At 41.5% G+C, this 72,089-nt stretch overlaps 2 protein-coding genes across 2 annotated transcripts; both read left to right on the top strand.

The window, feature by feature from the left end:
• Positions 1-1,746: 1,746 nt before the first annotated feature.
• On the top strand, positions 1,747-8,995 carry LOC140122884 (extracellular calcium-sensing receptor-like). The gene is given in 6 exon segments (XM_072144127.1): positions 1,747-2,032; positions 3,646-3,830; positions 3,832-4,414; positions 5,649-5,876; positions 6,397-6,520; positions 8,085-8,995. Coding segments are annotated over 6 exon segments (2,298 nt in total). The 5' UTR covers positions 1,747-1,765.
• A 12,114-nt stretch (positions 8,996-21,109) lies between these two features.
• LOC140120613 (vomeronasal type-2 receptor 1-like) lies at positions 21,110-54,658 on the top strand. Its single transcript, XM_072139581.1, has 6 exons — positions 21,110-21,547; positions 37,955-38,246; positions 39,275-40,138; positions 41,816-42,040; positions 42,186-42,309; positions 53,503-54,658. Exons 1-6 carry the CDS (start codon positions 21,297-21,299, stop codon positions 54,498-54,500), a joined length of 2,754 nt encoding a protein of 917 aa, XP_071995682.1. The 5' UTR covers positions 21,110-21,296; the 3' UTR covers positions 54,501-54,658.
• The last annotated feature ends 17,431 nt before the right edge of the window (positions 54,659-72,089 follow it).

The following is a 72,089-nucleotide window of genomic DNA, read 5'->3' as shown; positions in this document are numbered from 1 at the left end:
GAAGCTTTCTGGATGTTTTCCTATAGTCCCAGGCTACAATGATCAGCTGTAAAGTGTCTGTAATGAAACTTTATTGATAATCCTTGGCCCCATTACAGCAAAAAATTTTGAAACTCCAATTGTTGTCACTAGGGCAAATAAAATTTTTTGTCTCGAAATACAATTATACAAATACAAATTCACAAATTCAACTTAAGAACAAACCTATATATATATATATATATATATATATATATATATATATATATATATATATATATTAACTAACTCTGTCTTTCTAAAATCTAGTTTTGCTTTTTTTCCTCATGTTTAATTTACCAAGAAAATGTCTCTAGTGGGAGGATTGCATTCATGTCACATATAATCTGGACTGACAGGAAAAACTCTTGTCAGTTTGTGCATCCATATCAGAACATCCCAGAGGGCCAAAAACAAACTTCTTGGACAATTAAACCTGAGCAAACAAGTCTTCAGGAGGGTATAAGTGGGGGCTTGGTGTCAAAGGTCTCATAAAACATGAAGATGTTCTGCTACATGCTGCACTTGCTGTTGTATCACGTAGGTTTCTGTGAATTAACTTTCCCCTCTTGTAAATTAGAGACAAATGTAATTCCAGGCATATTCAGATCCGGAGACATAGTGATTGGAGGAGTTTTCCCGGTCCAAAGATCTAGCAATGTAGGCCCGACAGTGTTCACCTCTAACACAGCATCCCAGACTTGTGATGATAGGTAGGTGTTTGTATATAGGAAGCTTTTTCTTAAATTTATTTAGACTACATCTTTGGTTTGATGATTTATGTTTATCTATGCATATGCACTTTATTTCATAATTTTATAATCATTATGTCATATTTCATAAGTTTAATAAATACAGTCTATGCTATTTTTGAATCTGTATAAACTTTGGAAACAAATTATGCTGAAAATATTTATTTTCTCATCATCATTTCATTACAAAATTGTAATAAAACACAAGGAGCTATTATAATATACTGTAATGTGCCTCAGAAGATGTTAATTTTGTTTTCTAAGATCATGTACAGTATCACCCCTGATGCTTTCTACCTCCACACCTACCGTACATCTGTTTTTTAACCCATCTGATTCAATGTATACTTCTCATAAGTTCTTATATTCAGATTAAGGTTCGGCATTAACAGCAGGAGTCACAGTTTATTTGGATATTAATACTTTTTGTCATTTGTGTTAATGTTTTGCATTTTTCTATAGAACTGAACTGAATGTATTATTTTTTATTATTTATTGAACACCATTCATTCCAACCTGTACATTCCATAAGGAGTTCACATAGACAAATGAAAGTTGAAAAGGTAGAAAACTGCATTGAAAAAGTGGATGGAAGACCCTGTCCATGAGAGCAATCTATATGTTAAAGAGATAATAAGTTAAAATATGTGATATGATGATCAATTGACTAATTAGAAGAAAAAAGAGACAATCTATAAAGACTCCGACAGGTAATAATGAGCAAGTGATAGGGATCATTGAGTAAAGGGAAATGAGAAATAACTAAGGTGTAATGTTAATTGATGGCACAAAGCCTCCTGTCCATTTACAGGTCAATTGGTTATCGATGTTTATAACCGATAACCTTCTGAAACATCACATTGTTACGTTTCCCTCAGTTTCTATTATAACTTGTACTAATGTTATTTTAGTGTTTCTGTTTTGTATGCTTCGAATAGCACATATAAATTTATATTTTTAGCTTTGATTTTAGGAGCTTTCGCTGGATAAAGACCATGATGTATGCCATTGAACAGATTAATAATAGCACTCGCCTGCTCCCTAATATATCAGTAGGCTATGCAATCTATGACACTTGTGATAATATAGCAGAAGCAACAAAACAGATGTTCATGCTAATCTCTGGACCTGGAGCCGAAGCAAAAGATATACCAAACTATCAGTGCCATGAGAAGTCTATGTTATCTGCCGTTATTGGTGAGTCTGCTTCCGTCATATCTATAGCAATGGCAAGAATACTGGGCACCTACCAATATCCACAGGTAAGGTAAACATAACACATGTATATATATTTTACGTTTTGCACAAGTTGCCCATGCTGGCCTCTGTTGGATCGTGGGGTCCTCCGTTTCACTGGAATATTAATCTCCGGGTGCGTCTCTAGCTATCCTCCAGGATGCTCTATTACCTTCCCATGGACTTGTTTTTTTGTATCAGTATAATGAATGATGTGACATTCGATATACTGATTATTTTATTTTTTGGTGTGATCTTTGTTAGGGAATTTTTAAATTCCAATAAAAATATGTCAATTAAAAAAAAGATGAATATGGCACTTACCTCAGGTTATTAGGTTCTACTAGGTTCTACCATTAGGTTCTATTATGTAGTCTTGGCTGCTTCACCATACACAACCCCCTGTATGTATAGCTAATGTTTTATTAGTTCCTTGCAGTTATGTCCACAAACATCCCAATTCGCTTGGACTTGGTTATACAAGTGCCAAATTTTTCTCTTTTTTTAATTATGAAATGGATTTTCTGGCATGCTTAGGTTCATGTTACAATGTCATCAAAAACTGCAGTCAGGAACTGCACATGACCTGTCAAACCACTGGTGGATGACAACAGCTTTGAGTGTATGAACCACATTGTGTGATTGTGCATCTCTGCCCTGTGAAATTTTCAAATTTAGCGAGCTATGGAAACAGGGCTATAACTACAGAGGCAGCAGCCATTGCAGCTGCAATGGGGTCCATAGTGTCAGGGGAGCCCGGTATCTTGGATATTTCATGTGAATATGCTGCATTGTGTCTATTTGTGATCTGTATATGCTCTAAATGTAAATGCATATGTGATGTGTATATGCTGTATGTCTGTGTTTGTGGTGTGTGTATACATTGTATGTGTATTTTTTAGGGTAAGTGGGTCCCCATTGTGATTTCATTATGGGGTTCTGCCACTCTTACTTACTCCACTGTTTGGGATTATTGATGTCCAAGTGGCATTCTTCGGTTACCATAATTAGACACCTATAACCATGTGGACTTTGGCATGTTGATATCACACATTTCAAAAACTTTGTGGAAACTAAACTACATATGTGAGATGTTTTAGCAATTTCATCCTAGAGTGAGACGTTCAGTTAAAATTTAACAGTGTTTCTATGGGGGAACCTGCAGTGTAACTACAGAATCATGTGGCTGTAAGGGTTCTACTGAGCAATGGTGCATTATTTAACAGGGAACTGTAAAACCATGAAACCTTTAACAATGAATAGGCACCCAACACCAAATAGCATGCAACTTGCATCTGACATCATCCTGCCCATTTCTTGGAAAGCAGTCAATACATGGTGCCTTACCATATTCTTTAGTTTTCCACAAAACAGAATGTTATTATATGTGATTTTGTATTAAGTATTACAATGTCATGACTACCACCAACGCTATGATATTCTGTTCTCCGAAGTAACATAGCATAGCGTTTCCTGCCCAAATATATGTTTTGTTACTGGTCATTGACTACTAATAGTTGCAGTTCTGACTATCATATGGATATTACATCTACATCTAAAGGCTAAATTAAAAATGTCAATGACGCTTAATAGAACGATAACATTTTTACATACTTGTTCCATTCTCCCTCCTTTCTAGGTAAGCTATTTTTCCTCCGTCAATGTCTTAAGTAACAAACATGAATTTCCTTCCTTCTTCCGGACGATACCAAGTGACACATTTCAGACCACTGCCTTGGTAGCCATAGTGGAACGCTTTGGCTGGAAGTGGGTGGGCACCTTAGCTGAAGACAATGATTATGGCAATGTTGGGGTCCAGCTCTTCACTTGCATTCTCTGAGACAATTCCTTTAATGTATTCCAAGGCTAAATACTTGCAAATTGCTGAAACTATAAAACAATCCTCAGCTAATGTTATCATTGTGTTCTCTGGAGACACCAACTTAATCCCACTAGTCTGGGAAATTGCCCGGCTAAATATCACCGGTAGAACCTGGCTGGCAAGTGAAGGCTGGAGCACATCTGCATTTGTCATAGAAAAGGAACATACCAGCTTTTTCAGTGGCACAGTGGGGTTAGCAATACCCATAGGGAGCATTCCAGGCCTGAAAAATTTCTTACTTCAACTAAACCCTAAACAGGAGGCTATAGATTCTATTACAAAATCCTTTTGGGAACACGCATTCACATGTTCTTGGCCTGATCTTAACAAAGACGAAACTAATGTGACTAAATGCACTGGTCAAGAGGATCTTTCTTTGGTTAATAACACATATACAGACGTGTCACAACTAAGAATTAGCTGTAATGTCTACAATGCAGTATATGCTATAGCACATGCACTCAATAGCTTATTGGCTTGTGACAACGAGACGTGTACAAGATGGCGGAACATGGAACCCTATCAGGTAATATCACAGCACTAAACCTTTTCTTGTGTTTTCTTTGATCCAATGACTTGTATTACTCACGTTAAATTGTGCTATTGAAGAGTAAGTGGAGCTTCCCCTTCAAGAAGATTTTCAGAATTTGCTTCTGTGTGAACGTGAGGAAGTGCATGTATGTATGGTATGTTCCCATCTACATGCCACATTTCTTAGGTTGGCTGTAGACAATCGAATTCAGCCAATGGAAATTGACCTGTATGCTGTTCCCATCCCATGGACTGAACACATTGTACAGGACGGGAGTCCTTGCATCATACAGAAACATAATGCAAACACTTATGTTCTGCTGACCGAACTGCAACGCCAGTACTATAAGAAATGTAACAATGCCAGCACTGCAGTTCAGCCGACAGGGAGATACATATCTGCTTTGCATCTCTCTTCTTCCAATGTGAACTTATATGTACTACAGTGGCCAAACTGCTGCCTCGTAGAGGACAAATTAGGGGTTTCCATGTTCCTATATTTCATACTCATAGTCAACTTTTTAAACCATTAAATACAAAGAAGCAGGGTCAGTGCCAGCCCTGGGCGTACCTGGGCAAGTACCGGGGTCCAGAGCTGCTGGGTGGCCCACATAAGGCTGTACATAAGGAATCCATGGGGGCTTTATATAAAATAACCATGTGGAAACTGTACATAAAATAACCTTGAGGGGTCTGTACATAGAATAACCATGAGGGGGCTGTTTGGGATGATAAACTATGGAATATTTTAACGAACACCAGATTGTCAGTTTCCTAATTTTTAAGGCCGTCACGCGAGTTCACTGCAAAGGAGCCCACTGAGGCTCTGTCCCCCAGGGGCCTACTAAAACCTGGAGCCGACCTTGCAAAGGAGGTCAAGGAACAGTGGTGTAACTTAAAGCTGATGGGGCACAATGCAAATTTTGTGCCAGGCTCCGACTACAATGTATGGTTTATAGTACCAGTCTCCTCATATGAGAAAGTTGCACTTTATGGGCCCCCTGAGACTCTTGGACCCGGTTCTAGCCACACCCTCTACAACCCCTCAAGTTACAACCCTCTTAAGGAAGAAAATTTTTTACCTTGCATTCATCATTTTCATTGTCCATACGGACAGATTTATATCTTAGAAAGTTCCTTTTTGGTTGTCACTTCTATAGTATCACATATACTTCATCAATAACTGATAACTGTATCAGTGTCTGTATTGTGTTCTTTTCCCTTTGCAGTTAACAAAAGCTTTAAAAGCTGTGAATTTCACAGATCTAGCTGGAAATCATCACTTCTTTGACCAAAATGGAGATCCAGTGGCAAAGTATGATGTGGTTAACTGGCAGGTGGAAAAGAATGGGCTTCTAACCTACAAGAAGGTGGGAAGCTACTATGGCAGCACAGCTAAGGATCATCAGCTAGTGATCGATGAACAGATGACCTTGTGGATTGGAGGGGAGTCTCAGGTTTGGATTATTAACAGTTAATTGTGTAGAGATGTTGTTTGCAATTAGAAAAGGTTGTCCGCAGAAATATTGGTGGAAATTTACGAGACCAATTGCTCTAGAATTCTACCTCACTTCAGAGATTTATAGTTTGATATATGTTTTAGACACTATAGATACATGAATGTAGCATGGATGTAATGGGTTGGGGCCAGGAGGAAAGGTAAATGACATCAAATGCACCAATATGCACAAAAATGTAAAGAGGTCCAAACAGTATGAGCCACTGGAGTGTCCTTAGCATATCAAGTACCGTTCTAGGACAGTAATAATACATTGGCTCTTTTGCAAATATTTAGCAAATCCAACCTTTCTTATCTCATAACATCAGTTTTATCTTGCTGTATCCATGATGATATGTAATCCCCCAATCACTGGGTTACAGAATCCACTGTCACTTTTAGAATGTGAGGAATACAAAATGTAGATATAATGTGAAATCTGATGTGGTGTGATAACTAGTTCTAATTCCTTGTCCTAGCCTCCAATATCCGCATGCAGTACAAGCTGCAAGCCTGGATTTAGAAAAAGTATCTTGCAGGGGCAACCAGTGTGCTGCTTCAGCTGCATCCCATGCCCAGATGGTGAGATATCCAATGGAACAGGTACTAATGTTTAACTTTACATTCATTCAACTTGGGAGGGTCCTGACATCTGCTTGGTATGAAGTTGTAACAGAACCATGGCGGGCAGAACCTTAGTAAGGTCATATATTTATGATTAGCCTTGGTTACAGGCTGTACCTGCAGTTTAATAATAATAAAATAGTCCGCTCACCTGAGGACTGTTCATGATTACATTGGTATGGATCCTGTGACACGGACACGGAGTATACAGAAGCAATACTTTTGTACTTTTTCCGCAGCTGGATTTTTTCTTTAGAATAGTACTTATAGGTTAACCACTCATGGCAGAATCACTAAGAATCATAATCTAATAGGGAATTTATACAACCCTTATTACCTTTTCCTTTCACAGTGATCACTAAAATGCTCATCCTTTGCATTCATCACCCCATTCCAGAAAGTCTCTGATCATATTACTTGATTAATTTAAGATGAATCAGATAACAAATCAGATGCACAAACTCACGGGGGGCATTTATCATACATTGATGACCAGTTTTCATGTAAAAGTTGCAATTCCTGTAATTGCGACTCATCCCCTCCCCCACGCCACTTTCACTCCAAGTCGGCATTATTGGGCATGTCTTGGGAATGCCGTGGCTGGCACCTTTACTATAGCCTGCACTAGGTTCCTTTTAGTCTATCCAAGTCATCATGTGCTGATGGGGGGCAAGAGCATGACTGGCGCACAAAGGCCCACATTTACTAAGGTACTTGTGCCAGTTTTCTGTCTGACATTCTTTCCAGTGCAAACTGCTTGCGCATGTATTTAAGAAGTGTCCATGCCACATATGTGTTGCACATGACCCTTTTGTGTTACGACTGCACTTTTCTTCATGCAACACAAACTTCTACACTGAAGGGGGCGGTGATCAGTCGGACCGTGTCCCAGATTTAACATGCAAAGTCCGACAGAAGTGTGTCACACGGCCTATTTTAAAGGTGCAGTGCAGGGGGCTAGAAATCCTGAATCATGCACACACTGCGCTGTTTTTAGTAAATGTGGGTCAATGGGTCATTTCTTTGTAAATTTCCCCACTATCCCTATTGTCACTAACGTTTTAGCAATGTTTATAAACATATAAGCAACTAAAAGAAACTTAAATAATATAAAAAATAAATAATATTTAGCATAAACAAAAAAACATAAATCTTTCAGAAAAATAATAATAAAAATGTTTCCATTTATGAGGTTTTTTTCCATTCTCCTCCCTACCTGACATCCAAATCTCTGTTGAATTTCACTAGACAACACAGAGTCATCAAATTACGTAAAAGTCACTGGAGATGAGAGAAAGTCTGTAGTTGGTAAAATGCAATTTATAAGACATTTGCAAAATGTCCTGAAGTAATGTTATTCCTTCAAGGTACACACTCTTTCCAATAGATTTATTCCAAGTTTGGGACAAAAACATTTAATGACTTTTTATTTTTCTGTAGTATTTCAAAGTAAGCACAAGACCTCATATTTCGTATTGCATTGTGTCTTTATAGTACTGTCATTACATGTTCTTTAACATCATTTTCTATTTTTATTTTTTAGACATTTCTGACTGTACAAAGTGTTCACCAGATTATTGGTCTAACAGGAATCGAGATGCTTGTGCTCCCAAGGAAGTAGATTACCTGTCTTTTGGAGAGCCACTTGGAATCACCTTCTCTGTAGCTGCTGGGTTAGGAATCTGTCAAACCCTGTTGGTCATAGTGGTCTTTATAAAATATAAAAGTTCTCCAATTGTCAGAGCCAATAACATAGAAATGAGCTTTGTGCTCCTTACTGCATTAGCATTGTCATTTCTAGGGGCCTTAGCTTTCATTGGAGAACCCTCTACTTACTTGTGTATTCTTAGGCAAGCAGTATTTGGAATAAGTTTTGTCTTAACAATATCATGTATCCTAGTAAAGACTTTAGTTGTCATTCTAGCTTTTACAATGTCAAGACCCAACCAGAGTGTAATGAAATATTTCCACCCATCTCATCAGAGACTGTTAGTTGGAATTACCACAATTATTCAGATTTTCATCTCTATTGGGTTCCTATCATTTACTACTTCTTTCACAAAGAAGAATCGGGATACTGTGATGACCAAGATAATTCTAGAGTGTAACAGGGAGTCGGAGCTGGCATTCCTAGCTTCTTTTGGATATATAGGTGTGCTGGCCGTAATTTGCTTCATTTTAGCCTTCCTGGCCAGGAACCTGCCTGACAGCTTTAATGAAGCAAAGTTCATAACATTCAGCTTATTGGTGTTTGTTATGGTCTGGGTCAGCTTCATTCCAGGTTATGTCAGTACAAGTGGCAAATATGTTACAGCAGTGGAAATCTTTGCCATTCTGTCCTCCGCTGCTGGCTTACTTGCTTGCATATTCTTTCCTAAATGTTACATCATTTTGCTAAAGCCAGAAAAAAACTCCAAGAAGAACCTCACAGGCCGCACACATGTTGGAAAGTGAAATGACAACAATGTATTGGTTTTGAATTCATTTGGAAGAAATAATTGTATGAAGTTTATTTATTTAGCTTAATAAAGCCATAGTAGGAATTGAGAATATGAAATAGGTAATTTGCATATTATCATAAAGATATGAAGCTAGATATATATGTTTTGTGCCATTCTGCACTCCCTAGGGCTACGCAAGGTCAGTTAGCTATTGTTTTGAAAGACATTCCCAGTACACACAGGTTCAGGGCGGCACAAGAAGTGAGAGAATGTGGCCCACGTAAGCATGGCACAACACGTGCTCACAATCCTGAAAGGCTAGAACACCTTTTCCACACAAGTCAGTAGAACACAGCTCAGTCAGCCGGTAGACCTGCCAGCAGCTCTCATTAGATAGAAGTTCTGTCCATAACAGGATTATACTGGGCCAGAAGCCAGCCCGGGTAGCTCATATTTTAGACCAAGAAAACAGATGTGTGTATTTGTGGATCTAGATAAAAGAACAACCACAGTTAAATAAGATATATAAGTGAAGTAGACAGTTGTAAAATTCAGGTGAACTACAACAAGTTTAAAATTGGAAGTTAGTTACCAGATGTTGTAGTACGCCACTAGGAGAGGAGCGGGTGACCAGTTAAAGGTTTATTCTCTGTGATGTCAGGCATTAACGCTTCCCAAGAGTAGAAACCCATCACAAAGGGCTTCAGGCACTCCACCGTCCACCCACTCAGTCCAGTGTACTGTATCGTTAAAACCCATGAGAAGTCAGAACTCCATTTTGGAAAATCATAGACCAATGGTGCTGGCGCTAATGGATCCGGTTGGACCTCCAGTTTATTTGGACACCAGATATAACCCATCTGTGATGCTTCCATTGAGAGTTCCAAATATTTCCATATCCAAGGGCTTGAAACAGATCCTGGACGGACTGTCCAGCTCCCCATATTCTGGAAATGTACCTGGTATCTGGCTAGGATGCACTATAACTGCATAACTCCCTTATGCACTCATGTTCCATAAATTCTTTGCAGTTTTGGTGACTTTTGGTTCTAGTTAGTCTGACCAAGGTGTCAAATTCTTCTCTTCCAACCAGAACCTCTGTTCTTAAACTGATTGTTTAAGATGACCCTAGAGAAAGGAGTTGTTCTGTGTGGGATGAAAACCTAACCTTGCTATATTCAAGACAATGGGAGACAATGGGACCCTGGGCAAAATTTAAACAAGGGCCTCTAATGTTTAAATACTGTACAAATTACACATTCAACATTTATCCGTAGAATGGTTTCTTAAACCTTTAGAGGTTTGGCTACAAGAAGAATAAAGGCACAAGCCCCATGTAATGCCCCCTCCAACATACACAATTGTCAAATACTAACACGATAATAAGGCTAAATCTTACCTCCTTAAAGTGATCCAATATCACCTACATACTGATAATGAACAAAACATACTTTTGAAAAACCAGTGTTATCAGTACTATCACTATACAGGGCTCACATAATACTCCCACCATGTACTACTACTGCCAGTACCATATAATACCCACACAGTATGACAACTGCCATTACCATGTGATACCATCACACCATGACCACTGCCAGTTCCACATAATATTCCCACAACAAGACCACTGCCGAGCAAGGTGCGGTGGCAAGCATAATTAGCAGCCCGGAGTGCCGGACATCTTTTACCCGCACTACGGGCCGCTAATTATAGGATTCTTTTCTAGATGAGGACAGCTCCGGGATCAAGATGAAGTGGATCAGAAGTGAGAATTTCTAGGTTTTTTCTTGTTTTTTTCAAATGGTTGATTTCCTTCTGGCTAGGGAATGTCATGGTGGGTGAAACGCAAACGAAAAAACACAAACACGTGACGTTCCCTCAATGGTGGTTTAAGGCGTTAAGTTAGATAAAACAACAAAGACTATTTAGAAATTCTTTACCAAGGGACTCAGTGCAGTTACAGCATTTTCCCCACCTACACCTCCAGCATGTGGCAAACTGTAGCTGAACAGTGACATGCTATCATAGTGTCACTAATTGTACGCATGACAGCTATTTTTGTGGTGCGGTGCTTGTGGGGACTCAGAGCCATCGGGGTTACAGCACTTGTGCAATGATAGTTTTTTTTCCATTGTGTGCACATAGGGACTTATGAACTGGTAACTGGTGGTTTCCTGTCCCAAATCACCTATTACTAAGGACCTGTGGGTATCCCAAATCTTCATGACCGGGCCTCCTTAACCTGTTAACAGCTCGAGATTGGAGCTGGGCCGGCATCAGTATACATGGGATATCAGCTATAAGTTATAGCTGACATCCCAGTGTAACACCCGTGGTTGGAGTGAGCTCTGAGTGCGGGTTTTTAACCTCTTAAATGCCGCTGTCAGCGTGACTGCAGCATTTAACTTACCCCAGGGCTGTCCTCAGGCAGTGCCTGTAAGATGCTGTCTGGGACGGCATCCTAAAGGCACAGTGTCAGCCTTGCTTGTTCATGTCCCATGGTGGAATCAATAAAAAAAAATAAAAACGTTACAAACACAAACCCCACATGTATAGTATCACCGTGTCCATAATAACCCGTAGAATTAAAAAAGATAGTTATTGAACCCGCCCGATGAACACTGTAAAAATAACTGTTAAAAACTCACAATAAATTATGATTTTTACCTATTACATCCCACAAAAAAGCAATAAAAAGTGATCAAAAAACATATGTATTCCAGAATGATTCTGTCGCAAAGTACAGCATCTCTTGCAAAAACAAACCATCAACCAGTGCTGTAGCCAACAAAATAAGAATCTTATGCCACTTGATAGACAGCGATCCAAAAATGATTTTTCCCCACATTGGGTTTTATTTTGCATATTTAGTAAAACGTAAGAAAAAAATATCTAAGTATGGCATTCTTAATCCTATTGACCCATAGAATAAAAATAACATGTTTATTAGACTATATGGTGAACACCAAGTAAAAAAATCAGTATAGAATTGATTTTTCTACTCCTTTTCTTCTCCTGCCCTCAAAAAAAAGTTAATTTTCAACAATTTGGGATATTAACTCAAAAATGGTAACATGTGGGGGGTCTCTGTACTCTGGAAAAATTTTAAGATGGGTTTTCTCTTTTTATCTTTTGGAAATGGGTAAATTTTAGGGCTAAATGAACGTATTACCAACAAAATTGGACCATTCTAAATTTCACCTCCATTTTGACTCTCAAGGAGTTAACAATCTTCCTAAAAGCTGTTTCTGATAGTTTGGGGTTGTATATTTGAAAATGGGTTGATATGTAGGGCATTTCTAATATTACATATTTAAAATTTCATTGAAACAGCAGCCGGTCATGGGTTTTAATCCCACCCAGGTCAACATCTGCAAAGAGTTTGTATGTTCTCTCCGTGTTTGCGTGGGTTTCCTCTGGGTTCTCCGGTTTCCTCCCACACTCCAAAACCTACTGTTAGGCTGTTTAGATTGTGAGCCCCATGGGGACAGAGACAAATCTGAAGTGCAGCGCTGCGTAATCTGTGTCACTATATAAAGAATTATTAACTATCCCCAAAATAGTCAATTCTGAAATCTTCTTGAAAATAAGGAAAACCGATGTTCGATTTGTAGCCGATTTGTAATTATCCAGACATTTCAAAAATTATGAAAATAGCAGACATATGGGAAATGTTATACAGCAACTAGTTTAGGTGATAAAACTATCTGCCTGAAAAGTAGATGATTTCGATTTTGAAAATTGCTATTTTTTAAAAAATAAAATAAATGCAAAACTTATCACCCAAAATTTACCACTAAAATGAAGATGTGAATAAAAAAATAATCGCTTTGATAAGTAACAGTGTTCAAAAGTTATAACCATATAAAGCGACGCATGTCAGAATTCAACAAATGGGGCTGAGCCAACGGCTAATTCCTGAAGGGGTTAAGGCTTCTATTATGTTTGAAAACATGGGTAACATGGGTATTATGTCATAAAGATGGTGCTGGCTAAGGACCTGAAACAGTGCTCGTGAAGGTAGATGTCAGTTTTAGCTTTCATGGCCACTATAAAGAAATTTGTTCACAACTATTAAACCCTGTAGATGCTGCGGGTAAAAGAGCCAGTGGTATCTAAATGGTTTATAACAGACCCCCCATCACCACCCCACAATGCCATCACAGCCGGCATCATGATCACCGGGCAATCACAAGCCATCATCGTCACCATAAGAAGTTTGGCTGCTTTCATGCAACCTTTCCATTTTACAGACAGTTGTACATCCTTTTATTCTGTGTCTAATCTGTGTGTTTGCAAAAATGGGATGTTTTCCTTATATTACAGTTATTAGCACTGTTTATACTGGAGTGGGTACAGAAATATATGTGTTGGGTGGAATATTATTTTTTTTTAAGCTCCATAAACATTCATGGAACACAGGATGCAAATGAGAAAAAGCAGTGCAAGCCAATGGTTTGTTCTTATGGACTTTCAGCCAGTGATAAAAAAAAAGACTGCAATTACTTCATAATACTCAAGATCCAAAAAGTTGTATTTGCCAACTTCTGGTTTACATTGATTGATCAAATCCCCCAATGGGCTCATAAAAATAAAATTATGATTAACTGACTCTCTAATTTGGATTTTGTTAAAGGATATCAATAAAGTTTCACTTACATAAATAACTTTAAATATGTATTTTAATTGGTTTACATTGATGCATGTTGTAGCAAATTTGGTTTTCTCAGCTGATATTGCACTGATGGCGATCTTGGTAGTTTCCATATTAATATTTTCTAGACGCATTTAATTAGATTAGTATTGTGTAATTTAAATGAATGAATACGGTTATGGAAGACAGGAGCTGCAGACTAGCGATTGAGTCTTACGTGCAAAATTGTGCAGTGATTGGGATTCTGGGGTTTAAGGGCATAAACCAATATACAAACCAAGTTAGAGTTGAAGCTAAATATATATTATGTGTACTATTAAATTGTCTAATTTGAAGGTCAAATGCATTTGCATTAAATTATTAAAGAAAGATCAGAAGGTTTTTAAATATTTACTCAGTGAGCACCCTCTGCTGGTACTTACCCTCTACTACTCAATACCTTATGCTATGTACAGAATGGGCCACATTTATTAGTGTTAGAACTGAAAAGAATGTGCAAACTGCTTGCACATGTATTTATAAAGTGTCTGTGCTAGTTTTGTGTCGTGGGTGCTCTGTGACCGACAAGGCAGAAAAAATGTACACCTAAAGGGAAGTGGTTAGTCGGACCATCCGCCACATTTATTGCTGATGTGTGTCACAATTCTGTCTGCGCCACAATTCTGCAGCATGAACAAAGTGCACCAAAAAAGGTGCACACTCCTCAAGCAGTGCAGGGGGCTCCAGATTACTGAAAACCGGGCGCCAGTTCTGATGAATCTGTCACAGTCTGCACACTCCACAGGCAATCTGACCATAATACAGACTGCATTTTGATAAATTGGAGCCATAGTATATATGTAATATAAAAATGTATATTTACACTTATATATTTAAAAACAGAATGATTGCAGAATGTAGCAATTAAAACTAACAAATTACAGAGAGAAAAAAGCAGATGATTGCATGATTTGTGACCAGTTCACAGCGACCATAGACTATGGTGATAGTTTGGCTCTGAGGAAGGAGGGGTGAAGGGCGCTCCCCCTTCTCCTCCCTGTCCTGTGCTCACCCGGGATCCGCTCTTGGTAAACACCTGGCCGTCTAAAACTAACCATAAGCTTGATAATATCTTTGAAGAAAACACGTTCCAGTTTTAGCATGACATGGGGTCAACTACGCAGCAGTTTGTTTAAGTGCATGTAGAATTTTCTTTCAAATTCAATGGACCATTTTTATGTTAATAAATTGATACATGTTCATGTTCTTTTATATTTTACTTCCAGTGGTACTTTATAAATTCCCCCCATCCTCATTGTTTGTGGATGTATGTTAATCGTTGTTTCAATGGCTAGCACACTTCTGGCCTACACACCTGGCCGTAGGTTTTTATGGCCCTGTATGTTAGGCAGGAGTCGTCTTCTATTGTCTTCAGAGCTGATCATGGAGCTGGCAATGGAGGGAGCTCACTTTGTCACTTGGCTGCATGTGAAAGCATCAGACATTATTCAGGTAACATTGAGAAACAGCTATGTGTGGTCCGTTTTATTAATCAACAGGATTCCCCTCCTCCTTATCACTGCTCCGACTTCAGCACATTTTAAACAAGCAGAGAAAGGAAAAGGAGAACTCATACCATTCCCCAGCAGCTAAATCCCTCACCCGAATACCTCCTGCATGAGGACAATGACCTGGAGCAGCGCACAGGAAGAGGGACAGGGGCGGCTTGTGAACTCTGCCCGGAGCTCACTGCTGCTGTACATAGCTGCAGATTCTGCCCCTGTTCCTCCTCTTTGAAAACGTGACATTAGTCACATTTGCTAGCAGTTTGAGTGACCACAGCTTACAGCAGGAAGAATCTGAATGGTTGGGTAGAGTCTGAGCACTTGTAGCACAGGGCTTGTGATGCTGCCTCCTTTCTCAGGCAGGTGGCGCCGCCTGATGCACAAAGATCAACCTGCCTCATGGAGGGTGCGGCCCTGTGTATGATAGCCTCGACAGTGGCTCTGGCCTCTTGATGTATCCATCTGGGGCTTGTGTAGCGCTTATTTCAAACTCTGTGCAGTTTTCCTGTGTATAGTGTGACAGATTGAGGATTTCTGGAGTACATTCTTCATGAATCTGGCGCTATCTGCACTCCCCCAACATAGTGCACCAAATTTTTTTTGGTGCACCTTTAACATGGGGCTGGTGACACAATTCTGTCAGACTTTGCATGATAAATCTGATCCACAGTCCGACTGAGCACTAGAATGACCCCTTCAGTGCAGAAATTTGTGTTGCATGAAGCATAGCGCAGCCACGCCACAAAATGCTCAGTGCAACACATATGTGGCATGGACACTTCTTTACCCCTTAACGATATGCGCCGTAATAGTAGGACACGCGTCGGGTGCGGGTAAGTCTTTATTGTATTATCCTGTTGATCGTTGCCAGCGGCTTCAAAAAGATGGGCTCCATCATCAGGGAGCAGCAATTGGTCACCTTGACAGCCTCGGGTCTTCTTTTAACCATTTCATTACAATGTGCACAATGTAATGAATGAGGAGGAAAATCTGCATATACTAACATACTGGAGTATGGCAGTATATGGTAGGATCAATCACACAACCTAGGGTTAAAGTACCCTAGGGGGTCTAAATAATAGTAAAAGTAAAAATAAAAATATTTAAAAAAAATTATAATAAAAAAGTTTCCCTAGAACTTATATAAATATAAATAAACTGTAAAAATCATAAACACATTAGGTATCACCATGTCTGAAAATGCCCGATCTATCAAAATATAATGACGGTTTTTCACTGCGTTCACCCCATGCTAAAATAGCACCCGAAGTTGAAAATGGCACTTTTTTGCCATTTTGAAAAATATCAAAAATGTAATAAAAAGTGATCAAAAGGTTGTACAGTCAGAAAAATAGTAGCATTGAAAACATCATCAAAAGTTCCAAAAATTACACCACCCACAGCTCTGTACACCAAAGTATAAAAAAGTTAATGGTGCCAGAAGATGGCAAAATCATCCCACCAAAGTTTTGTACAGGAGGTTTTCATTTTTGTAAATATATGAAAACATTATAAAACCTATATAAATTTGTTATCCCTGTGATCGCACCAACCCAAAGAATAAAGTAAACATGTCATTTGGGGCGCACAGTGAAAGCCGTAAAATCCAAGCCCACAAGAAAAATGCGCAAATGCGTTTTTTCACCATTTTCACCGCATTTGAATTTTTTTTCCCACTTCCCAGTACATGGTGTGGAATAATAAATACCGTCACTACGAAGTGCCATTTGTAACGGAGAAAACAAGCCCCCAGAGCTCTTTACGTGTAAAAATGATAGATTTTTGAAGGTGGGGAGTGAAAAATGGAGCCTAAACAATAACAACATATTTGACCCCAAATTTTTCTCCCTGCTGTTTGCAGGAGATGGAGCATAATTTGAACTTGAGATCATAAGTGACATTTTCATGGTTTTCAAAGCTGTTTACCAGCATCAATGGATCCCAGCATTTCTATGGAAACCATTTACACTGCATGCAAGAGTTACTGCATCATGTTGAGTATGTGCCGTGTTAATCGCAGGAACATATAATTTATCTGCTATTATCTCAGTCCCCTGACAAACAAAACATTATCACCGCTGGCAGGTTCAGGTGTTATATGTTGCTGGAAGGGAAAGAAACAAGTAATAACAAGTATGATTTATAGCATAAAGGAGCATAACATGATAAAATGTCACACCGTGAAAATAACTTTATCTGAGAAGCATTACATACCAGCCACAGATTCTTTACAACCATATATAAAAATTGGCATGAGCAGTTTATGAGAATGTGCCTGGAGCTCTTCATTTTGATTTTTATCATTTTATATTTCACATTCTCATGTGAAGGTAACAAATCTAGAGGTCAGATTGAAGGATTAACAGATTATAAAATTAAATGACATAATTTAACAGTTTAATCCCTGATATACTGTGCATACGTATTTTTATAGTGACCATTTAGGGCTTTATTCTTGGCCATTCATTCAATAGTTACACTGAGCTCAGTTGAGATAACATATGTGGTTTCCAGGCTCTAATTATCCATAGGATAGGTCACTGAAGGGAAACTGTCATCAGGATCACATATTTCCTCCTTATGACTATTTCCCTATCTGTTTTTATAATTAACATTTAGGCCCCCTTCACACTTGCGTTTTTCACGCGCGTTTTCTGCACGTGCTTTTGACGCGCAGAACTTGCATTGCACTCTGACCCATTGTAACCAATGGGTCTTTTCAGACTTGCATTTTTTTTCACGCACACACGCGCGTTTCTTTTAACGCGCGTTTAAATCTCGACATGCTCTACTTTTGCAAGTCACGCGCGTGAAAAACGCACCATACAAGTCTATGGAGATGCATCAAAAACGCATTGCACTCTGAGACACATGCAAGTCCAACGCAAGTGCAATGCATTTTTCACCCATCAATTGCCATAGAAAAGATAGAGCTCAGTCCTGAGTCCATTTCACACGCATTTTCTGCGCGTGAAAAACACATTGAAATTGCATTAAAAACGCGCGTGAAAAACTGAGACACTGAACAAACTCTGACTGAAAACTGATTGCACTCTGATGCAAAATGCGCGTTTTTCACTGACCAAACCCTGATCGCACCCTGATCAGACTCTGACGTGATCTGCAACGCAAGTGTGGAAGGGGCCTTATGCTTCCACTGACTTTCAAAACTATATAAAAGTATACCTGGCTCCCTGCCAGCAAACAGCGTTAAGTCATGGAGGCACCCAAGTCCCTATGTTGTCATCATCATTATCTCCTCTCTGATTTGTTAGCTCTCTCTCTCTTTCTCCCTCTCTCTTGCAGATGTGACCTGACGTAAATTTCCTTAGAGATGGGGTCAGCTAATGGCTGCATGAGGGAAGGGGGAATAAGATCTAGCAGAGAGGAGATAATGATGATGAAAACATAGGGACTCGGACGCTCCCATGACTCAGTGCAGTTTGCTTGCAGGGGGCCAGGTATACTTTCATATATTTTTAAAAGTAAGTGGTAAAAGTAATGTTAATTATAAAAGCAGATTGGGAATTAATATTTTAAAGGCAATGGGTACCTGTCATTAGTTGAAAATATGTGTTCCTGATGACAGCTTCCACAACAGCTTATTGGTGGGAGTCTGATAGCCAGCGTGCCTGCTGCTTAGCCTGTTGACACCATGGACCTGTAATGAGCTTCAGCGGTCACTACACTGTACAGAAGGAGCCAAGCCAGAAGTGTCAGTGACTATGTGACCACAGTCACGATCATTGGCTTCCACAGTAATGGAAAAAGGATAATGGCGTTTGAAATACCTTCTGCATCTTCTGAGGTCACTGATTTGCTGCAGCGCTCATGTTACCAACACTTTATGCCAAGCCAGAGATGTCAACAATGGGCCCAAGTGTGTGCTCTGGAAACAGTTAGCTGGACCTCCGGCTACCCAATGAAGAGAGAAAGCAAACTGACATACAGGAGATGCAGGTGTAATTTAATGGCTCTAATGTATGTAATATTACATAGATCTTCAAGTCCCACGTGAAAATTTTAATTTGTTTCGTTGCCTGTCCTAAAAAAATAAAAGTAAATATATCGACACCTGTTTGTGACTCCAAACAACAATATAGGCAATGAAATATTTAGCCAGAAAATGACAACTTGGCCACAACGTTTTCCACATTAGCCTATAATTGAATGAACAGTCACTGTAAGTTGAGAGTGACGGGAACTGGGAAGCATCAGAACAGCATCAAAACTATTGACTGGTCGTCACTTTCTAATGCAATGCCTGCAATGAAGTAAAATAGGTGTTGATCATATGATGTACCACTTTTATTCAACTGTTCTGTCTGGAAGTTCTGGGGAAGTCACAGGATCCACTTGATTATAATAATTCCTTTATTTATATAGCACACACAGATTACACAGAGCTTGCCAGATCAGTCCATCCAATGTATGACCTCCTCCGACATGGGATTTCACTTCAGGTTTTTCAGGGGACTTCCGTTCCCGTGCTGTCCGATGCCCTGCCGTGTGCCCATACAGCAGTCACCCACACATATGGGGCATCCTCAAAATTGGGTATCAAACTTTGTGGAGTTTTTCATCATTTAATACTTTGTAAAGGTTAATTTTTGGCCAAAATTAATAAATTGTCTAAAATAAATTATAGTTTGTAAATTACACCTCCATTTTGTGTTAACCCCTGTGAAACATCTAAATAGGTTAACACACTCTTAAAGTTGATTTTTCACACATTGAAATGTGCAGTTTCTAAAATGGCAAAATTTACAGGGGTTTACTGCAATTTAGGCCTGAGCAGGTGTCTCTAAATGAGGGTTTTGGCGATTTTCATAAAAATGAGAAAAATTTCACCCAAAATTCTGAACCTCTAATTCTGAACAACTTACAAAAGAGAGAGGATGCATAAAAAGCCACGCCAATAAAAAGCAGACATGTTAGTTATAAAGTTACATGGGTGCTATGACTATCTGCCTGAAAAGCAGAACATTTAGAACTTTGAAAATGAATAATTTTTAGAAATTTTTACCAAATTAAATTTTTTTTCTTAACTAAACACAAAAGATATCATCAAAATGTTTCTATTACTTTGAAGTACAATGTGTGATGAGAAAACAATCTCAAAATCCTCTAGATGTGTTAAAGCGCTACAAAGTTATAACCTCCTATATTGACGATGGTCAATTGGTCCTAAAGCCCTAAAATGGCTTAGACACAAAGGGGTTAAAGGCAATCACTAGGCTGTTGTCGCCCCCTGTGAAAATGAGTTTGCCACACATGCTTTTGATGAATTGTAATAGATTGCTACTTAACTGCTTTTCTGTGACCTGTTTTGTTACTTTGTTTTGTTTCGAGATTTGTTCCTTTTGATTCTCTTGGTGCTACTTGTCCTTAGCACCGATGCTTCCTAATGATACTCTTAGATCAGATGACAACCACGAGCTATATATTTTGTTTTGATGTTATATAACAACTTCCTTGAAAAATGTAAAAAATGTTTACTTAGAAAAGATACATTTTTAAAGCAGCTAGAGAGTCAATCAATATGTGTCTGGTCATCAATATTCAGAATATCTTGACCCTGGATAAATCCTTCTGGTCATCTGTGAGTTCAAATACTAAATCTCTGAAAACCCTTATAAATGAGGAATGTTAAATGTACAAATTGAGCCATTTGAAAGATTAGGGAAGTTTACTATGGGCAATTTCCTAAATTGTAACTTATAACGTTAAGATAAGGTAATACGGAAATATTCTAGCAGTCATTGAGATCACACATGTACAGTTAACATAGGATACTTGAAACCTTTCATTCATGGCTTATGTTTCTCACCAATCAAGAAAGCAGAGCGATCCCTTAGGAATATCTGTAGGTCTATTTAATATAATCAACAGGCGAGCATCAGGTTCACTGCCTGCTGACAGCTGTTTCTCTCCGGACTGACAAATGTACCATGTTCTGTGTGAGGGAACACCAGGCCTTCTTCTCCCCAGGGTCACCTTATACCTTTACAGATCATCAACTTTGAAGGTTTCCTTACTGCAAAGCTCTGATATAAACTGAAACTCTTTGATATTGGTCACCTTGGTTTATCTTCATCAAAATCATCATCACAATGAAGAGAAAGTTGCATTTCTATATGGACCACAACATGTTCCTTATACTGGTGGCTATTGTCATTAGTCTACAGAATCCATGTTTGGTGTGTGGTCAAGAGTGCAGACTGATAGGGAAATTTGACCTCCACGGATTTGTAGAATCTAAGAACCATGAACTCATCATTGGAGGAATGTTTCCCTTCCACTTCAGGACCATCTTAAACAATGACACTGACATGGAAGAACCCAAATCGCCAAAATGTGAAGGGTACGTCTGAATTCTTGACATTGCTATGATAGAGATGTTATAGAATAAACTGTGTATATTATTGAGGAGATGTGACCATAACCATGTTTTTTCATGTTTTTATATCAATCGGGTGTATTTTTAGTTGTTGGTATTAATTAAAAGAAATATTAGAAGCTGAAATAATTGATTTAGGATGTTTGAATTTTTTACTGTGTCAATTCAGAAGAAATGGTGTTTATTCAGAATTTACATTTTGTAGTTTTCGGAGATATGTACATTATATATACATAATATTTACCAAGATGCCATCAATTTAAAGAAGGTATAGATTTAAAATTGGGTTAGAACTAGACTTTCTCATCTGTTGACTAGTACAGCTTATGCTGAGAGTTTAGGGATTCTACTGTTGAATTGCAGTCCTCTGGGAGTAGAGGAGTTAATAGTTGGTTTTCACATCTGCCATGTAACACTTCCATACCATACTGTAATTAAGCTTTTAACTCTTTCTAAACAAAACATGATACACACGATTGACATTTGATTTGGTACCTATAATTTATATTTTTCAATAGACAAAGTGGAAAAAAATAAAGAACTAAAATATTTTGGTCGCATAAATATGCCCAGCGTTAAAATATTACTTTACTGAAGTAGTTCTTGAATTTGTAGCAGTATTCTGTTGTTTTGGATAATCTGAGAGGGGGTTATTTATCATTGGTTTTGCTGGGCTTTTTTGGAGTAAAAAAGACTCAAGAAAGTTGCATTGAGGTTTTTTAGGACTTTTCACTGCTAAAACTTTTCACAGGGCTATTTCTGCCTTTTCATTAATCTGGAGTAAATATAGAACCACTACTAGTGCAATGATGTGCAACACCGTGCAAAGCCAGATTCATGACTTGAGACTTTTGCAAAAAGTCCCAAACTTCAGTCCCCTTGTAGTGTATATGCTGGGAATTTTTATGCATTTTGAAACTTTTTTTTGGACTTTTTGAAAAATAAAATTCCACACAGCATTTACAGCAAATCAATATTTATTAAAGGCCCAAAGCCACTCTAATGAATCTGGGCAGCGGAGCTCTAAAAACAAAGAACTGTTGCAAAGAGCTGCCCTAATGATAAATAACCCCCTGCGAGTCTATCAGCAAATCTAGACTGACTTGGCAATCTTTGTCCACTTATTCTTGCAAAAGCGTTCCAAAACTGTCAGATTGTGATGGCATCTTTTATGTATAGTTCACTTTAGAGCTCTATCTGGGCCATTTCAAAGCTGTGATCTGAAAAATGTGATGAGGGGGCATGCTTTGGTTTCTTGTTGTGCTGAATGGTGAACATCTTCTCCATCTTCTTGAAGGCTTTGTGCTGGTATTGACTGCTGTTCTGAACTGTTCATAGTTCCCTTCACCTTGAATAAAGCCCCATTTTCAGCTGCAGAAAAAACTGCCCAGAGTATAATGCTGCTTCCACCCACTTAGCTGTGGGAATGGTCATTATGCACAATGCTGGCTTTGTGCCAAACATGGCTTTTGAAATTATGGCCAGAAAGTTCAACTTTGATCATATCAGGTCATAACATGTTTTCTAGAGTACAGAAATTTAAATAACATACAGAAGATTGATGTCACATTCTGTCTACATCCATTGAATTCCTGTAGACTAAACAAGGTTACTGTAGGCTTCTTGGCATCCCCCCAAACCAACAATCTCCCAGATTATATTTTTGTCCTATCAAATTTTAAGAGACGTCCAATCCTTTGTAATATCAAGGTCATGTAAAATTTTGTTCACATCACGGTGACCATCCTCATTGTGTTGGTATATCCAATGAATTGGAAATTTTTATAACCTTTACTGATGCCTTTCGACAATGTGATCATCTTGATATATTGTAATCTTTCTATGGACTATTAATTTTTTCTGTGAAATACAACTAGGTAATCCCACATGTACCTAAATGGGCAGGGCCGGTTTTTAGGGAGAGCAACCGGGGCACAAGCAGGATGCGGATCACACCATCTAGCCTGCCTCCACTCCTGCTTCATGATCAGCAATATCCATGTCCTGAGGACACCGATACTACTGAGTGCTTTGCAGTACAGGGCATTATAAACTCCATGTACAATCCTTGCTCCTGGTCAATCCTTGCTTTGGCAATGAATGGGCAGAGTCTCACAAGTGAGGGGCAGATCTTCTACTATGCATTCCCAGGACCAGGGACATAGGAGCGGGGTGCCCTAATGTGTAAGGTCAAAGAAGCAGAGGTGTGCAGGACATATAATGAGTTTCTGCAGCAGATGAAGTGTTTATGATGAGCTTCTGAAACAGCTGATGTGTGCATTATGATGTTCTGCAAAGGCTGAGGTGTGTTTTATGAGATTATGTTGCAACTGTGGCATATATTACGAGGTTCTGCAGCAGCTTATGTGTGTATTATGATCTTCTGAAGCAGCTGAGGTGAGAATAATGATGTTCAGCAGCATCTGAGGTGTGTATTATGAGGTTCTGCAACAGCTGAGGTGTAGAGGATGAGGTTCTGCAGCAGCTGTAGTGTGTATTATAAGGGTTCTTCAGGAGTTGAGGTGTGTATTATGATGTTCTGATATGATGCTTGGAGTCACCTGGTGCAGTGTTTGGTCTGTGAAACACATTTGTTTACTTAAAGGGCTTCTCCACTTTCAACAAATAAATACAATTGTTTATTTAATGATAAGTTATACAATTTTCCAATATACTTTTTATATCAATTTCTCACCATTTTATAGATCTCTGCTTATTGTAATTCTATAGTAAGTCTTATTATGATATCACAGAGAGTATTCAGAGCTGTGTGTTATAATGAACCTGGATGTGCAGGGGAAAGCTGTAAAGGGGCTTAAATTTGGGATGCACTCACTTAAATCACCTGACCGGTGGAGTCAATTAATGATCTCATAACTCATAATAGTACAAAATAATGGGGTCATTTACATAAAGTGTCGGTGTCTGCACTGGCTGGGTTACCGACTTGCTCTCAGAAAGGAGATACATATTTAAAATGGATATATTTCTACATTTCTGGCGCGGAGACCATTTTCTGTCCGTGGGACCAAAATCTGTCCGGAGCTCCAGAAATGTGTCTCGCAGTCGGAGAACAAGCTGAGCACCTTGCCCTGGAGTGGAGCAATGGCCGCTGCGGCAATGCTTCAGTGGGTGACATCATCCGAATGCTCATCCAGTCTGAATTGGACGCCAGAAGGACATTGTTCCGGTACGCTAGTGTAAGCTGAGTGCAGTAGCATAGTTTGTTTTGGCCTACTTTCTGCCAGCTTACAGCGCCCAAAAATGTCTTTATTGTGTCTGAGTTTCCGCTCTGCCAAAGCCACGCCCATTTTTGGAGCAGAGTTAGACCAGGCGGAGAATGTCATGATTGCTTAATTTTTACTGCTTTCACTGTGAGCTCAAATTGACACCCCCTCTTTATTCTTTGGGTCAGGATGATCACAGAGATACTTAATTTATATAGTTGTGTCTTAATACATTTTTAAAAAAATGTATACTGTATTTTTTGGACTATAAGATGCTCCTTACTATAAGACAAATCCATAGATTTAGTCTTTAAAATAAAATAATTGTATTTTACTCCAATTAAAATATCTGAGTTGGCCACACAACAGCACAGCACACACAGCTTTATTACATCCATACATTTACACACACAGTTCTTCTACATCCATACACTTACACACAGGACTGCTACATCCATTAATTCACACAAAGTACTGCTATACACACATACACATAGGAACACTGCTATACACACTGAGCACACTACAATCACTGCACACTGCTATACTCACTGGGCACTGCTACATACACTGGGCTCTGCTATGCAAACACAAACACACACTACACTGCATTACACACACTGGTCCCCACTACACACAGAAACACACACAGCTCTGCTATACACACAAGGCACACACTGGGCACTACTATACACAGAAAAACACACACATACAGAACCTCCCTCCCCCCTTCTTTTTACCCTGTCCCAGCTTTCTCTGCCTCATCCTCGGCAGTATGAGGACCATTAGGGATGTAGGAGGCATGCAATCAGTCACATGCTTATGACATTACTCCAGCTCCTATAGGCAGTGACATATTCAAATTTTTTCGGTGTACAGAGCTGTGTAAAGTGTCATATTTTTTGTGGAACAAACTGATGATACCATTGATACCTTTTTGGGAACTGTATTACCTTTTGATAATTTTTTATCCAAATTTTTAAGGGTGGCATTCACCATATGGGATAATTTTCATCATGCTCATTAGGCATGTTGGGGCATGGATACCTAAGATGTTTATGATTTTATTTATTTATACAGTATATATGTTTTAGAAAAGGGGGGTTGAAATTTGTACATTTTTTATAATATATATTCATATTATTTAATATTTCATATATATTTATATAAAAAAAAAACATAGGTCTGGTCACTCATATTTTTATTTTTTGAAAAATACGGTGAATACAATGCAGATCTGGTTTTCACAGTGACGAGTGCATGTAGTGCGACATGGCACAATTTCCAGTGTGTCCCACTTTTTACTCTCAATACCTCTGTTTGTATGCACTGAAAGAAAAATGGATGGATTCTGGAGAGTGACACAATTTTACTATCTACATCAATTTATAGGGGCTACTTAGTTTTCAATATATCTGTTCCATTAACATGTATATGTACCTAATGTTGCGCCTGTCATGCCAGATGTACGGCTGTCTTATTGGTCTACGTTACTGTGTACCAATGGTGTAATTGTATAAGTATATGTGCTGTCTATGTGTAATTTTATTGTTTCAAAAAAACACAAAATTATCAATAAAAATGTTTTGATTAAAACAAAATGTATATGTACCTATACCTTTGCCTCCTTTAAAAGGTTCAGCCCTTCCCTGTTCAAACCAAGTTGCTCTCTGCATATAGAGACATATATTCCTATTTCTCACTCCTTCAGTCCATCTTCATTCATCAGTGCTTAGATCCATAAAGTGTTTTCAGACAGCACTAAAGTAAGCAGCAAGAATGCTAAATCACTTGATGAACATTCAGGGATTATTATTAAGGCATAAACTTATGTAAGTGGCCAAACCCTTTAACACTGCCGACCTGCTACCAGCAGACTGTAGTTGATAGTGCCGGGTCTGCCATGGGAATGGACTTAAAAGTTTAGGCAGAAGTTTAGGTGCAGAGATAAAATTCAACCATGGAGCCCAACAAGTTAACTTTGCTCATACAGTGGGATGCGTCGTCTGATTCCCTGAAAGCTGGAGGAGGAGTGAAAATCGGCAGCATCCACTGATTTGCTGCTGACGATGTTCAGGTTGTCTCCTGAGTGACGTAACGGTTCTTACATAGACAGTTTAGTTACAGAGGAAACACCAACAAAATATGCTCAGCGGAGGCCAGAGATCAATGTAATGCAGTTGCATTCATCTCTCATGGGATATTTTGGCCTCTACTGACCGTAGACTGCACTCTGCAGTACGAAACAGGATGGAAAAACACAGCCTGCTTCAATATTTCATCCAGTGATTACTGATTAATGTGGCATATACTAAACAGACAGAGCCAAAAAATATACCTCTCAATGCCCGTATAAGTCTATTTTGTGTATATCCCTAGAAACATGATAGTTGGAAGTTAAGCATAGTCATAAAGCTCTCATGAAAGAAGCTTCACTGTCTTCTTGTAATTTTGTGGAGAAGGAACTTTATACATAGTATCAGGGGCGTTGCTAGGTCAAAAGATCCGGGGCCTGTGCCCCGGATCTTTTGCCTCGTGCCCCGAATGTCCCGGGTCAGGAGGACACTCCTCCAGCTCCGGGCAGATATCCCCACTTTGTACCCTGTAATGGTGAACAGAGCCGTCGGCTCCGTTCTCCACTACAGGGAGCAGGAGACGCGGTCACCCAGCGTCTCCTGCTTCTAGCAGCTCAGTACAGCTGCCGGGAGCAGGAGACACCGGGTGATGACGTCACCTCAGTGCTGCAGTGAACAGCGAGAAGCTGGAGGAGACTGAGGTGAGTAAAAGTGTTTTTTTTTGTTTATTATGCGGTGGGGGAGCGGAGAAAGGCACAATGCTGATGGCACTGGGGGACAATAGAGGGAACTCTGGGGACAGAACAGGAGGCTCTGGGAACAATACAGGGGGCTGTTGGGAGAATACAGGGGGACTGTGGGGGACTTCTTAGTGGGGGCTCTGGGGGACAATACTGGGGGCTGTAGGGACATTGTGGGGCTGTGGGGGACATTACAGGGAGCTCTGGGGACATCCCTGGGGCATGTGAAGAAATAAGGGGCTGTGGGGACATTGTAGTGGGCTCTGGGGACAATACAGAGGGCTGTGGGGGACATTAAGTTGGGGCTCTATAGGACATTACAGGGGGCTCTTGGGGCCATTGCTGGGGGCTGTAGGGGGACATTACTGGGAAATGTGGTGGGTCTTCTTAGGGACATTATGGGGGCTGTGTGGGATATTTGAGGGGGCTCTGTGGACATTACAGGGGGGCTGTGAGGGACATTACTGGGCACTGTGGTGGGTTTTCTCAGGGGGGGCTGTGAGGGACATTACAGGGGAGCTGCGGGGGACCTTACAGGGGGGCATCAGGGACACTATAGGGGGCTGTGTGGGGCATTAGAGGGGGTCCTGTGAACTTTACAGGGGCTCTGTGGGGGAAATTACAGGGGCTCTTCAGACATTACAGGGGGATTTTTAGACATGGGGCTGGGGGGGGCATTAGAGTGGGATTTGTGGACATAACGGGGCTCTTTGGACATTACAGGGGGGCTATGGAGGACATAACAGGGGGCTCTTTAGACATTGCAGGGGGGGGGGCTCTGGGGGACTTTAGAGAGGGCTGTTGGAGGCATTAGAGGGGACTCTGGAGAACTTCTTAGTGGGGACTGTTGGGCACATTACTGGGGGCTGTGAGGACATTGGGGCACTGTGGAGGACTTATTAGTGGGGAGTGTACAGACATTACTTAGTGTAGGTATTATTAGGTGAGGTGCTCCTTTATGTGGGCATGATTAGGCAGGGCATCAATTAGTTTAGGTCACATTGAGGGCAAATTAGTGGGGGGGGGGCACAGTTATTTATATAGAGAGAAAGAGAGGTTTTATGGCTTTAACAATATGTTATATTAGGAAGCATTTATTATTTTTGTATTACAACAGTATTTTCAGGAGGACTTTTTGTGTATCTATAGGCCCCTATGATCGTATATGGTGGCCATATGCTACATATACTAGCTATTTGAACTGCAGCTAACATACGGCCACCGTGGGAGAGCGTTGTGCACGGTATGGTGAGCACACGTGTGTCACCAGAAAAAACAGATCTTCCGTAAGAATGTGAGGAGCCGTCACCCCTCCACCTTCCCAGCCAAGCAGTCCTGGCCTGGCCGTAGCATATATGTATGTGAAAGGGCCTTACAATAAAGGAGGGGGAGTGTTAGGGGTAGCAGCAGGATAACACTGTTAGGGGGCAAAGATGTCAGGACAATGAAGAACATAAGATGCCTGTGTGGTGAACTCCACAGGGAGGACACGTGGCTAAAGAGGAGATGTGGTAATGCCGAGACCTAATGGAGAATATGGAGGACATATCACCTGCAGTCACTGGAGGGAATAGATAGGGATTTCTCTTGTGGTTTCTGTAGCTGTATATGTTATGTACATTACTTATAGGTCCAACCACACATGAAGGGAGTAGGCATTACTCAAAGTTCTATATATGTGCATTGGGGCCCGTGCCCCGGATCTTTTACCACCCTAGCAACGCCCCTGGAGCCAGCACTTAATAATACTATTTTTTAAAACTTTTTTAATGATGTTCCCTCTTAATATTTGGATTTATTTTGCAAACATGATGAGGAAATTATCGTAATGGATTGTGTTACCAATCTGTTAAAAAGTAGCCATAATTTTAACCATTTTTCATTTATCACTCATACAGGCATATCATGTGGCACAGTCCCTCTCCCCTGGCACCAACACACAACTCCTGTTGTACATTTGTACACCAGGCCCTTGTAGGCCCTCATTAGCCTAGAATCGCACTATTGTCGGTGACTATTCAGCCATCAATGGTTGCAAGCCATAGTGAGTGCACTGCCCCACCTCATCATTAACTGGGCTTAAATATCAGAAAACTAAGCATAACTCACTCTTAGACTATAGCTTCTGAGAAATTGTGATAAATCTTCATGGATGCCAGAGCAGTGCAAATTGTCTCGAGATATGTGAAAAAAACGCCAGTTTTCCACAGCCGAGAAATTTGTGTTCAGGAAGCCTAAACTTAGTAATTGCCGTATTCCTAGAGTTACTTCTTTTTTTTTCTTTAGTTTTCTGCAGTTTTTGTAGTTGCAACAATACTAAATACAAATCTTATGTACTTAGGATAATAAAATAACACATTCTCTAATTCACTGTTATTAACAAAAATACAGCATTTCACAGTTCAACCTGTCTCTCTCAGTCTTGGTGTACACAATTTCAGATAGTTCACAATTATCAGATATTGCACTATTCTTCATGCAACACGTAATTGAAATGGGTGTTCTGGTGCTCAGTCGGACCGTGCGCCATATTTAGCATGCAAAGTCCAGCGCACGGTCTGACTGAGCACCAGAACACCCATTTCAATGACGAAACTTGTGTTGCATGAAGAATAGTGCAGCGGCGAGACACAAAAGGGTCGCATGTGGCACAAATTCACCAGCAAAACTGTACGTCTCAAAATTAGGGAATCTACTAGTGTAAACTTTATGGTGTGGTCACATATAGGGGCAGATTTATCAAGCTGTTTGAAAGTCAGAATATTCCTAGTAGCCCATGGCAACCAATTACAGCTCAGCTTTCATTTTATCAGTGCTCATGAATATTTTAAAGAGGAGCTATGATTGGTTGCACTGGGCAACTGAGAATATTCTGACTTTGACACAGCTTGATAAATCTGCCCCATAGTGTTTAAAGCATGCATTTTAAACCATAATGCAACAACTTTAGGCCCAGTTTAATCAGTTTTCAGTAAGGCTACATTCATACTAACGTATGGGGGACGTATATACGGCCGACGTATATACAGCCGATATATACGTCCCCCATAGGCAGCAATGGGCGCACGGCACCCTACAGGAGCGGTACGGTGCCGCACACATGCGGCACCGTACTGTTCCGCACCCGGGAAAAAAATAGGACCTATCCTTTCTTTTCCCGTAATACGGCGCTGTGCGCCATAGGTTGCTATGGAGAGGGGCGGGGGTGAGCTGCGCTCACCTCCTCCTCCTCTTCCCGTGCACTGCCGTTGCCCGCAACGGTACGGACGGGCAACGGCAGTGTGAATATAGCCTAAGAGTTTGTTCAGTGTCTCAGTTTTTCACATGCATTTTTTTGTGTTTTCAATGCATTTTTGCCAGTAACGCATGTGAAAAAGATGTTTGTGATAGATGATAAATGTTGTATACCCAAATGTTGCACATGGAATACTATTTTCATATTACAAGTTTTGGCTGAGATCAAATGGTTACATTTTTTCTTCTTCTATAAAGGACATCTACCACCAGGATTAAAGTTTGTAAAACAAGAGCACAGACATGCTGGTGTTTGCCTTCTCTGTCGGGAACTGTAATTCCTGTAGCTTCTTAAGCCCTGGTTTTTACCTAAAAAAGGTTTAAATATTATGCAAATGAGCCTGAGGGCTCCAGGCTCTATAGATGTCGATGGAGCCTGGAGCCCCTCAGGCTCATTTGCATAACTTGTATAACTATTTTTTTGTAAAAACAATGGCTTAACAAACGAGATCCCAACAGAGGGGGCACACACCAGTATGCCTGTGTTCTTGGTTTACAAACCTTAATCCTGGTGGTAGATGTCCTTTAAATTCACTCTGATAGGAAGCTCACATTAGTGTCTTTAAGGTTATTAAGGGCTATTTCACATTGGCTCTTTTTTTCACATCGTGAAAGCATGGATGCCTAACACAGTCATTGATTTCTATGGGTGTTTTTAACCAAGGCTGGTGGCCTGGAAGACACATCCACTTTCTGTTTACTCAAACCTGTGTGGTGCTCTGTAGAGAACCTTTGTAGATAAAGAAACACATATATAAAACCATGTTAATCCTCAATAGATTAACATTTCACCTCGGGCCCACCAGAGGAAATAATTTTTGGGGCCCACCCTATCTTTTTGCTAGAAAGAATACCAGACTACTAATGGAAGTGCAAAACACGTAGATAACGTTGTACAGTTTTAGGCTACATGCACACGACGATGCGTCCGCCGTTCTGTAGCACAGTGGGCACTTGGCTGCGCACGGGAGAGGAGGAGGTGATGAGTGGTGCAAACCCCAGCCCCTCTCCATAGTGATATATGGCGTAGGGCAAGATAGGACATATCCTATATTTTCCCTGGGTACGGAATGGTACCGTACTGCCCCCGTACAGTGCCGTGCGCCCATTGTCGTTTATGGGGGGCGTATATACGACACAAATACGTCGATATGTCCCCCATACAGCCGTGTGAATGTAGCCTTAAACACAATGGGGTATATTTATCTAAGAGCAGAACTGTTCTAGTTCAAGGCAACCAATCAGAGCCCTGCTTTCATTTTCCCACAGCAGTTTATGAAATGAAATCTAAGCTCTGATGGGTTGCCATGAGTCATATTAAAAGACAGAGCACATGTTACTACTTGTAGAACATGGATGCGTTTGATGTGCAAGGCCCCACCGGGGTCTAGCCTTTTCTTGGGGCCTGGAGGCAGCCGGGGCCCAGAATACCGGAGTGGCTGGCGGTTGTGGCCTAGGCACGCTAGTGTCATGGTGCTTGGTATGGGGACTGGAGAGCTGTCCTACAGCCTGGTAGGTCTCCAGCAGGTGGTGTGTGCAAGAAATTATATGAGGGAGAGGCTGATGTACTTGGTCTTCCTGGGGCAACCCCTTTAGTGTCTGTAGTATGAGTCCCTTGGTGATGGTTGGTGAGCCCTTGATGGTAACAGCCGTGTTCAGGGACCAGACGGAGGCAACGTTGTGCAAAATAACTCACAGTTCTTTATTCAACCAACTGCAGGCAACGAGCCAAACGATCTTGTACAGATGTCGGATTGTTAGAGAAGTCCGGATTGCTGAGAGTAGTCATGGAGAGTGATCCTCAGGAATAGATTCACCAGCAGGCTGGGTTGTAGCTGTGTTCAGATATGTAAGCTGTAGCTTTAATCATGGGTATTCTGCGGGAGGCACTAAAGGTCTGCGACACACGCTGTCTCTCTCTATATGCTTGGATGGATGATCTGCTAGGTGTGCTCTCCTAGAGAGCTGGATCCCAAGAGCTGCTCCTCTGTCAGGAGCTGGGGCCTAAGAGCTCCTCATATGGTGACAGCTGGGCCTAAAGAGGTGCTCCTATGTCAGGAGCGGAGGACTAAGAGACCTTGCCTCTTCCTGTCCAGGGGTTTTGTTACTCCCTGGTCAATTGAGGACTCACTCTCCAATCACACTCCAGCTTACAGATTGGAACATCATTGGATAATAATATTAAATAGTTTTAACCCTTGACTGTCCAGGCAGAATCTGACTAATTACCTCTAGATAGCTGTATAATTACCTCTAGATAAGCTGTGAGTTGTGCTGGCTCACCTACGGGGGAGACACAAACAAGGGGGCTTATTCACAAACACTCCTCTGCCTGCACATTGGCAGGGGTGTTGCAGATCCATTTTGCCCAAAGCAGTTGAATAGCAAGCGTATCATCAGTATGCGGTCTCTGACTGTGTTCACACTCTGCACTTAGGAAGGCAATTCCAGTGCAGTGCGGAGGAGATTCTCCAGACATCTGCGTTTACAGTGAAACGCTTGCGATCAGGAATGTGCATTGAACACATGCGATCGGGGAAACACTCCTCCCAGAATTGTGTTTCTAAATGTAATTTAAATGCAGTGTGTGAACGCAACCACCAGGAACCTAAATGTGGCCACTAACCCTAAGCCAACTATACTCAGCACCACTAACCCTAAGGTACTGACCTACTAACATATACAGTACGTTGTACAGGGAGGATATGCTGGACACAGTGGGCAAAGGGCAGATGCGCCCTGTGCCTGGTCCCGCAGCCGTCAGCCCACCAGAATTACCCGACCACCCCCTTGAGGGTCGTTGATGATTTTTTTTAATAAAAAAAGTTTCTTTCCCCTTACCAGGGGGCCCCCACCAGTGGTGGGGTCCACTGGGGGATTCTAAGCTGGGCCAGTCCGACCCTGCACATATGTACCACAATCAATCTAACCAATACACATGTATGTAATTATACTATTTCTTAGCGGCTGTGTTAACACAACTTTACATGAAGAGAAAGAGTAAGAACATTTTCAGTTTGCACATTCGAGGAAAGGATGTAAAGCAATAGGCCACACATGTTCAAGAGTATCTGCCACTTTGTATATATAAGTATTTTATATGCATTGCAGATTAACGGCTCAGCAAGCTATGTGGCTATTCACATGGTAAACCTATGTGGTAAGTATTAATAAAAAAGCGTGAGAAAATAGTATTAAGCTTACAAAATTAAATCCAATCATAAATGATGTGAAGGATCCAAGATATGCATGCATATAATTAAAACATGTAATTAAATTAAAGACTGAAGCACTAGCAAATACATCCTATGACTATCCCCGGAATAGATAACGCACGAGTTGTGATGGTGGAAAAAGTGGTGAAAAACGAAACAAAAAAAACAGTAGTTGTAGTAACATAAGAGAGATCTTTGAGAACATCCATCTCTATATACCAGTGCATGGAGCTTGTGTCACAGTGTAACTCAAATGAGAAAAAATCCTCACATTGACAACCAGTAAGTCCATAGTCTAGTGGATAGAGGTTCAAGTTTAACATCGGGCGGCAACACATTTCTGTCAGACTCTACATGATATATGTGTCGAACTGTGCACCAGAATGCCGCTTTTAGTGCAGAGTTTTGTGGTCCATCAGGTATGGTGCAGCCACAACACAAATGGGCAGTGTGTGAGACATTTGTAGTGCTGACACTTCTTAGAAATGCAACACCCTAGTCAATGCATAGGCAGGCTGGTAGTTGTGAATAGCGTTGTCTCCAAGTCAGGAGCTGCTAGGGAGATTGATCACCTCTCTAGGAAGGTTCTAGAACCTGAGTGTTGTGTAATACCTGCTCTAGATACTGCCTGGTAAGGCAACAGTTAACTGATGTATGTAATTATCCAATGATGTATCTGTTATGCAAGCTGGAAGTTGATTGGAGAGGTGCTACCACCTGACCAGGGGGAGTATAAAACCCCCTGCTGGGTGAGAGCATGTGGTCTTATCCCAATGAGAGTGAGCAGCACACCTTTAGTGCTGCCAATGCACCAAATCCCAGGAACTTCTAGTTCCTCTGGCCTACTGCCTAGCACACAGGGCAAGTCTGGAGACTTAAGCCCAGAACTGCAACACCCCTGCCAATGTATTGGCAATGGAGTAGTTGCAAACAGCGAAAGGGAGTCATGAACCTTCTAGAAGGTTCTAGCACTGGGTCATTAGGTAATCAGCAACTGCAGATCCGGCCTGAAAAAGCAATAGTTGTGAATTATTGACCAATTGTGAGTTATCGACCAATTGTGTTTCTACAATGTACACTGGAGTGTGATTGGAGAGGTAGCCACCACATAACCAGGAGAATAAAATCCCTGGGCAGGGACATGTTTGGGTTCCAGTCTGAGGGCTAGAGGTCTCAGTCTGATTCCAGCCTACAGAGAGAGTGAAGAGAGAGACAGTGTCAGTACACCATCAGTACTGACACCTAGCTAATCCCCGGACCAGAGTCAGGAGACTCCAATCCAGAGCTGCAGCTTCTACAGTTTGGACACAGCTCCATCCCAGCTTGCATCTACTACCAGGCTGGTCAGCTGAGGACTCTTTTTCATGACCACTCCATTAATCCGAATCTCATGTGAGACCATTTAGTTGTTCAATAAAGAGCCGTTGTATACAGCTGTTACCACCACGGGCTCCCTGTCCATTACCCAGGGACATATCTTACAGACACTCAGGGGTTGCTCCAGGGAGAACCAGTACATCAGCCTCTCCCTCCATATTTCTTGCATACACCACCTTCTAGAGACCTACCAGGCTGTAGGACAGCCCTCCAGTCCCCATACCAAGCACCGTGATATCAGCGTGCCTAGGCTGCAACCGCCAGCCACTCCGGTATTTTTGGCCCCGGCTGCCTACAGGCTACCAAGAAATGGCTAGGCCCCGGTCAAGGATGTTGCACCTGCATCTACTATCAGGCTGTGTGCACCTTTCCTGTGGACTAACTCTCCATGACCTTTCCAGCAGAAAGAATCTACTGTTACCTGTTTTGCCCGTTGCCTGCTGCTCCATAAAAAAAAAAAGTAAGATGATTCGCACAACGTTGCCCCCGTCTGACCTCTGGATATGGCTGTTTACCACCACAGGTTCCCCATCCATCAGCCAGAGACTCATCCTACAGACAACTCAGGGATTGCCCCAGGGAGAAACCATTGCATCAGCCTCTGCCTCCATTTTTCTTGCACACACCACCTGCTGTAGACCTGCCAGGTTGTAGGTCAGCCCTCCAGTCCCCATACCAAGCACCGTGACCACAGCGTGCCCAAGGCCGTATTAGCCAGCCACTCTGGTATTCTGGGCCCCTGCTGCCTCCAGGCTACCAAGAAATGGCTAGGCCCCGGTGGAGTATGTTGCAAATATATGTGCAAGCAGTTTGCACTATAAAGAACAAGCAAAGTATGATAGAAAACTGGTGCTGGGGCTTTAGTAAATGTGAGTCCTTGTGTCTGAGGAAGCCCTGGGAGATGGATAAACACCATATATGGACAGATGGTGGTATTTCTCTGATGATGTGGCTCTTGCTCTTCCTCTAACCGGACACATCTATACAAAAGATTCCCCAACCTGACACATCTATACAAAGGATTCCTTGCCCAATGTCTCCTCTGAGGAACTCCTTGCCGACATCTACTAGGAGTCTGTACAACAGAAGAAGTTACTAAGCAATGAAAATGACAGAACCCGATATTGAACCTAATATTAAAGTATTGAGGTTTCGATACATCATGCAACCCTAGTCATAAGTATTTAGCCCCTTTGCTCAGTATTGAGTAGAAGCACATTTTGAGCTAGTACAGCCTTGAGTCTTCTTGAGAATGATGCAATAAGTTTTTCACACCTGGATTTGGGAATCATTTGCCATTCTTCCTTGCAGATTCCAGTTCCCTCAGGTTGGATGGTGAACGTTGGTGGAAGCCATTTTCAAGTTTCAGTGATGCTCAACTGGGTTCAGGTCAGAGCTCTGGCTGGGCCAGTCAGGAATGGTCACAGAGTTGTTCTGAAGCCACCGCTTAGTTATTTTAGCTGTGTGCTTAGGATCATTGTTTTATTGGAAGGTGAACCTTCGGCCCTGGCTCTGAGGTCCAGAACACTCTGGAAGAGGTTTTTTTTTGTTTTCAAATTAACACAAAGTGACCATTACAAGTTAATTCCATAGAATGTGATGGTCATTTTGATAAATAATTTGCATAGTCTGGGGCAAACAGGACGACTATGGACATGCTTTTTTTGCGGGGAATATTAATGTTTATTTTTAAATTTTTAATACTTCGTAATATGTCTGTGTGTTTGAGGTCATAAAAGACCCCTCGGGGAACGTTTCCACACTTTTAATTTTTTTTCTTTTAAATATTTGTTACATTTTTTTTTTACTTCTAGTTTTTACCTGTAATTGGGCCATCTGTAAAGGGGCAGATGTTTGATCAGAGCTGGACTGGGTCTGATTAGACCCAAAAGAACTGATTAACCTCTACAGACTCAGCATGCCACTGCCAGGTCTTAGGTCTGACTCGAGTATATACAGTAATTGAAGTCCTGTATTGTTGATTAGACCCAATTACAGACAATTCATCTGTTTATGTAAAGAACTATAGGGCTGTAGGTGGAATGTTTTTATGAATGATAAAGATGCTGAAACCTAGTCTGTATATCTACATGACAATAAAAATCACTGTATGGCAGAAGTATATACAAAAAGACATTTTGATGTAAATGACAAGTATGGCAAAATCAAAGTTGTTATTATCTGGCATCAAGTGATTAGCAAGCGAAAATATTGATAATTGGACTACTTCATTGCTAATATAAGAAAACAAAAGTGTTTAAGGGTAAGACATGCAGCACAATTGGAACAAATGAATGGTTAGAGGCCAGGCTGGTACTGACTACTGTAACCTGTGTTGTAGTTCTTGATAAAATACATGTACAGCAGCTTATACTTATTTCCCACCATTATACCTCCATCTATGTAGGTAATGATAGATTTATCCTGTTCTTTTCATATGCAGGTTCAATTTTCGTGCTTTGCGCTGGACCAGAGCCATGATGTTTGCGATTGATGAAGTAAATAAACGTAGAGACATTCTACCGAGAATAACTTTGGGCTACCAGATTTTTGATACGTGCTTCACCATCTCCAAATCTGTTGAAGCCACTTTATCATTCCTTACTGGACAGAATGAAACCCACCCAAACTTCCGCTGCAGTGCAGGAGCACCACTAGCAGCTGTCATTGGAGCTGGAGGATCAGCCTTGTCCATTGCCACAGCCAGAATACTGGGGCTCTATTATTTTCCACAGGTAAATTATACATTTATTTTAGTGTCCATTTTATATTTATTCAAGTTTCTTGGACTTCACTACACAGGAGCCAAGTACTAGAGAGGAGTCTGATGAGGCTGCACAGTGTTCACATGGGACAATGAGACACAGTGGGGCACATTTACTAAGGGTCCGGGGCCGCGAATCCGTCGGGTTTTTCCCGAATATTTCCTCTTTGCACTGTATTTCACGGGATTGTGGCGCACGCGATAGATTTTTGGCGCAATCGCGCCGACTTTCGCGCGACAGAAATCGGGGGGCGTGGCCACCGGACAACCCGAAGGATTTGGAAAAACCGCAGAATTTAAAAAGCCATTTGTGTCGCAAGATCAAGCACTCACATACACCAGAAAAAAGCAGGTGAACTTCGGCGGACCTCGGCGCAGCAGCGACACCTGGTGAATATCGGCGCACGGACCTTAGTGAATCCCAGCAGAACCCGAATCAGCGTTGGAGAACCCACCGCTGGATCGCGACTGGACCGGGTAAGTAAATGTGCCCCAGTGTGCAAAACTTTCCCAGACAGGTTCTCTTTCAGAAGCTCAGAAAACCTAACAAATAATTAAAGTACCAGTAAATCTACCATCATAATCAAACATGATAAACCAGGGCCACTTACTCCTAGATCCAGCCACTGTGACTGTGGTCATCTGCTTATATATGTGATCCATTGCCTACTTCCTTCTAAAATCTTAAAGGTGTTGTCCACTTTACCTCATTTTTTGTCTGCAGGACATTAGGTAATTTACCAATGTAAATTAATAGTTCTGCTCCACTTTCTTGATATGTAAAGTGAAGCCTCCACCACCCACCTTGTGGCAGATGGACTTGCAGATTTATTGACTGTCCAGTTAATTAGTGCAGCTTTAGTTTCTAGATATATCATTTTCTGAATTTAAATTTTAAGATCAAATTTTTTTGTATAACAATTTATCCAAAAGTTTTCACCAATTCTAAGAATTTCTTAAACATTTTCTCATTAACAAATTTATCAATTCAATTTCTAGGTGGGATATGCATCTTCTTGTTCAGTTCTCAGTGACAAGTTTCAGTTCCCCTCTTTTCTCCGTACAATACCTAGTGACCAGGCCCAATCAAAGGGCTTTGCTGAACTTGTCACCTATTTTGGTTGGACCTGGGTTGGAACAATTGCAGCAGATGATGACTATGGGAAATATGGTATCAAAGTTTTTAAAGAAGAGGTAGAAAAAAATGGTGTGTGCATTGCTTTCTCTGAAACTCTGCCAAGGATCTATAACAAGGAGACTATAGATACCATTGTAAAGACAATACGTACGTCATCAGCCAATGTGATTGTCATCTTTTCATCAGACATTGACCTTAGTGCATTAATGGAAGCCTTGGCAGAGACTAATATAACTGGTAAAACCTATATAGCCAGTGAAGCTTGGACAACATCCGCACTCATAGCTAAACCACAATACTTTTCATTTCTTGGAGGAACCATTGGGTTTGCTATTCGTAGAGCAGATATACCAGGCTTTGAGCAGTTTCTTCTTGACATTCACCCAGAACATGGGACAGATGACCTGGTATATGAATTCTGGGAGGAAGCCTTCAATTGTACCTGGCCCACGCAAAGGGCAGCTTTTTATACGAATATAAGCATCGAGGCAATTGTGGCAGGACGGAGAAGAAACATATCTCCTCGCCTCTGTACTGGACAGGAGAAATTTAAAGATATCCTTAATACATACACCGATGTTTCAGAACTCCGCATCACTTATAGTGTTTACAAGTCTATTTACACTATTGCTAACGCTCTCCATGATTTAGACATATGCGTGCCAGGGAAAGGGCCTTTTCCAGGTGGTGCCTGTGCAAATTTGCTTGATTTTGAACCATGGCAAGTAAGTATATACCTTACCTATGAATTGTAATGAACGCAATAAGGATAAAAGCATGTCTCTATACATTAAATGCATGACATACAAGAAGCCTAGGAAAAACAATAGACTCCTATTCCTTTCAGAAAAGACTTGCTATAACCCACATCATGTTACTAGGCTTCTTGTAAGTCATGCATTGATGTAGAAAAAGGCTTTGAAGTAGGATTCAGTCATAGCATGGGCATTGCTAGGGTCATAAAAGATCCAGAGCACAGGTCCCTGTGCACATGTAACAAGTACTAAGTTGTGGCTAGACCCCTACATATATAGACACAAGTGCAGATGAAAAAAGTCAGTACTTATCATGTATAGATACAGATAGCACAGGAGAGGTCCATACCTATTGCACCCAGTGAACTTGGTTTCGCTTCTCCACAATCAATTTGCCTCTAGTAACACAGCATCTCTGATGAGTTTACTGCACAGATATCTTATGCTCTGCACTTTCCCATTGTCACCTAACAATGTTATTCTTAGCTACCCCTAATACAGTGCCCCCCAAATACTGTAATAGAGCTAGACAGAACCCCTCTTGAAATACTAGTACCATACTGTAAAATAACCTCCACCTTGGCCATCACACTGTAAAATACCCTTATTGTGATCCCCACACTGTGCAATACCCCTTGTTCTAGCCACACACAGTGTACTGTCCCAATTGTGGCTCCAATACTTAATTATACACCCCTTATTGTGACACTGACATCTAATAATACCCCTCATATTACTCACCACACTTTATAATGGCACCTTCACACTATATGGTTCCTACATCCATTTATTGTGACCACCCATTCTTAATACTACCCCCTATCTTTTTTTCCCTTTAAGAGGTTGTCCGATTGTGTATAAAATTCTGGGGGCGGGCTGGCGAGGGATTTAAAAAAACCTAACCTGTACTCACCTCCTCCATTGCTCCCGCTGTCCTGCACCACTGTCTCGCTAGCCCCTGCACCTGTTTGTTTACAGGGGCACACAGATGTGTCGCTCCACATATAAATCATGCCTGTGTCTTGAAGAGACAGGCGCGATTTATTTAGCTGGTGGGTGATTTGGGCGTTAACGGGTGCCCGAATCGCCCACTTTAGAGCTGCAAATTTCGCCGCTCTTTAAAGGGATCCGCATTCTGATGCCTGAGGCGAGATTTTCGTCCCGCCTCATGGCAGATGCAGCTCTGGCTGTATCTATGCAGCTTATTTTGATCTGTAGAGATTTGAGCCATAGCCCTTGGACCACAGATGACTTTTAAATTTTCAGTCCAGTTTCAGGAATAGGGAAACATAAAGGCAGGAAAACAGAATTTCAGAGTGTATCAAAGGCATTATAGCAACTAGTCTCCCCCTTCCTGGAAACTAAAAATGAGAGATGGAACCTACTGGGGAGGAAAACTGGCAAACATGTGCAGGGTACATGCAATGGCTAGAAATGGTATTTTTCTGGAAAGCCATCTAATATGACGGAGAAGTATTTCTGCTTCGCCATTCACTCTGTACCTGCATATCACTAGGAACGGTTATATTCCCAGTGGTAAGACCCCCCCCCCCCCACCTATGGGGCACAATGACTGTAAATGTTCTAGGACTAGAATCTTTGTTTTTTGTGATATTTTGAAATAATAATGTCAAAATTTTCCAACAGCTTATGTACTATTTGAAGAATACAAAATTCACAGTTTTTACCAATGAATCCATTAAGTTTGACGAGTCAGGAGATGTAGAAGGAAACTATGACATATTAAATTGGCAATGGCGTAACAATGAAACGTTATCCTTTATAAAAATGGGCCATTATAAATCAAAAACAGGAGGTTTTGACCTTAAAATAGACAACAGTTCAATATTTTGGAACACCCCGAACGGACTGGTAAGTACCATGTGTCTACTTCCGTAGATAACAAAATACATACGTTAGTGCAATATTAAAGATATACAAGGTATAGCTGAGTTATGAAATTGTATGACTTCTGATATTTCTGACGTGTTTACCTATTGTCTTCCCTCCTCTATAGCCTCCAGTATCGGTTTGCAGTAACAGCTGTATTCCAGGCACAAGGAAAGGCATTAGGCAAGGAGAACCAGTGTGCTGCTTCGATTGTATTAACTGTGCAGAAGGAGAAATCACTAACGAAACAGGTCAAATATTTCCTCAAATATATAAATGATGTAATAATATTAAATTATGTGGCACATATACAAGTAAATAAATATGGTAAGGAGACAGATGACAATAGGAATGAGGGCCCTGCTCACAGGAGCTTACAATCTATAAGGAAGAAGAAGTGACACAGGAGGGTGTTTTACAATGTTCCAGCTATTCTCTACAAGACATCAGAATAAATAAAGAGCCCTGCACCAGTGCCATGGTTATAATCCGTTGTTCATGGACTGCAGAGTAACCTGTAAGATAACATCAGATTCTGAGTAATAACATAAACAGGATACTCAGTACAGGCTCTAATCACATAACCTAAAGCAGCGGGGACTAAGGCATTTTGGTGCCCTAAACAGGCGAGCAAAATAGCGCCACCATAAAAATTGATCTGGAGGAAAAAAATAAAGTGCCCCCACAATTAAAAATCATAAGAATGAAAAATAAACAAGGCCAACTGTTAACCCCTTAGCGCTCCGCGCCGTAGCTGTACTGCGCAGCTTCCCACTATTGGCGCTCAGCGCGGTACAGCTACTGCGCGAGCGCATACTATTTTAGAATTGTCACCACGTCGCGAGACGTGGTGACATCGGGCTGAAATTTGGGTGACAGAGGCAGGAGGAGTTCCTGTCTCCGTCACCCGACCAATCAAATCGGTCCCGCCCGCCGATCGCCGTGATTGGCCAGTCAAACCTGACTGGCCAATTACATTGATTTTAGGCTAAAAAACGTGCTTTTAGCACTTTCCTCTTCCTCCAGCGGCACCATTTTGGTTTGGTATCGCTGGAGAGAGGAAAGAGCGTTACTGTGTGCACCAAAATACACTTTTACACTATAAATAGTGTTCTGATCCTTATCTGATCCCTATTGTTCCCTACAAATTCCCATCCCTATCTGTTTTTTCCTGTGTCCTGTGTGTTCCCTGTGTGATCGCCTTGTGTGATCCCACGTGTCTTCCGTTTTTCCCTGTCTGTCCCTTCTGAACCCAAACGCACTTTTCAGTGCTCTGTGTTAGCGTTGTTCTGCACTGGACGCACTTTTCAGTGCGCCGTGTGAATAGCGCTGCACAGAATCTTTAGCAATCTTAGCGGTAGTTAGTTTGTCTTAGGGCAAGCTAGGTGCATTTGTAGCGCCTTTTTGCGCGGTGCACATAGGTTTTTTTTCGGTGCCTGGTAATATTTTTTTCCAGAACGCCGTAGGTGTACCCGTACTTAGCTATTTTTTGTGTGTGCCATCTGTGCGGCTGGTCCGTGTGGCTTGGTGTGCATTATCTTTTTTTTTTGTGTGCTATCTGTGCGGCTTGTCCGTGTAGTTTAGTGCGCATTATTTTTTTTGTGTGCTATCTGTGCGGCTTGTCCGTGTAGTTTGGTGTGCATTACCTTTTTTTTTGTGTGCTATCTGTGCGGCTTGTCCGTGTAGTTTAGTGCGCATTATTTTTTTTGTGTGCTATCTGTGCGGCTTGTCCGTGTAGTTTAGTGCGCATTATTTTTTTTTGTGTGCCATCTGTGCGGCTTGTCCGTGTAGTTTGGTGTGCATTACCTTTTTTTTGTGTGCTATCTGTGCGGCTTGTCCGTGTAGTTTAGTGCGCATTATTTTTTTTGTGTGCTATCTGTGCGGCTTGTCCGTGTAGTTTAGTGCGCATTATTTTTTGTGTGCCATCTGTGCGGCTGGTCCGTGTGGCTTGGTGTGCATTATCTTTTTTTTTTGTGTGCTATCTGTGCGGCTTGTCCGTGTAGTTTAGTGCACATTATTTTTTGTGTGTGCCATCTGTGCGGCTTGTCCGTGTAGTTTGGTGCGCATTATCTTTTTTTTTTTTTGTGTGCTATCTGTGCGGCTTGTCCGTGTAGTTTAGTGCACATTATCTTTTTTTTTTTTTGTGTGCCATCTGTGCGGCTTGTCCGTGTAGTTTGGTGTTCATTTTTTTTTTTTTGTGTGCCTGCTAGACGGTTTATCCGTGTAGTTTGGTGCACATTATCTAATTTTTCTTGTTCTCTATTTTTTTTTGTGTGCAATGTCTCAGAAGACGTACACCGTGTTGGAGGCATATAACATGCTTGCCTCTGACACCGAGTCAGCTAGTGGGGATGATGGTCCCTTTTACCTATCATCATCCTCCTGCTCATCTTCCAGTGACCTGGAAGGACCCCCAAGAAGGCGCCGTAGGGTTCCAGGGACTTCTGCAATTGAAGTGCCTGGGACTTCTGCAGGAGAAGTGCCTGGGACTTCTGCAGGAGAAGTGCCTGGGACTTCTGCAGGAGAAGTGCCTGGGACTTCTGCAGGAGAAGTTTCTGGGACTTCTGCAGGAGAAGCGTCTGGGGCTTCCACTGACCCCACATGGGTAGCCCCAGATAATTATACCCCTCAGGTCCCTGACTTTTTGGGCCATCCTGGCATTAACTTTGACACGACAGGGCTCAGAGCTGTAGACTTTTTAAAGTTTTTTTTTGATGAGGAGCTGCTAAATATTATTATATTTCAGACAAATCTCTACGCTGCACAACATATTGCCCAAAACCCCACATCCTTTTATGCACAACCCTACAGGTGGACCCCTGTCACTGCAGCAGAGATGTACAAGTATTGGGGCATAATACTCCTTATGGGGATAGTAAAGAAGCCTTCAATCAGGGACTACTGGAGCACAGATATACTGTACCACAACCCCATGTTCCGCATGGCAATGAGCAGGATGCGCTTTGAAGCCATCCATAAGTTTTTGCACTACACTGACAACACACAGTGCCCACCCAGAGGTGACCCCAGTTATGATCGGTTATTTAAGGTCAGGCCCATATTAGATCATTTTAGTGCCAAGTTTGCCCAGGCATATACTCCCGCCAAACATGTGAGCATAGACGAGTCCCTGGTACAATTCAAAGGGAGACTTCAATTCCGCCAGTACCTGCCCAATAAGAGGGCAAGATATGGTGTGAAAATGTATAAGCTGTGCGAAAGTTCATCAGGGTACACATACAAGTTCAGGGTATATGAAGGGAAGGACTCCACTATAGTGCCCCCAGAATGCCCCCCCTTCCTGGGTGTTACAGGGAAGATAGTGTGGGATTTAGTGCACCCACTGCTGGACCAGGGCTACCACCTCTACCTGGACAATTTCTACACCAGCACCACCCTGTTCAAGTGCCCTTTCCAAAATGGGTTCACTACTTGGGAGTTTCTATTGTACTGGTACCTCGGGGGTACCCCCCATTACCAATCTAGTGAAAACGAAGCTTGAAAACCTAAATTGTGCTTCTTTCTTCCTGACCCCTGCCGTGTGCCCAGCCTGTAAATTATTGGCACATGTGTGGTATTGCCGTACTCAGGACAACCCCCAGAATGATTTTTGAGGTGTTTGTCTAAAGTGGCATGGGTTGGGCACAGTATATGAGGCACAAAAATGACTTTTTTGAGATAAAAACACAATTTTTACTCTGCACCATTTACTTTGCATTCAATTTGACCAGCGTGTTGGGGGTTAAAATGATCATACAAGCCTACATACATTCTTTGAGGGGTGCCCTTTCCAATATGGGTTCACTACTTGGGAGTTTCTATTGTACTGGTACCTCGGGGGTACCCCCCATTACCAATCTAGTGAAAACGAAGCTTGAAAACCTAAATTGTGCTTCTTTCTTCCTGACCCCTGCCGTGTGCCCAGCCTGTAAATTATTGGCACATGTGTGGTATTGCCGTACTCGGGACAACCCGCAGAATGATTTTTGGGGTGTTTGTCTGAAGTGGCATGGGTTGGGCACAGTATATGAGGCACTAAAATGACATTTTTGAGATAAAAACACAATTTTTACTCTGCACCATTTACTTTGCATTAAATTTTGACCAGCGTGTCGGGGGTTAAAATGCTCACCACAATGACCGATAAATTCTTTGAGGGGTCTAGTTTCCGTAATGGTATCATTTATTGGGGGTTTCTATTGCACTGGCACCTCACGGGCCCTGCCAACATGACATGGCACTCCAAATCCAAACGTGTGAAAACGGAGATGGAAAATCAAAATTTCACTCCTTCCGTTCTCATCACTTCTGTGTGCCCAGCCTGTAAATTATTGGCACATGTGTGGTATTGCCGTACTCGGGACAACCCGCAGAATGATTTTTGGGGTGTTTTTCTGAAGTGGCATGGGTTGGGCACAGTATATGAGGCACTAAAATGACATTTTTGAGATAAAAACGCAATTTTTACTCTGCACCATTTACTTTGCATTCAATTTTGACCAGCGTGTCGGGGATTAAAATGCTCACCACAACCACCGATAAATTCTTTGAGGGGTCTAGTTTCCGTAATGGTATCATTTATTGGGGGTTTCTATTGCACTGGCACCTCACGGGCCCTGCCAACATGACATGGCACTCCAAATCCAAACGTGTGAAAACGGAGCTGGAAAATCAAAATTTCACTCCTTCCATTCTCATCCCTTCTGTGTGCCCAGCCTGTAAATTATTGGCACATGTGTGGTATTGCCGTACTCGGGACAACCCGCAGAATGATTTTTGGGGTGTTTGTCTGAAGTGGCATGGGTTGGGCACAGTATATGAGGCACTAAAATGACATTTTTGAGATAAAAACGCAATTTTTACTCTGCACCATTTACTTTGCATTCAATTTTGACCAGCGTGTCGGGGGTTAAAATGCTCACCACAACCACCGATAAATTCTTTGAGGGGTCTAGTTTCCGTAATGGTATCATTTATTGGGGGTTTCTATTGCACTGGCACCTCACGGGCCCTGCCAACATGACATGGCACTCCAAATCCAAACGTGTGAAAACGGAGCTGGAAAATCAAAATTTCACTCCTTCCATTCTCATCCCTTCTGTGTGCCCAGCCTGTAAATTATTGGCACATGTGTGGTATTGCCGTACTCGGGACAACCCGCAGAATGATTTTTGGGGTGTTTGTCTGAAGTGGCATGGGTTGGGCACAGTATATGAGGCACTAAAATGACATTTTTGAGATAAAAACGCAATTTTCACTCTGCACCATTTATTTTGCATTCAATTTTGACCAGCGTGTCGGGGGTTAAAATGCTCACCACAACCACCGATAAATTCTTTGAGCGGTCTAGTTTCCGTAATGGTATCATTTATTGGGGGTTTCTATTGCACTGGCACCTCACGGGCCCTGCCAACATGACATGGCACTCCAAATCCAAACGTGTGAAAACGGAGCTGGAAAATCAAAATTTCACTCCTTCCATTCTCATCCCTTCTGTGTGCCCAGCCTGTAAATTATTGGCACATGTGTGGTATTGCCGTACTCGGGACAACCCGCAGAATGATTTTTGGGGTGTTTGTCTGAAGTGGCATGGGTTGGGCACAGTATATGAGGCACTAAAATGACATTTTTGAGATAAAAACGCAATTTTTACTCTGCACCATTTACTTTGCATTCAATTTTGACCAGCGTGTCGGGGGTTAAAATGCTCACCACAACCACCGATAAATTCTTTGAGGGGTCTAGTTTCCGAAATGGTGACATTTTGGGGGGTTTTCTATTGTACTTTTACTTCAGGGGCTCTTCAATTACACTGTGGCACCACAAAATATTTGCAGCCAAATTGGCTTTCCAAATTCCCAGTATCGCTAACTCTGTTCTGGACAACGCTGTGCGGGGAAACAGCAGCTGACATCCACATGTCTGGTATCGCCGTACTCGGAAGAAGCAGGGCAAGAAATTAGGAATATATATTTACCTCAAATTCCTTCTGAATGTATCCATTTTAGGGCTAAATTGGAAAGATTGAAATCCAAAATTGAAATTTCAAAATTTCCACTCCATTTTCATATGCTTCCGGAAAAATAATTAAAGGGTTAACAGACTTCTTAAATGCTGATTTGAATAGGTTGAGATGTTAGGTTCATAAAATGGTGTTACTTGTGGGGGTATATAGTACATAAGCCTTTATACGGCACTTCCAAACTGAATTGATCACCAAAAAGTTCGCATTTTTCAAATTTCAAGAAAATCTGAGAAGTTGCTACTAAAACTTCAAACCTTCTCACATCCATAAAAAAAATGGAAACTTAAAACAAATAATGGATATAAAAAGAAGACCAATGGCAAAAGGTTTCTATCACAAAAAATTTGTGGTATCACTTTTTGTCTAAAAAGTATAACATTTGAAACTTTGAAAATAGTCATTTTTTTCAAATTTTTCCTAAATTTTTGAATTTTTCCCCCCCAAAAAAGGAACGGATCACCGAAATGACACTACTAACATAAACTACAATGTCTCACGAGAAAACAGTCTCAAAATCACAGAGATATCTTAAAGCGTTGAAAAGTTATTACCACAGGAAGAGACACTGGTCAAATTTCAAAAAAAGTTGCGAGCCTTAACCTGCAAACAGGCTGCGTCCTTAAGGGGTTAAGGGATCATCTACAATAAGGCCTACCAGCAGTAAATATAGCGAGAATAGAAAAATATGTCCCTTCCATGAAAATATCTGAAATGTAAATACCACAAATATAGATATACATATGCAACATATATAGCACATATGTAAATATATATATTTGCAATGAATGTAGCAAACACTATATTTACCAAAAATTAATATCCTGCACACATAATTATATAGGAGTAAATAACCACAAATAAATATATATATATAACAAGAAAAAGCGATGCAAAAAATATGGCAAAAATATACTTTATTTAATCAAATACAACGAATAACACACACTAAGAGATACAAAGAGTCTAAAATCACTTAAAAGGTGCTACCATGAGTGTTGTATATAAGGAGTAAAAGAACCTGAGTAAGTGCGAGGCAAAGCAGACGGGGGAAGAGGGTGAGCCGGCTGTGGGAAATTGATCACCCCTGAGGAAGTCACGAGGACGTGACGTAACGCGTGGGGTTCCTTTCCCACAGCCGGCTCACCCTCTTCCCCCATCTGTTTTGCCTCGCACCCACTCAGATTCTTTTACTCCTTATATACACTCATTTGATTGAGGTAACACAACTTCAGTACTATTACTTGTCTTAAGCTCTGGTTGTTTTATTTTTGCAGAACTGGGGGTTCACTTAGGGAGGGTGTTTGTCCGCCTGTGGCTTACCCCTGGGTCTGGGACCCTGTTCCCTGACCCTTTTGGGGACAGTTGTGCTCATGGTAGCACCTTTTAAGTGATTTTAGACTCTTTGTATCTCTTAGTGTGTGTTATTCATTGTGTTTAAATAAAGTAGATTATTTGCCATATTTTTTTATATATTGGTTGCTATTGGATGCATCTTTGGCTCTAATGACCAGTTTTGTATTGCTGTGCCGGCCCTCAATTTATGGTTGTATGACAAATAAATATATATCAGCATTAAGTATACTGAACATCTGGGCTGCACTTGGACACAGGCATCACTTTCAGTTGCCACGGATTCCTTCTACGTCTGTATTGGCCTTCTCCATCGTGGTCTGCTTCCCGTAGTCTCCTCATTGTTGCCAATCCTCCTCCGTCAGGTAGAGAACACCATGGAAACTTCTCTCGGCCATGACTTATCACTGCAGACTTTGCCACCCGGGTGACTGCGGCCTCTGGAGAACTTCTCCACACTCTGTCCCTAAAAAAAAGGTGTCAGTATATGTCCCCTATATAACAGCTATGTGCTCCTCAAAATTACCAAAATGTTCCCTCTGCATATACAGAAAATACACTGTGACCCTCAATTTATCATAATATATACAATCATATTGTTTCCACCTAAATTCATTCATATTTAAAGGGGTGTTCCCAATTTAGCAAATAAATGTTATTGTTTGTGTGATGAAAAGTTATAAAATTTTTCAATATACTTTCTGTATCAATTCTTCTGCCCATGGTCACACAGGTGCAAGGCTCATTATATCACACGGCTCTGATAATACTAACAGTGTACCGGTGTGACAATGGTGCAAATGAGCATTGACGCTTCTGAGAGAATGACAGCAAGCAGAGATCTAGAAAACCATGAAGAATTGATACAGAAAGTATATTGGAATATTTTTATCATTTTTCATCATACAAACAATAACATTAATTTGCTGAAATGGGAATATCCTTTTAACAACAGCAAATTCTAATTCATTTAGATAGCACAGCACTCACAGTATGTATGCAGTCCCCACACATGCCCCGAGTATTTATTCCCTACACATGCCCCAAGTATTTATTTATTCCCCACACTTGCCCCCAGTATATATGCAGTCCCCACACATACCCCCCAGTATATATGTAGTTTCTATACATGCCCCCAGTATATATGTAGCCCTGCACATGCCCCCTAGTATATAAGCAGTCCAAGCACATTCACCCCAGTATAGAAGCATTCCCCACACTTGCCCCCCAGTATATAAGCAGTCCCCACACCTGCCCCCAGTATATAAGCAGTCCCCACACATGCCTCCAGTATATATGTAGTCCCCACAATAAATTATTGGTTCCCCTACATGCCCCCACAATATGGGCGATATGAGAGGGGGCCCACAATATTTGGTGTATGAGCGGGGCCCACAATATGGGCCCCACACTATATGAGACACACCACACTATGAGCAGGAGATGAGAGGGACCACAATATGAAGAGTAGATGAGAGGGACCACAATATGAGGAGTACATAGGAGGTCACATTATGAGGAGAAGATGAGGGGCCACAATATGAGGGGGAGATGAGGGGCAACACTATTAGGGGGAGATAAGAGCGGCCACAATATGAAGAGGAGATGAGAGGGGCCACAATATGAGGAGGAGATGAGGGGCAACACTATTAGGGGGAGATAAGAGGGGCCACAATATGAGGAGGAGATGAGAGGGGCCACAATATGAGGAGGAGATGAGCGGTCACAATATGAGGAGGAGATGAGAGGGGCCACAATATGAGCAGGCAGAAGCACTGATTTATTTTAATATATTCTACCTAATGCCGGACCTTACATCCATGGTCACAAGATTGTGTTACATTTTAGGGGCATCTGGAGAATCTCCTCCCTGAATGCAGACATGTTTAGACCTAAATGCTTGCGCTGCATAAGTAGCAACATGCTACTACTTGCCATGCATTTCTGTCTAAACACTTCTAAACACTTTTCCAGATGCGGCTGAAATGCATTTTCACAACACAATTGAATCTCATCTTGTGCACATGGTCTTAGCCTGCATTCACATTACAGACACAATCCACAGCACAGACACAAAAAAGACTACAAACGAATAACACAAAAAGCGAGGTTGGGGGATCTGAGTCACAACAAAGATAGCATATACAGTACAAAATCAGAGTCCAAAGGAATAGTCAAAGGTACAATTGCCAAAATCAATAACAGAATAACAATAGAATAACAAAAGCACAGGCAGTATACAATGCTGAGATATAATAATATAACCAACAGGGTATAATGGAACTTGGAAGGTATATAAAGCAAAGACTAATAAAAATGAACACCACCTAAACTACCATCCGTGGACACAATTGTACAAGGGTACAAACAATCAGCAGGGGTGGCAGATCTTGACAATTTTCATTAAAAGTAGCAAGGTCATTATCAATGGTAGCAAGCACATTATTAGAGGACAAGATTTTTTGGGGGGGAACTCTCAGAGGTGTTGGTCTGAGCATTATTTTGCATAGCCTCATCAACAAAATTGGTGCCTGCCCAGGCTTATTTTTAGCATTAAACATGATTGGCAAACGAAACTTAGGATCAGGTACAAAGGATACCTTGGCCTCCATTACTACCACTCAGACACTGTAGATTTTCTGGCGATGACCTGCGTTTGGTAGCCAGCATGGTCTGGCTCAGCATAAATGGACCCCAAGGATCAAAAAAATGTATCCAGAGATGACCATTCCTCTTCTCCAGGAGGAAATGTCAGGGCCAAGGCCTGGGGGTCTCCCTGCAACACAGAGATAATTACTTTTACCATCTGAGCTTAAGTCGCAATAGGATTTATTCCAAAATATAACAGAAACCACTCCTGGAAAGTTTCAAATTTCTCTTAGTGTCAGGTGAAACAATCCTGTAGTAACATCATTACCTTTTGCTGAGTAGCAGCAAGAGGTACAGCAGCAGCTTTGTCCTGACCGTGAGAGAGACAATGGACTTAGTCAGATAAATCAGATACCAGATACGTCTGCGGGCATTGATTGTGGCTGTTAACCTGTAAAGTGGCGCAGTTAACCTGACCCTGACAAATAACCGGATCGGGTTTTTCTGCCGTGTTTCCCGAATTTTTCCGATTTGCGCCGAATTTCCCCCGGGATTTTGGTGCACGCAATCGGATTGTGGTGCATTGGCACGGCTTTCACATAACAGAAATCGGGGACGTAGCCGTCGGAAAACCAGATGGATTTGGAAAAAACGCGGAATTTTTAAAAAAAATTGTGTCGCAAGATTATCACTTACATACACTGAAACGAAGCAGGTGAACTCCGGCGAACCTCGGCGGACCTCGGCGCTGCAGCGACATCTGGTGGACATCAGGCGCAGTACCTTAGTGAATCACCGGAAGACCCGAATCCTTGTCGGAGAACGCGCCGCTGGATCGCGTCAGGACCGGGTAAATGTACCCCAATGTGTCTGCTTAGAGAGTAATCCTAGGGAGTAATAGGAGCTAAAACAACAATAAAACTAAAGCACAGTAAGGAGTAAAATTATCTTTATTGTGTAAACATTACTAGGGGATTGAGATATGAGAATTTTCTTTGGTGGGAAAACACCTTTAAGGGCGTTGTCCAATTATATTTCTTATAGTTATCCACATGATTGCTGATGGTCCAACAAATATGAAAAAAAGGACTACAAGTCTATGATTGTCTTTGCATTTGCTTCTACAGGGCTGCAGGCCCTGTGCATAGAGGATAAATTAGTTTCATGAGACAACCCTTTAAGGCCTTCAGCTCTCGAAGTACCATTTGGCATGTGCCAAATATCTACATAAATATATTCAGATATAACACTATCAAGATAATAAGACGTTTTATAAAATGTAATGAGAATTACGAGTGCATAACATTATCTTAATATCTCATTAGAGATATGATCTTAATATCTAACCATGGACTTTGAGACGCCACTGTATATAATGTTGGTAATAAAAGCTACAAAATAAATGAAAGGTTAGTGGGTGTATGGTCCAAATATAGTTTCAAATGTAAACCTTTAACCTGTTCTACTTGCTGTTTTACAGATGCTAGAGAATGTATACAATGTCCACCAGACTTCTGGTCTAACGCACATAGGAATGAGTGTGTGCTAAAAGAAGTGGAGTTCCTTGCTACCGATGAAGCTTTGGGGATAACACTGATATTTCTTGCTGTGTTTGGTGCTTCCTTGGTCATCGCCTTTACAGTTATCTACATTATGTATAGAGAAACCGCCCTGGTCAAGGCAAATGACCGCAGCTTGAGTTTTCTTATTCAAGTCTCGCTGGTTTGTACTTTCATGACATCAATTCTTTTTGTTGGGAAGCCTGAGGCATGGTCATGTATGGCAAGACAAACTACACTCGCTTTAGGGTTCTCTTTGTGTCTTTCCTGTATACTTGGTAAAACCATTGTTCTCATGTTAGCAAAAAGAGCTGCCAAATTGAAAAAGGCAGAAAAAACTAGTAGTATAAACTTCACCCCAATGTATCAGAAAATTGTTGCGGTCACTGGCTTAGTAATCGAAGTTGGGATATGTACAGCTTACCTAATTCTGACACCTCCTTGGGTTTACAAAAACATGGAGTCCCAAAATATCAAGATAATTCTTGAGTGCAATGAAGGTTCCATTGAATTCTTGTGCTCCATGTTTGGTTTTGACGTCTTCCTAGCTATACTGTGCTTTATAACTGCATTTGTAGCTCGAAAACTGCCAGACAATTTCAACGAGGCCAAATTTATCACCTTTGGCATGTTGGTCTTCTTCATTGTTTGGATATCGTTTGTTCCAGCTTACTTGAGCACAAGAGGGAAATTCAAAGTAGCTGTTGAAATTTTTGCAATTTTGGCCTCAAGTTTTGGTTTGCTTGGTTGTATTTATGTCCCTAAAGGATATATCATTCTAATAAAACCAGAAAGAAATACTGAAGAAATTGTTGGTGGCAAAGCTGCCACTAATGACAAAAGTGCCCCAGCAACCTCAGCCTCTATTACTAGTGAGATTAATAACACCACAGTATCCACAGTTGTTCTCGATGATTAATGTCTTTGTAGTTTTATTGAAGGTCATGTCTTGGTGTTAAGGATACATAGATATTATGTGCAATGGAAAGCGAGACACTTTTTTCTTTGCGAAAAATGGAACTGGATCCAAAACATGGGATCCAATTCCGACTCTGGCAGAAGAAAAAAAGTGAACGATAACCCTATCACATACTCATGTTCAAACTGATCTAACACATATAGGAGAAATGCAATAAAAAAATCTACTTTCATTTTTTAAAGATAAAGCGTAAATATATATATTTTAAAGAAAAAAAACAAACTACATATAAAAATGTCAAGCACATATGTCAGACACATAGTATGTATAGCAAATATAAGAGATCAGTCATATTACAAAATATGAACGGCGCTCATCATTTTATTACCCAATATGATGAACTATAGAGTGATGGACAGATTTTTCTTGTTTATTTCTGATGTTAGAATGAAGTTGATAAATTTTAGTTGCACATTAATTTCTTCAAGGCAAACAAAGACTCAGTAGTAGTATGTAAGGCATGGAAAAGTTGAGGCTTTTTGTTTCTTTTGTAGTCTTCCAGAGGAATTGATGCATGGTTTTTTTATAAATTCAGTTGTTAACAACGCAAGGACATGGCTGATGACATAAAGGAACAACCAGGGCATTTGTGCTGGGACAAAAATTAGGTTTTTTTGCTGTATGATTGACCCATATGATAGGATTGATGGGTGTTTCCGGTTTGGGTGCACTTCCAATTGGATTGAGCTGCACCCTGCACTAAGCAGAGAAACAAGATGTTCATATGGCTTCATTATCTGTGTTATCCCAGGGGCCAGATGCATCTAGATTAAGAGAATCTAAGGGGTCCCAAGTTTTGGAGCCAAATGAACTTTTATTGATGACCTATTCCATGGACAGGACATCAACAAATTAAAGACATAAACTTTTTAGGTATATAGGGGAACAACTTGGCCAACTACCACAAAGATCACAGGTGGACAAAGTGGCAATTAAGTCCATAGTTCATCTTGGCAAAATATTTATCTGCTTCTAATTTCAACTGCCAAGTGACTGGTTTCAGCACAGCGAAATCAATAGCTATAAAACAGATTTTTGCAGTCCTTGTTGCTGATGAAAGAGCATATTACTTGACAAAATATGTAAATGTCCTAAAGGCAGAGGGCAGAAAAGCAAAGAGACTCCACAGAAAAGGAAAGCGTGGGGGAATCAGGGCTGTGTCTGGGGTATGGTATTAGTTTATGGGGTCTTATTCTCTATTTGTTTTGCAAAGATTACATTTTATTAGTTTTCACTTGGAGAAGACATTGCAGGATTATAGTGGAGCATGCACAATTCTCATGTGAAAAACAAAAACAACTGATGACACTCCCACTAATAGTCATATAGTACTAGGATAGCACTAGGATAGACGTTTTTCAAAAATAAAAAGTTTCTGGCACTCATTGGCACCTGGAGCAGGTCTAACTAACAACTCGGCATTAGATTTTGCCTTGGCAATATGATATTTCAACAAAGTGTGAATCCTGCATCCACGATTAGGGGTGTAATTGTGCAGGTGTTTTTGACTTCACTTTTGTAACCCATTCAGTTGTTTGAGCCAATTTCCTCCTCGCCACAACTTTCTATAAAAATATTTTATGACCTAGAAAGAAGGAAAGAGAAATGATGAACTGTGTAAGTGTAATAAATTTAATGTAAAAAGGAAAGTGGTTGTGATTGATTTTAACGATAAGGTAAAATAAAGTACAAAATTTTGGTATCATTTTACTTTTGCAATTCCTTTTAGTCTACTGTAGCATATACAGGCGCATGCTCAGGGGAAAGGATGTAAGGGAACACAATTCTATCCAATTAAATAAGCAATAATGTTATTTTGCTGTGAGAAGGCATCTAGCTCCTGAGGCAGGTTACTCCACAGATCCACAGTTCTTACAGTAAAATTTTTTCTCCAGACAGAGACATATTCCTAATGTAGCTTAACCAATACTGATCAAAGGGACAAAATTAAGGGGTATTCTCATCTGAGCATTCACATTCAATTTAATTCATCTGCCATATATATACATTTCTTCAATAAGAAGTTATTAAAATGTACTTGTGTGATAATAATTTCCCAAAAATGTAGTCATATGGTCCTTTAGAAACAAGACTGTGTCCTTGGATACAGCCACCAATGCTGGAGTGATTTTACAAAGAAACAAAAAGTTTTTTTTATATGAAATGTCAAAGAGTTACTGCATATAACATAGCCATCCTGTGGTAATGATCGCTTAATCTAGGAGGTCAGACTGGGCTCAATAGAGGATGTCTGGCCGCGAAGTGTGAGGGTGGTCGTATTCGAGGAAGCTATCTTGTTTCTAAGAGACAACATGGAAACATTTATGAGAAATTATCTTCCCATCTTCATTGGAATTGTCACTACGCATGTCTGAAAAAATGCCCTGAAATGTCACATGATGTGCTGGATGCCTTCCTCCGTAATGGAGTAACTACATGGTGTGCTCAGCCCATTTTCCTGAAGTTCACGCTGGATTATATGGACTTTCACACTTGGGTCATTATGTTTTTCCCAAAATGCTTGTAACAACAATTGATATATATTTTTGATAAAGAAAAATTGCTAAATAACAAATAACAGCGTAGTGAGGGTTTCATTTGTACTTTAAAAATTATCTTCATACAGGAACATTTTCTTGAATAACATCCAATTGAAAAAATTTTTACATATGGCCAATGAATTAATTAAAAGTGAATACCCTGATGGGCACAAACATTTTTTAAATATACAACATCTACAACAATATACAAGATCTTGTTGGTTTTAGATTCAGATTGAGACATTACATGCTGTTGTTTAATCTTTAATCTACAAGAACACTTAGGGATTTAATCACACAAGGGATTCTCCTAGGACATGTGTTGCATGCAGATTATTATTCCCCAGGTACATAACCTGAAATTTAACTACATTAAAACAAATTGGTCAAATAGTTAATCTGCATGAAAATGTAAATTAATCCCAAATTCTTAATCATTGATAAGCAAGTTAAATTATAGATAGCCCAGCACTGAACCTTAGAGTTTAACATTTATAAGTGAAGATCATTCTGAGAAGGACCACAACTATCTGGATATGACCTTTGACTCGTTTGTGCCTGCTGAACCAACAAAATTTTTTTTTTCATCAAGTGCCTCTGAGGGATAGGGTCTACTGTCTTTGCAATGTACAAGAACACTATGGGGCTCATTTACTAAGGGTCTGAATCGTGCACTTTCAATGGGCTTCCTGACGATTTCTGATTTGCCCTGAATTGCCCCATGATTTGGCGCACGTGATCGGATTTTGGCGCATCCACGTCGGCTTTCAGGGGACGTGGTCGTTGGACAACCGGATGGATTCGGAAAAAACGCTGAATTTAAAAAATTTTAAAAAATTAAGAATTTAAAAAATAATTTGTGTCGCAAGGTCAGCACTCACATGCACCGAGGAGAAGAAGGTGAACTCCGGCGGACCTCGGTGCAGCAGCGACACCTGGTGGACATCGGGCGCACGGACCTTAGTGAATCCCGGCAGACCCGAATCCTCGTTGGAGAACGCGCCACTGGATCGTGACTGGACCAGGTAAGTAAATGAGCCCCTATGTCTACAGCAGCTCCTCTGTCCAGGAATCAGCTCACCTAACATCTGGGTTAGTCTGACAGCTTCTGCTCCTGTTAAAACCATGCTGAAATCACTCAAAATATTATTTGCAATCCATAATCCTGTACATAGTCTCTTAAGTACCTTTCGAAAATATTTCCCATAATGGAAGTTAAGTTCATTAAGCTGTTTCTGCCTGGGGAGGATCTAGATTGTGCTAATCACTTGGTCAAGTATCCGTAATTATGGAATAAATAAAAATTATAATCAGGGACATAGAAAAAACAGAACTAATTATTTTACAGCAAATAGGGAAAAATCCATTTTGTTCAGGAGTCTTGTCCACACTTATTTTATGGTCTTGGATTGTAGCTACGTCCAACCAATCAGGTATTTTACTAGATGGATAACTGGCACTACCTACACTATTCTGCTGTATCCCTAAACTATTGACAGAAGAGTTATGTTAGAAGTAGAAGATAACTTTATCGTTTATGTTATAAGTAATTAAGCTAGACATAACATGGTTCAGCCCACTCTACTGTTTTAGACGGGACCAGAAATACATCAAATGTGCATGCAAGTCTCCTGATTATAGATATTGGGGATGCCAAGGTATCTAGCTGCAGCTTTCTCAGTTATCACCCCCAAACCAACAGCTATGTAAAGTGTAATGTTTAACAAATTAGATACTCAGTGTGACTCCACAGCTGCACACAGCAGTATTAACCAGCAACAAAGAAAGCAGGAAGAGTGGGGCTGCAATATGAGGGGGAGCTGCTAGGAGGCACAATATCAGAATATGCTGTTGAAAGGGCACAATATGAGGGGAAAGCTGGGGAAGCTTAGTATAAGGGAGGCGTCTGAGAGGTAGCAATAACAGTAGGAGCTGGGAGCACAACATACGGGGGAGATGATGAGGGGGGGTACAATATTAGATGGTTGCTGGCTACTCTCAATATGAGGGGGGCTTCTGAGAAGCAACAATACTAGGGGGAGTTGGAGGAACAATATGAGGGGGAGATGCTGAGGGGTTGCAATATGAAGGGAGCTGCCGTGTGGAATAATATGAGGGAGGTTGCATATAAGAGGTAGCTGGGGCACAGTATTAGGGGGAACTGCTGATGAGGCACAATATGAGGGGAATCTTCTGAGTGGCACAATATAAGTGGGAGCTGCTGGAGAGGCACAGTATAAAGGGGCCACAATATTAGAGGGAGCGGGGGGTGGGGTACAATTTCAGACGACCACAAAATTAGGTGGGAGTTGGGGCATAAAGGCAGAGTTTGAGAGGGCAACAATGTGACAAAGATCTTGGGGGGGCAAGGTGAGGTGGAAATAGGGGGCCACTAGAGGGATAATTATACTGTGTGGTATTTATTATGTTGGGTATTATTTCTATTATCTTACTGTCTAATAAAGACTAATTTATTCTGAAATAGTACTGCTCTATTTTTGTCTCTAGAATGAATGAGCTTACTTATGTTGGCAACACGAGTGGGGGAGAGGTATAACAAATTAATATAAAATAAATATATGTATTCCTTAATGTATATGCTTATCATATGTGGTTGTTTTTATTGGTCAAACAGCTACTCATCACACAAGAAAGTTGTAGCGTCTATCCTCTATAAAATGCCAAGACCCAGCATTTATACTGCAGTTTGTAAGCATCTACTCTTTGTGTACCAGTGGGAAAAACCACCAGTGTGACCAATCCCTTAGAGACAATAATATCAGGCTTCTGAAATAACATGTTGGGTGCCACCAGGCCATGGAACACCACACCATGGAAATAACAGAATATTTGCTTAACAGAAGCAGATTAAGGCACACATTTTATAGGTAGGAAACCAATTTATAAGTTATAAAAATAAATCATAAGTTATAAGTTATCAAAATGAAATCACATTTAAAGGAAACCTACCATCAGGAATCAACTTATTAAGTGGTGGTAGGTTCCCTTTCATAGTATCATAGTATCATAGTATATAAGGCTGGAAAAAGACACAAGTCCATCAAGTCCAACCTTTAACAATTAAATAAATGTTTTATCCCCATAACCTGTGATATTTTTGCTCTGCAGAAAGGCATCCAGGCCTCTCTTGAACATGTACATAGAATCCGCCATGACAACCTCCTGCGGCAGAGAGTTCCATAGTCTCACTGCTCTTACAGTAAAGAACCTTTGTCTATGTTGATGGTAGAATCGCCTCTCCTCTAGGCTTAGAGGATGCCCCCTTGTCCTGGTCACAGGCCTAGGTATAAAAAGATCTTTGGAGAGATCCTTGTACTGTCCGTTCAGGTATTTGTACATTGTAATGAGGTCTCCCCTCAGTCGTCTTTTTTCTAAACTGAATAATCCCAAATTTTGTAATTTGTTATTGTATTCTAATCCCCCCATTCCCCTAATAATCCTGGTTGCTCTCCTCTGCACCCGTTCCAGCTCTACTATCTCCTTTTTATACACTGGTGCCCAAAACTGTACACAATATTCCATGTGTGGTCTGACCAGCGATTTGTATAAGGGCAAAACTATTTCTTTATCATGAGAATCTATTTCTCTCTTGATACATCCCATAATTTTATTTGCTTTGGCAGCAGCCGCCTGGCTCTGGTCACTAAAATTAAGTTTACCATCCACCAATACCCCCAAGTCCTTTTCAGCTCCAGTTTTACCAAGTAATTGACCGTTTAGAACATAATTATACTTTTTGTTTTCATGGCCCAAGTGCATAACTTTACATTTATCTACATTAAATCTCATCAACCATTTCTCTGCCCACTCCTCAAGCTTCCACAAATCCCTCTGTAATGCTAAACTATCGACCTCAGTATTTATTACTTTACACAGCTTAGTATCATCTGCAAATATTGAAAGTTGACTGTGTAAACCCACTACAAGGTCATTAATAAAAATATTAAAAAGAAGTGGCCCCAATACTGACCCCTGTGGCGCTCCACTGGTAACATCAACCCAATCTGAGAATCTGCCATTAATGACCACCCTCTGTTTTCTATCACTAAGCCAATTACCTCCTCGTAGAAACCAATCAGATTAGTCTGACAGGACCGATCTCTCATAAACCCATGCTGACGCTAGGTTATAAGGTTGTGCACAGTGAGATACTCCAGGATAGCATCTCTAACAAACCCCTCAAATATTTTCCCCACCACAGCAGTTAGACTCACGGGTCTGTAGTTTCCAGGATCGCTATTTGATCCTTTTTTGTATATTGGTACCACATTTGCTATGCGCCAGTCCTGTGGAACATAACCAGTCCTCAGTGAATCTTCAAATGTTAAAAATAACGGTCTGTCTATCACGGTACATAATTCATGCAGAACCTGGGGGTGTATGCCATCTGTCCCCGGTGATTTATCTATCTTAGTGCTTGCGAGGCGGCGCCGTACCTCTTCCTGGGTTAAACTGTTGACATTCCAAAAAGAATTTACATTATTCCTCATTGTGTCTTCCACCAGGGGATTTTCCTGGGTAAAGACAGTTGAGAAGGCGACATTCAATAGACTGGCCCTTTCCTCATCTCCTTCCACCATGACCCCCATGTTATTTCTAAGGGGACCCACACTCTCTGTTTTTAGTTTCTTATCATTTATATACTTGAAAAATAATTTGGGATTATTTTTGCTCTCTCTGGCAATTTTTCTCTCAGTCTCTATTTTTGCAGCCTTTATCTGCTTTTTACAGGATTTATTTTTCTCTCTATAATCCTGTAATGCCTCATCGCTACCTTCACGTTTTAGCACCTTAAACACCTTATCTTTCTCGCTTATTTCTTTCCTTACAAGACTAGTTAGCCACATAGGCTTTTTCTTGTTCCTTTTATGCTTTTTCCCATAAGGCATGTGTTTCTCAGAGGACTTTTTCAGAATATATGAGAAAAATTCCCATTTTTGGGGGGGGCTTTTGTCTTTGAGAACATTATCCCAGTCTATGCCTTTAAGGTCTTCCCTTAGTTGCTGATAACCAAAACCCTAAACTATGCTTGCCTAACCCTATAACAATGTCTATTCTATCTATCTAATAGAACAACCTCTCCATGAAGCTGGCACAAAGGTTATGCCACACCCCAGTAGCCCTTGTTGTACCTGCCTACCTGCGCACCGCAGTATTCTTTCCAAATAATTTGCATAGCAGATAGATTACCTCTAGATTAGGTTAGACATTCTTTTAGGGTTAGGCAAGTATAGTTTATTGTTTAGGTTATTAAAGGGAACCTACCATAAATCTATTGTAATAGGTACATTCCTGATGGTAGGTTTCCTCTAATGGGGCATACAGTAGCCTGTGGAGCAGTTGCTACGTATATTCATAAAGCCCAGGGACCATTGTAGTCTTAATCCATCCAATTATATCCTATGACCTGAAATGGGCAAACAATATCATCTATTACAAATGGTATATAATAATTATTGTTCATATGGAACAGCACCAAAGACTAAAATCAATCTTTTGTTTCCCACATCAATCAGAAAGACTGGGGTATATCCTTCACCCAAATTGTATCAAGAATAGAGATCAAATTTCTTGACCTACATCTTCAAATAAAAGATAATAAAATTAAGACAGAAATTTTTTTATAACATAACATTTTATGACTGTTTCGCTGTGTTGTGTGTCATTTTATTTTGTTATTCTTTTGTTTTTAACATCTTTATTTTATGCACTGAACACCTTTTTGTAATTAAAGCCTTTACTTTAATTTTTGTTCCTGTATGCTCTGCAAACTCATAGCCTTGTAAAGTGTGGTGTCACAATCTATGGAAATAGTCCCTTGGGACTAAAGTCAGTGGACTCCCTGGACCACAGCTGCAACCCGTGAGCAGAGTCTAAGCGAAGCCCGAGCCCGCCGCAAAGCTGGATGGTCTTGCTGTGGTGGGGAGCAACCAGGTGGCTCCACGGGTGCAACTAGGTCCGCGGTGGCAGCTAAGGTAGAGACACAGGGATCACTTGAAGGCAGGAACATGGGAAGGCAGGACCACAGGAAGGTTGGCTGGCAGGACCTCAGAAGGACGGCTGGCAGGACCTCGGAAGACCACAGGATAACCAGACCGCCTAAGGATAACCGGACCGCCACAGGATTACAGGACCGCCACAGGATTACAGGACCACCACAGGATTACAGGAGTGCCACAGGAACATGGGAACAATACAGGAACATGGGAACACGGAGCCATCTGGAAACGCTCAGGAAACTCGGAGGCGTCTGGAAACACTCAGGGAGACTTTCTCTTCAGTAGAATGACCTAAAGATCCGGCAGGGGATGCTGGGAGTCACCAGGCTATATAGCATATGGCTTGTAAAACTGTTTTATTCATTAGATTTTAACCCCCCTTCGGCGTACCAAGATACGTTCTCGGCACACCATGCACGCGACTGTGCATGAGCCTGAATAGGAAGTGCCGGAGAGCAGGTGACCTCACCGAGCTCTCGGGCACACTCGCACCTGCACAACTTTGTGTGCGAAGCCAGCCATGAGAAGTTGCGCAGGCGCGAGTGTTGTTGGCCAGCGTAACCCACTTCCCCGGTTCCTATAAAGACTGGCGGCTCCCAGCATTCCTCCCCAGATTTTAGTGCTTCATGCCTATAAGGAAGCTTTCCACAGTGGTTCCTTCCCAAGTGTTGACCTCCCGTAGTGACCCTGGACCCGCTCCTGATTCTGCTCCTTCACTGCCAGCCCTGACCTCTTGCTCTGTCCCCGAACTCGCATCATTGCTGCCTGACTTGACCGTCTGCCTGTTCCTGACCACAAGACTGCCTAGAGAACCTGTGCCTTGACCTTAGCTGCCACTGTGAACAAGTAACGCTCATGGAACGACCTGGAGGTACCACGCTGCAGCAAGACCATCCTACTTTGCGGCGGGCAATGGTGAAGACCAGGTGCCACTTAGATTCTGGTCCCAGGTCCCAATTTTGAAAGTTATGGGCAGCTATAAATGTGGACAACCGAATTGTAAATGTTGCTTAAATATCCGTCACAAGCTAAAAGAGCAGCATAACTAATGGAAAATTTACCATCAAATATCTCATGAACTGCACATCAATTTATATTGTCCACTTATTAGAATGCTCCTCTGAGTTACAATACATTGGCCACACGATTCAACAACTCAACACTAAAATGAATAAGCATCGCAGTAGTGTCACAAATAGTTTCACCAAACACAGTGTTACGAGACATGGCCTACTCACCATCAGGATGACTTTTCTGCTTTTTCCATCACCCTCACTGAACAAATACAGGAGGATACAGATAGGTATAAAAAAATTGTGCAAAGACAATGGGGGTCATTTACTAAGGGCCTGAATCGCTTTTTTCCGTCGTGTTTCCCAAATATTACCGTTTTCCCCTGAATTGCCCCGGGTTTTTGGTGCAGGCGATCGGATTGTGGCACATCGGCGCCGGCATGCACACGACAGAAATCAGGGGCGTGGCCGTCGGAAAACTCGACGGATTCGGAAAGACCGCCGTATTTTTAAAAAAAATGTGTCGCTTGACACGCACTTACCTGCTCCCAGGCTAGCTTGGTGAACTCCAGTGAACTCCGATGGACTTCAGCGCAGCAGCGACACCTGGTGGACATCGGGCGCACTACCTTAGTGAATCGCCAGAAGACCAGAATCAGCATCGGAGAACCCGCCGCTGGATCGCAAATTTACCTTCACTTATATGAATTTTATTATTTTATTTAAGTAAAACTCCCATTGTTTACAATTTGATTTGAGCTTTTATGTGTTGCTATATATGCTTTGTTTTCTTTCAGTCTTGATTTTACAGTTGATAAAGGGTAGCCACACCCGAAAATGCATTGGGGTTTATTTACTAAGGGTCCCGCTGGCCGCATTTCCGTCAGGTTTTCTGACTTTTTGGGGATTGAGCCACCGGGACAGGCATTTAGAAGGGGATTGTGTCGCACGCTACCGGATTTTGGGGCATTGGCGCCGGTTTTCATGCAACAGAAATCGGGGGCGGGCCGTCAGACATTCCGACGGATTTGGACTGAGCGCGGGATTTAACATTTACATTGTGTCGCAAGACAATACACCTACATGCACCAGGAAGAAGAAGGTGAATTCCGTCGGACCTGAGCAGGGAAGCGACACAAGCAGGATATCAGGTGCACGATCTTAGTGAATCGCGCCAGAGTCCATGATCATCAGACAACGCACAGTGGGGATCACAACAGGACCGAGTAAGTAAATGTGCCCCATTGTATTTTCACAACTGAGTGCGCCATTCAAATAGACAAAGTCTTGAATTCCTATTACATAAGATCCTTTCCTGTGTGGAGACTGAATACAGATGATCTCTTCATTTTAAAGGCAGCACCAGATGATGTCTGTTCAAGACTTTAAGTAGTCTTGTACCTATATCTAGCACAACCATAAACGGTGAACACAATAGCAACTTGTACCCATTCTATTTCACTACAAAATACAACACTATTAGTACTTTCTACTTGTCCTTTGACTTGCCACTCTCCTCTCTACTTAAAGGAAATCTACAATTTGTTTTCATGCATTGTGAACCAAACATACATTGAGAATGCTAATGCAGAAACATATCTTGTTTAATCCCTGAATAAAGTGGTTTTGCTGAAAAAAATAATTATGATAATGAGGCACTATCGCTCCTGTGGCTTGCTCGGGACTTCTCTTCTTACCCTTTATGCATTGCTTCAGAGAATTACATAATCACTGTGTTGTCCCTGACAGGCTAAAGTAATCAAATGTATCAGTTATCCAACTCAGGTTGATTAGTCCTGTCTGGACAGTTCAGGAAGTTCCATGAATGTGTTTATGAACGGATCTGTTCCTGCATCAGTGTCACTATGCCATTCTCAAGGTATGTTTGGTTCACAATACATAAAAACAAATGTTAAATTTCATTTAATCCGTCCATGGCCCGGACATACGTATGCTGTGAGCAGTTAGATGTTGTGTGCTGTGCAGCATTTTAATCCATTATGGTGTAAAGTGTTACTAACAGTAATCTCTGAGATTCCAGCTAGTTTCAGGTCATTGATCTTCATGTGTAGTTCTGGGCTGATTTCTTTGAATCACACATAAGGAGAGAATCCAGACAGAGGAATATTGACAGTCATGTGTTTCTTCTATTTTCTAATAATTGCGGCAAAATCTGTTGCCTTCTCACCAAGTGGCTTGCCCACTGTCCTATAGCCCATCCAGGGCCGGATTATAGGCGGGGCCCCCACCACATCGCACCTCTCGCGTCCCCCCTCATGAGCCTCACGCCGCCTCCAGGCACAGGTGAGCGCCTCCCCACCCATTTCCATGCACGACCGAGCCGCCTCCCAGCTCATCCACCCCCCTGCATGGACTCCCCGCCCACCCATCCTGCTACATGGCGAGCCACCCTCACTTCGGCACAGGCGACTCCGCCTCCGCGCCGCCCAAACAAGAAAAAGTGTCGCTTGACACGCACTTACCTGCACCCAGGGTAGGACGGTGAACTTCAGTGAACTCCGACGGACTTCAGCGCAGCAGCAGCACGTAGTGGACATCAGGCGCATGACCTTAGTGAATCGCCGGAAGACCCGAATCCTCCACAGAGAACGGGCCGCTGGATCGCGACAGGAGTAAGTAAATCTGGCCCACAGTGTATATGTGTATATATGTATATACAGTGTAAATGTATATATACTGCATGTATATACTGTGTATATGTGTATGTACTGTGTATATATGCATCTACTGTGTATATGTCTATATATGTATATACTGTGTATATATGCATCTACTGTGTATATGTGAATATTTCTATATACTGTGTATATATGCATCTACTGTGTGTACATGAATATACTGTGTATATATGTATATACTGTGTATATATGCATCTACTGTGTATATATGCTTCTACTGTGTATATGTGTATATATGCATCTACTGTGTATATGTATATATATGTATATACTGTGTATATATGCATCTACTGTGTATATGTGTATATACTGTGTATATGTGTATATACTGTGTATATGGGTATATATGCATCTACTGTGTATATGCTGTGTATATGGGTATATATGCATCTACTGTGTATATATTGTGTATAAATGTGTATACTGTGTATAGATGCATATACTGTATTTATACATGCATATATTTATATAAGCATATATGTGTGTACATTTATATATATGTGTGAATTATATGGTTTTTGTATATGCTGTGTATATGGTATGTATGTATATGCTGTATATACTGAATTTGTGTGTGTGTGTATTTCCCGTATGTGTGTATATGCTGTATATACTGAATGTGTGTGTATTTGCTGTATGTGTGTATATACTTTATGAGTTTGTATATACTCTGTGTATTAGTGTATAAATGTATATGAATGCATGAGGCGGCTGTATGCAGCTGTGTTTCTGGGGGCAAGGCGGCTCTATGTAGCTGTGTTTCTGGGGATGAGGCAGCTGTATGTAGCTGTGTTACTGGGAATGAGGCGACTGTATGTAGCGGTGTTACTGGGGATGAGGCGGCTGTATGTAGCTGTGTTACTGGGGATGAGGCGGCTGTATGTAGCTGTGTTACTAGGGGCGAGGCGGCTGTATGTAGCTGTGTTACTGGGGGCGAGGCGGCTGTATGTAGCTTTGTTACTGGGGGCGAGGTGGCTGTATGTAGCGGTGTTACTGGGGATGAGGCGGCTGTATGTAGCTGTGTTACTGGGGATGAGGCGGCTGTATGTAGCTGTGTTACTGGGAATGAGGCGACTGTATGTAGCGGTGTTATTGGGGGCGAGGCGGCTGTATGTAGCTGTGTTACTGGGGATGAGGCGGCTGTATGTAGCGGTGTTACTAGGGGCAAGGCGGCTGTATGTAGCTGTGTTACTGGGGGCGAGACGGCTGTATGTAGATGTGTTACTGGGGGCGAGGCGGCTGTATGTAGCTGTGTTACTGGGGGCGAGGCGGCTGTATGTAGCGGTGTTACTGGGGATGAGGCGGCTGTATGTAGCTGAGTTACTGGGGATGAGGCGACTGTATGTAGCGGTGTTATTGGGGGGCGAGACGGCTGTATGTAGCTGTGTTACTGGGGATGAGGCGGCTGTATGCAGCTGTGTTACTGGGGGCGAGGCGGCTGTATGTAGCTGTGTTACTGGGGATGAGGCGGCTGTATGTAGCTGTGTTACTGGGAATGAGGCGACTGTATGTAGCGGTGTTATTGGGGGGCGAGGCGGCTGTATGTAGCTGTGTTACTGGGGATGAGGCGGCTGTATGTAGCGGTGTTACTAGGGGCAAGGAGGCTGTATGTAGCTGTGTTACTGGGGGCGAGGCGGCTGTATGTAGCTGTGTTACTGGGGACGAGGCGGCTGTATGTAGCTGTGTTACTGGGTATGAGGGGGCTGTATGTAACGGTGTTACTAGGGGCAAGGCGGCTGTATGTAGCGGTGTTACTGGTGGCGAGGCGGCTGTATGTAGCTGTGTTACTGCTGTGATGGTGGAAAGGAAGCAGGAGAACGCTGCACTTAGTGGGGGCCTCCACCAGATTTTGTGCCCAGGGGCCCTCACCAACCTTAATCCGGCCCTGGGCCCATCACATCATTGTGCAGGTCTACAGTTTTGTCCCTGGTGACAGCTCTTTGATCTAGCCCATGATGGAGAGGTCGGAGTGTGAGTCATTGATGGAGTGTATAGACAGGTGTCTTTTATACAGGAAACAAAGGGTGCAATTAATACAGATAATGGGGCACATTTACTTACTTGTCCCATTGACGCTGCCGATCCAGAATGTCCAGCAACGATTTGAAGCTGCCGCCATTCACTAAGATCATATGTCCAATTTCCTGCATGTGTTGCTTCCCCGGTGAGGTCCGCCGGAGTTCACCTTCTTCTTCTTGGTGTATGTGAGTGCCCCCCTGATTTGTGTCACATGCAAGCCAGCGCTGATGCGCCACAATCCGATCGCGTGCGCCAAAAACCGGGGCAATTTAGGGCAAATCGGAAAAATTTGGGAAAACCCGATGGAAATACGTCCGATGGACCCTTAGTAAATGTGCCCCAATGAGTGCAGAGTAGGGGGAGCTTTTTAAAGAAAAACTCACAGGTTAGAGAGAGACAGAATTCTTGGTTGGTACAGGATCTAATACTTATTTGATGTAATAAAATGCTAATTAAAAATCCTACAATGTGATTTACTGGATTGTTTTAGATTCTATCTCAGTTGAGTTGTACCTATGATAAATATTTCAGACCTCTCCATTCTTTGTAGGTGGTAAAACTTGCAAAATTGCCCTTGTATCAAATACTTATTTTCCTCATTATATAACAAAGGAAAAACAGACTTATTTGTACAAATATGTTAGTTTAATAGATTTCAACCACTGATTACCCGCCTGGTAAAATTTGGTTTGTTCTCTTCATAATCATAGATGATGTAGTCCGTGGGATGCAATGTGGCTGGCATTGTTTACTGGATTTCATCCTAGAATCGGAGGAGCTATTAAAATGAGTGACAACAGAGTAGAAGTCTTTTTTCTCTGCACATTGTTCTTCATGTTTCATCATGCAGCAATTTTCCTGAATAATTAACTTTGCAGAGATTGTGTGATAGAGCAAACACAAGTGTTTCCCCAGGAGAGTAGCCTATCTGGCAACATTGAGATTGAACAATCCTGAACCCAAGAGAGATAGTTCAAGCAACCTGGGCACATTTCAATCACCTCTCATGCTCTATGCTTTGCTTATTGCTGTTATTGCTGCACATGTCACATAGGGGCACCATAATGTTTACTGTAAACACTTCCTGGAAAGATGGCAGAACAGATGTGGTGCATGAAGCACCTAGGGCTTATCATGTGTCAACATATAGTCAGTGTAATGGGAAATTGTAATAATAATAATAATAATAATAATAATAATAATAATATGAGATAATTTATTGTTAATCCTGAAACTTAAAGACAACCTGCCACCCCAATATTGCCTCTAGGAGCTTCTTACTAAAGTATGCAGCTCCCTAGCCCTAACTCAGTAATATCAGTGTTAAATTGCTAGTTGTGACGGAACCTTCTGATAAAGCTAGCAAACACTGCACTGCTAAAGCCCTTAGAACGCCGGACCAAGCTTACAGTGGTCTGGCGTATTCATAAGGGGGTGGTCCGTGGAGGAGGTGACTGCCGCATGAAGCCTGGCAGTCACTGCCGGCCTATGGTATGAAAGAGGCAGTCCGGGGGAGAAGCTAAGAAGAAGGGAGTGCCTCAGACCACCTCCTCATGAATATGCCGGACCACTGTAAGCTTGGACCAGCATTAAGAAGGCTGTGGCGCTGCAGTGTTTGCTAGCTTTTTCGGTATGTTCCAATAAAGCTAGCAATTTAACACTGCTATTTCTGGGGTAGGGCTGCTTACTTTAGTAAGTAAATGTGCCCCAATGGGTCACAGAACTTGCAAGTGTCAAAGGGACCTTACACGCAAGTGAGTGAGTGCAGAGGGAAAAAAAGGATCTGTGGTACCTTTCAGAGCGCCATCTCAGTTGAATTAAACAGTTGCTTAAACTACTATGCTGTCCCTTTACTAATAAAAGTCATGGATGAAAAGCGTTTTACTTTATTAGCAAAAAGATATTGGGGCACATTTACTTACAGGGTCACTGGAGTTCACTGAATTGCATTATCCGACTATAATGCAGTGTGTGGCTATTCACTAAGATTATGCGCCTGAAGTCATGCATAGTGTCGCTTCCCTGCTCAGGTCTGACAGAGTTCACCATCTTTTTTCTGGTGCATGTCACTGCTTGGGCTTGCGACACAATTTGAAAATTAAATCTCGCGCTCAGTCCAAATCAGTCAGATAATCCGATGGCACGCCCCCTACATTGTGTCGTATGGAAGCCAGCACAGCTGTGCCACAAAAAGGGTTGTGTGCGCTACAATCCCAGTGCACACACTTATTAAGTACCTGTGCAAGACGTTTTAGCCCTTCCACAAAACAGTTTCCCAGTTGTCCTCTCCGAGACCTACAATAGCCGCAGACTTTTTCATCACCTTTTATAGTCTCTTTGTATCAGTTGAAGAGACATTACAGCCCCAAAGAATAAAATGCATGCCACAGTTGCCTGATAAAAGGACAGTAGCATATTATTACAAACACAGAATAAACAATTGCCCCAAAGCTTTCTTAAACTGTGATTCAACCTGTTCATGTCAATTCAACTGCTTGACCACATGCCCAAATATTTATACTTTGGGACAATCTCAATAGGAGGCCCACCAATAGCAAATGGCTCCTGCGGCAACTCCCCGGCCCTGACTCACCTCTCCGACGCTCCTGCTTCCTGGCAGGCTGCGCCCATCCCCGCTCACTAGGGCGCACATGTGCGGGCTCTCCTAGCTTTAAAGCCACCATTAAGCAGCCTCCAGATTGGAGCTCGTTAATCCGGCCTCACCCTTATGATCCAGCAACTCCCTTCCTGCCTCGCCGGATCTTCAGTTCAGCATTCTACAAGGAACTTCCAAGGTTTCTACACCTTGCTTACCACAGCGCCTCTGTGTCTCCTGTCTCCAGCATTCCCAGACACTCAATGTGGCTCCCATGTTCCCAGCATTTCCAGATGTCTCCAAGCCACCAGCTCTTCTCCAAGGACCTCTCCGTTCCTGTCTGCCTGGGTTGTGTACCAGCTGCCTGCTTGCCTGCCATGAGTTCCAGCTCATCTTTCTAAGCCGTAATGCTGCTGTCAACCCAGGCTCGGACTGTTTCCTACACCCCCCTGTTTCCCTGGCTGCCACCACGGGCCTAGTCGCACCTGTGAAATGACCTGCGCAATGGCCGCAGCAAGACCATTGCGCTTTGCGGTAGGCTCTGGCGTAGACCAGGTGCCACTTAGACTCCAGTCCCAGGTTGCGGCTAGCTCTATCACCTCCCGGGGCGGTACAGAGGGTCAGCTGGTCCACAGACTCCTC

The sequence above is a fragment of the Engystomops pustulosus genome, chromosome 3 (assembly GCF_040894005.1).
Source record: "Engystomops pustulosus chromosome 3, aEngPut4.maternal, whole genome shotgun sequence".
Taxonomy (NCBI): Eukaryota; Metazoa; Chordata; class Amphibia; order Anura; family Leptodactylidae; genus Engystomops; species Engystomops pustulosus.
Note: the sequence above shows the minus strand (reverse complement) of the source record. Positions and strands in the feature narration are given on the sequence as shown.

Coding starts and splice junctions, on each gene's coding strand:
- LOC140120613 (XM_072139581.1), top strand. CDS start 21,297: ATGAAGAGAAAGTTGCATTTCTATATGGACCACAACATGTTCCTTATA. Junction 21,548..37,954: donor AAATCGCCAAAATGTGAAGG/GTACGTCTGAAT, acceptor TTTCATATGCAG/GTTCAATTTTCGTGCTTTGC. Junction 38,247..39,274: donor GGCTCTATTATTTTCCACAG/GTAAATTATACA, acceptor TTCAATTTCTAG/GTGGGATATGCATCTTCTTG.